The sequence below is a fragment of the Pistacia vera genome, unplaced genomic scaffold (genome assembly GCF_008641045.1).
Source record: "Pistacia vera cultivar Batoury unplaced genomic scaffold, PisVer_v2 Contig492, whole genome shotgun sequence".
In the NCBI taxonomy this organism is placed as follows: domain Eukaryota; kingdom Viridiplantae; phylum Streptophyta; class Magnoliopsida; order Sapindales; family Anacardiaceae; genus Pistacia; species Pistacia vera.
This window is the reverse complement of record NW_022196326.1, coordinates 176,872-248,960: the sequence shown is the minus strand read 5'-3', so window position 1 is coordinate 248,960 and position 72,089 is coordinate 176,872. Positions and strand designations below refer to the sequence as shown.

The window sequence follows — 72,089 nt, the reverse complement described above, 5'->3', positions numbered from 1 at the left end:
GCTCACTACTCGACCCAACTGTGATGAATTACTTGGAGAGGTTCAACAATACTTTCCAAATGGTCAGCCAAAGTCTAGATCGTTTGGATTAGGTCGTACCGCCCAATTCTGATAAAGCAGTGCCATCGCCAAAGACGCTTGTAGGTCACGCTAAAGTGCGGAAACAGGTAAAAGCCCATGTCGTACGTACTACAACACGTAAAGATAAGGGGAAGCAGTTGCCCATAATGGGTTAAAGAGCTCCAAGGGTTTACTGAATACCGGTCGTGAAGCAGGTAGAATACCTACGGCTTTGCGACTTGGCAGTATGTCGTATCATGAGCCATCCCACACCACATCGCATGGGCACCCTCATAAGAGTGCAAGGCAAAGAGATTCCCATTATCGCCGATGTGATGGTTTTGGCCATCACCGCAAGGGAAATGCCACCATCCGCGGGTTAGTTCTAACCACCGCAGAGGTTAGGATAGCTCCCTTGACCATTCTGTGCCTTCACATGGCTCCAGCCAGCATGTGTCAAGGTATGCTGAAGGATCCAACCAAGGTGAGGAAGAGTCCGACCTACGGCCTTTCCTTAACCGCAATCGCGAGAGGCAAACCCATATTGCAGAAAGTGATCCCCAAAGCTTCGCTTCCTCAGATTGAGGAGTTACAACGAGCTTTGGATCGAATTAGAGCTCAGAAAAATGAGCGAGGTTAGGTTGCTGAGGTGTCTTCCTTTTCCCCAACAGTATTTACTACTCATCTCCTATCAAGATTTAGAATGCCCGACATGTGAGCATTTGATGAGAATTCTGATACGCAGGATCATCTTTATGAGTTTAACGACCTCATAGAGCTTTACCAAGTTTCCAACTTGGCCAAATGTTGCTGCTTAGCAGTGACTCTGACTGCCCACGCCAAGCGCTGGTTTAGATTACTTCCGCCAAGATCTATTAATTCGTGGCAGCAGATGGTTCATTATTTTTGAGATACTTCCAGGCTAACAGGAAGTTCTCAATGTCGTTGAGCTATTTGAGCAACATACAACAAGAGAGGGTGAGTCCTTCCAATCCTATATCGACAGGTTCAACAAGGAGCTACATAAGGTGGCTAATATGCCTAAAGAGTTAATTCAAACTCTTATTATTATGGGAGTTCACTCGCAAACCGACTTGTGGAAAAAGCTGCAGTCTAAGGATGATATTTCCCTCACCCGTTTCTACAACCTCATTGAGAACTATCTTAGGATTGAAAATTCAGTGGCCGCCTTGAGTCGCCACGACCTCGGTCCTTTGACTAGCACTCCTGTTCAATGGCGAACATACGTTGATTTCACTGATCTCAACAAAGCCTGTCCAAAGGACAGTTTCCCTATGCCCAGAATCGATCAACTCGTTGATGCCACTTTTGAACACAAGCTGTTAAACTTTATGGATGCCTACTCAGGGTATAATCAGATCCCGATGTACACACCCGATGAGGAGTATATCTCATTCATCACATATTGAGGGCTGTATTGTTATATCCTCACTGAGAAGTATTTGGTCTGAAAAATGCTAGGGTAACCTATCAGCATTTGGTTTACCATATGTTTTCTAAGCAGATTGGGAAATCCATGGAAGTTTATGTCGATGACATGCTGGTCAAGTCGTATGTCTCTTCAGATCACATAGCTAATCTCGTAGAGATGTTCAACATATTCCAGAGATATAGAATTAAACTTAATCCTCTGAAGTATTCATTCAGAGTATCATCAAGGAAGTTCCTAGGGTCTATGGTTAACCATCAGGGAATTGAAGTCAACCCTAAAAAAATCCAAGCTCTCTTAGTTATGAAGAATCCTGCCAACCGAAAGCAAGTTCATAGCTTAAATTGGAGGATAGCAGCTCTCAATCGCTTCATATCAAGAGTGATAGATCGTTGTTTGTCATTCTTTAATATACTTAGGGCCAACAAGAGGTTTGAATGGACTTCAGAATGTGAACAAGCCTTCCAAAGTATAAAAGAGCATCTTAGAAAGCCACCTCTTCTGTCCAAGCCACTTCCCAAAGAAATCTTATTTCTTTACCTGTCCATCTCTCATTATGTGGTCAGTGCAACTCTCATTCGGGAAGAAGGCAGAATTTAGTGGCTAGTATATTATATAAGCAAGTGACTATCGGACGTCGAGACACAATATCTAGAGATGGAACAATTAGCTTTTGCCCTGCTAATCACTTCCAGGAAGATACGACCTTATTTCCATGCTCACACCATCTATGTATTAACTAGCTACTCACTCAGACAAGTTCTTCAGAAGCCGGAGGCATCGGGTAAGTTGCTTATGTGGGTTATGGAACTAAGTCAATTCGATCTGCATTACAGAACAAAAATAGCAATCAAAGGGCAAGCTGTTGCTGATTTTATTTTGGAGTTCTCTCATCAGCCAGATCAGGAATCTGAATAGTTAGCCAGCGAAGTTGTCCAAGAAACTGTTTGGAACTTATCAACCTAGAGCCTCTATGCTGATGGGTCTTCAAACAAAAGAGGAGTTGGAGCTGGCCTTCTACTCATCAGTCCGAAAGGGACTTGCAATTATGGAGTCCTTAGGTTTGGGTTCAAAGCTACAAATAATGAAGCTGAATATGAGGCGCTATTTGCTGGTCTGCAACTAGCAAGAGAAATCGGGTTACATATGATCGACATTAATAGCGACTCCCAACTGGTTGTCAATAAGATTTTGGGAGAGTATCAAGCCAAAGAAAAGAATATGATCAGTTATTTGAAGAAAGCTAAGGCCGTGCTCAAGCCCTTCAAACATTATATGATCAAGAAAATCCTGAGAGACAGTAACTCTATCGCAGATGCTTTGGCAAAGATAGCCTAAGAGAAAGAGACTAACTTAATATTCAATCTGATTATTCAGTTATTGTATCTCCGTCCGCTATTCGCTATATGCAATCTCTTGTAATTTCTCATATACAAAATAGCAATGGATGTAGGATTCGCTTTAAGCATCTGAACCACTTTAAAAATCATATTTCATTTATTATTCAAGCTTTGCATTAGATTATAATATTTATTCACGTGTAATTTCTAAGAGCTACTTAACACTTTGCACGTGCGAGTCGTTGGTGTCAAAATCAAGCATCAAGAGTATGTTACCTACTCCTTTGCTATTTAATGCTTGGATCTTCTTTCTTGGAGCCTTTATTCTTCAAACAAGATTGAAGAAACTGAAAATGTGATCCACACAAGCCAAGGAAGAGATAGCAGATTATGAGTGAGAGAGTTTTTGAGTGAATGATAGTTTTTCATAATGAAAATTGGTATAAGACTTTATATATATATATATATATATATATACATACACCATGGGCACAAAGTGCAATTTTAAATTGTTTTGGGAAGGCCTCAAACTATTTAAAATTAACTTGAGAATAAACATTTATGTCAAGTCCTTGGTTTTATGGTTAATTCATAATTAGACCAAATTTTAATTCCATTAAATATTCTAACCCTTTACAATAAAACCAATGCACTTTTGCCCCCATTATTGAATCCAATTCAATAATAATATTTAATAAATCCTTATTACCCTTGGTTAGTGCTAGCTATCCATGGATAATCATTTCTCACCAATACATTATTTCGGATGCAATCGTTTACATCCAAACATCATTAATCTAATTAATGATATGTATTACTCTCTCTCCTTGAGCTTGGTTTTTATGTGTGACCATTTTGGTTCACTGTGATCTAGCCATGGGCCCAATATCGGATTCTGATATGTTTCATTATAAATCTTTATAATCAAAACTCCCACTGATTATAGTAGATGTTCCATAACCCCAAAACCACAATGAAGTGTAAACTCCAATGAACCTATTCTGATCATAAGTACCGTGTGGTAAAATCCCTCCATCATCTAATCCCGATTAAGAGTGGTTTATAGTATGTCAAAACCCTTAACTTAATCTTTAATTAAATTGTCAATCGATACAATGGAACTCATCAACATGAAACTACTTTTCATCTGACATTCATTATACTCTGGCCAGAGATTTCCTTTTTCCAATGTTTATTAACCTTCGTCTAGGAACTTGAGATTGGACTATTTTGAGTTGAAGGATCCCATCTTGACCATCACTTGTCCTCGCACATGAATAACATATGACCAAACCGGCTTATTACACAAGACATGACTATGTTATAAAAGCTGAGCTGTTATTGGTATTTCAAAATACCAATTGTTTGGACTGTAATGCAATTAAAAGTAATTGCAGTTTCTATGTTTTATTTGAAAGTAAATTGCTTCGGTTACTACAATTCAAAGCATGACAATTTCTTATATTAATTTGGAGTGTAATGGTGGAAATTATAAGGGCTATTACAAAATTAAAAGTTGAGCTGTTATGAATGGATTGTCAAGTATAAAAAGGGGTGTTTATTCTTTTTTGAGGTACAATCTTTCCACTCAATAGAATCCACTTTTGCTTTTGCATCTTTGTTCTACCAGCTTTCCTTCACCACTTCTACATTGTTTATACTGTTCTAAGCTTTTGTTAAAGAGTGCACTTTAACTAGAAGTTAATCATTGTATCTTGGAGGTCAGTCCGCTATTGAGCCTTTTTGCACCACGAAGATTCTTCCAGTAGGGGTGGAATTATGATCTTAAGGACAATGCTTTTGCACGCCTTGACACTACTGTATGATTGTTGTTTTGCTGTTATTTCATTGTTATGTTCGTTGATGTTTCACTACTATATCATTGATGTTTTGCTGTTGTCTCTCTATTGTTTTTCCTGCTGTTTTCCTACTATTTCATTGCTATTATTCTGCTATTTTGGTGTTGTCCTTCCATTATTTTGCTGCTAATTTGTATTAAATTTCAACAATCTTAAGGTTAGAAATTTTCGAGATGGACGCTGTAATTCCTACCGCAAAATCACTTCCTGACATCTCCAAAATTGAGTCTTCTGAGGGAGCTCATTTCAACAGGTGGCAAGAAAAAGTATTTGACTCCCTGGATGTGCTCAATTTTGCAGAGTATCTCTTAACAAAAGAACCAAAACCTGGAGTTGACAATTCTAACAAAAAAACTTGATACATAGAAGAAAGGAAATAAGGTATGTTGCCATACTATTCTTAGTACATTATTGAATGAGCTTTATGATGTTTATTGCGCTTATAAGACTGCACATGAGATATGGACAATGCTGAAAAAGAAATATGTTGTTGAGGATGCTGGATCACAGAAATATGCCATAGGGAACTTCCTAGACTTTAAAATGGTAGAAGAAAATGAGGTATCCACGCAAGTCCATGACTATTATTTATTGATAAATGAAGAAATAATTCTTCCTGAAACTTTTATGGCTGGTTGTTTAATTGAGAAACTTCCAGATTCATGGAGAGATTATAAGAATAGTATGAAACATAAGCGGAAGCAAATGAGCATAGAAGATGTGACAGTACATATTAGGATTGAGGAGACGAATAGGCTTAGAGATAAAGCCAATAAGGCCAAGGAATTGACATCCAAGGCTAATGTTGTTGAAAACCAAGTGGCTCCTCCTCAACCTAAGTACAAGAAATCATAGAGTTTTAAGAACAATAACAAGAAATTGTTTAACAACAAAAACCCCAAACTGTCAAAAAGAAAAGACATTGTTTTGTGTGTGGGAAAACTAGACATTTTGCTAGCCAATACAGATATAGAAAAACTGGAGACAACAAAAATCCTCGTAAGGCTAATCTGGCTAAAGGAGATGATAAACATGGTTGCTAAAAAGAAAGAATGGATAATTGATTCTGGGGCCACAAAGAATATTTGTGGAGATAGAAATTCTTTCTATGAATACATACCAGTGAGGGATGGAGAAGAATGTGTTTACTTTGGTGATTCTCGTTCTACTCCTGTTTTGAAAAAAGGGAAAATTCTTGTCAAACTTACTTCTAGGAAAACCCTCTAAATGAGTAATGCTTTACATGTTCCAAACATTCGAAATAATCTTGTATCTATTTATGTATTGGGAAAGGCTAGAGTGAAAGTCTCCTTTGAGGGTAACAAAATTGTAATGTCCAGGAATGGGGCTTTTGTTGGGAAGTGGTATTGTTCTAGAAAGTTATTTAAACTCAATGTACTTAATATTATTATGAATGAAAATGCATCTTCTTCTGCTTATGTTATTGATTCAATAGATTTATGGCATGGTGGATTAGGTCATGTGAATTATGGTTATCTAAAAAAGATGAAAGAACTTGGTTTATTATCAAATGTCAATATTTCAAATATTGATAAATGTGATGTGTGTGTGGAATCTAAATCCACTAAAAAGACTTGTAAACCAGTTCTAGAACGAGAAAATAAGCTTCTTGGTTTAATTCATAGTGATCTTGGAGATTTGAAAAACAAACCATGACTAGAAAAGGAAAAAAGTTTTATATAACTTTTATTAATGATTACTCTAGATATACTAGAGTATACTTATTGAGAAATAAAGATGAAGCAATTAAATGTTCTTAATTTATAAAAGTGAAGTTGAAAATCAACTCAATAAGAAAATTAAAAGGTTAAGAACAAAAAGAGGAGGTGAATATGAGTCAAATGACTTAGATTCCTTTTGTAGAGGTCATGGTATTATACATGAAACTACACCTCCTTATTCTCCACAATCTAATGGAGTTGTTGAGAGGAAAAATAGAACTTTAAAAGAAATGGTGAATGCTATGTTGATTAGTTCTGAAGCACCTTTTAGTTTGTGGGGGGAAGCAATGCTTTCAGCTTGTTACTTACAAAATAGAATTCCTTTTAAGAAAATAGGTAGAACACCATATGAACTCTGGAAAGGTCATGTACCTAACCTGAAATATTTTAAAGTGTGGGGGTGTTTTGTAAAGTCCTAATTCTTGAACTTAAAAGGAAAAGGTACCTAGGACTGTTGATTGTATGTTTATAGGTTATGCTTAGAACAGTGCTATTTATAGATTCATGGTAATAAAGCAAGAGGTTGGTTAGTATGATGCAAACACAATCATTGACTCTAAAAACACATATTTCTTTGAGAATATTTTTCGTAAGAAAATCAATTGTGAAAAGGCTTTACCTCAAAATGAAACTCTTCATAATTATTCTGAAAGTTTAGAGTTAGAAACAAGAAGTAAGAGAGTAAGAAAAGCCAAATGTTTTGGTGATGATTACTATGTCTTTCATACAGAGAATAATCCTCAGACTTATGAAGAAGCAATGACTTCTCGTGATGCATCCCTTTGGAACGAGGTAGTAAATAATGAAATTGAGTCCATTATGAGTAATCATACATGGGAAGCAGTTAATTTACCTCCAGGAACTAAACCAATAGGGTGCAAATCAATATTTAAAAAGAAATTAAAGACTGATGGATCAATTGATAAATACAAGGCAAGATTGGTTGCCAATACACAAAAGAAAGATATAGATTATTTTGACACTTATGCTTTGTAACAAGAATAGCATCAATTAGAGTGTTAATTGCTTTAGCTGCAATTTACAAATTACATATACATCAAATGGATGTAAAGACAACTTCTCTTAATGGAAACCTGGATGAAGAAATTTATATGAAACAACTAGAGGGTTGTGTTATCCTAGTAATGAGCATAAAGTGTGCAAACTAGTAAAGTCTCTTTATGGACTTAAACAGGCACCAAAACAACGACATGAGAAGTTTGACCAAGTGTTAGTCTCAAATGGTTACACAGTTAATGGTTCAGATAAATGTGTATATTCTAAATCATTTGAAGACAACACTTATGTGATAATATGTCTCTATGTTGATGACATGTTAATAATTAGTGCTAATATGGATGTGATAACTAAGACTAAAGAGTTTCTTGCCTCAAATTTTGATATGAAGGATATGGGAGAAGCAAATGTTATTCTCGGGATTAAAATCATTAAGATAAATGATGGTCTTCAGTTATCACAACAACACTATGTTAAAAATTTCTTAAGAAAATTTGGGTATTTAGACAGTAAACCAGTCTCAACTCCTTATGATGGAAATACTCAACTAAAGAAACATACACAACATAGTGTGAGTCAAAATAGATAAGCCCAAATCATTGGTAGCCTTATGTACTTAATGAATAGTATGAGGCCTGATATTGCTTATGCTGTCACTAGATTGAGTAAGTATACTCATAATCCATATAAGAGTCATTGGATAGCATTAGACAGAGTTGCTAGATATCTAAAGGGCACCATTGATTATGGGCTAACGTTTGGAAGTACACCACCTGTATTATAAAGATATTCCTATGCCAATTGGATATCAGATTCAGATGAAATAAAATCCACAAGTGGTTATATCTTTACACTTGATGAAGGTGTTGTGTCATGGAAGTCTTCCAAACAAGCTTGCATAGCTCGGTCTACCCTGGAGTCTGAGCTTATCGCCTTAGAAAAGGCATGTTCCGAGGTTGAGTGGTTAAGGAATCTCTTAGCAAATCTTCCCATTGAAACTCACCCTCCTGTTTCAGTATCAATCCATTGCGATTGTCAATCCGCAATAGTGAGAGCAAAGAGCAAAATTTATAATGGGAAAAGTAAACATATCCAAATGAGACATACCATTATAAAACAGTTGCTAGAATTTGGGGTAGTGAGCCTAGACTTTGTGAAGTCAGAGTTAAATTTGGCCAATCCTCTGACTAAACCACTAAGTAAAAGGTTAGTGGAATACACATCGAGGGGGATAGGACTTATGCCTAAAGCATAAGGCAAGAGTGATGGTAACCCTACCTATGTGATTGGAGATCCCATGAAGTAGGTTCATAAGGGTAATAACAAGTTAAGTATTATAAAATTTTATATATAAAGAGTCCTCCCTATGGTGAGATAATATTGATTGCAGTGAATAAGGTTAAGTAAAATTACTCTTAATGAAATCCATAGCTAGCATAAATAGTGGTGTGAAAAACTGCAATTCACACCTTATGGAGTTTCACCTATGTGAGTGTGGAATAGGGTCGATTCCTATGAGAGTTTAAGCAAGCACCTCTAGAGCACTCATGAAATCCAGGTTAGCATAGGGCTATAAAGTGCCAAACCGTAGAACAGTATACAATGTAGAGAATTTAGTGTGAGGAACTAATCCTCTAAATTACATAAAGATATTTTGGGTTCATAGAAACTTAGGTTCACTAAATTTCTATAACTCACGTTTAGTTACTCAATGATTGGTTCATAGTCTGAAAGACACCAACTCATAAACATTAAATTCTATAATCAGTGGTGATTGGTTATTTTGAAATATGTGGGGGATTGTTATAAAAGCTAAGCCGTTATTGGTATTTCAAAATACCAATTGTTTGGATTGTTATGCAATTAAAAGTAATTGCGATTTATTGTTTTATTTAAAAGCAAATTGCTTCGGTTACTGTAATTCAAAGCATGGCAGTTTCTTATATTAATTTGGAGTGTAATGGTGGCAATTATGGGCTTTATGAAGGGATTGTCAATTATAAAAAGGGGTGTTTATTCTCTTCTGAGGCACAATTTTTTCCACTCAATAGAGCCTACTTTTGCTTCTACATCATTGTTCTATCAGCTTTCCTTCACCGCTTCTACATTGCCTCACACTATTCTAAGCTTCTGTTAAAGAGTTCTCTTTAACTAAAAGTTCGTCATTGTATCCTGCAGATCAGTCCGCTGTTGAGCCTTTTTGTACCACGAAGATTCTTCTAATAGGAGCGGAATTATGATATTAAGGACAATGCTTTTGTACATCTTGATGCTGCTGTATCATTGCTATTTTGCTGCTGTTTCGTTGCTGTATTTGTTGTTGTTTCACTGATGTATCATTGTTGTTTGCTGCTGTCTCTTGCTATTTTTCTTGCTATTTTCCTACTGTTTCACTACTGTTCTTCTACTATTTTTTTCCTATTCTTCCACAGTTTACTGCTAATTTGTATTAAATTTTAATAGACTAGTCTCATGCTTATACACCATATGAACCATATGTATCCTATGTTGAATCCATCTATGATGTCTTTGGTCTAAGGATCAGTGGTACACAAGCACGATCCTATGATCCATCATTGACCACATTCTAAACGTGCATGTGATTCATCGTCGGTTGAATTCGATAAATAGTTCACTAACTATTTATCTATGTTAATGTCTTAGTGACATACCTCTTATAATCACTCACACTAATACCATCACATGATATTCAAAGGAGACATTTAGCATGCCTACTATGCAATGTTATTGCCCAATTAACATTACTTGCATAGGGAATTCTTTGATGATTTGATCTTCCGAAGATTTGTGTCATTCGGACATTTCACATGCAATATTATATATAATAAAATGAAGAAGTAAATCAACATGTGAACTAAGAACACTTTCTTTTATTCATAATACATTTACAAGATATAATATCATGAAATTGATAACACAATTGGTTTCTGGTTTCAAAGGCATACACTAACAATTCAAATTAGTCTTCAGGAAGTTCATACTGGTTTATATATATACATATATACATATATATATGTATGATATCCTCATTTATAGCCCTGATTTAGATACTTACCTTCACCATATGCAACAAGCCTTCCAAATCCTTACCGAAAATGAGTTGGTAGTTAATTACAAGAAATGTTTGTTTGCACAAAAGAAATTGGAGTACTTAGGCCACTTAATTTCATTTAATGGGGTAAAGGCTAATCCTCAGAAGATTGACTCTATGTTGTTTTGGCTAGTTCCACACACCATTAAAGGGTTAAGGGGATTCTTGGGGCCAAAAGGCTACTACAGGCATTTTGTGAAGAATTACGGGTTAATACTAAACCCTTGACACAGCTGCTTTGAAAGGATTTTTTTAAATGGAATGACCATGCATAGCAAGCTTTTGTATGTAACACCCACATCAAGGTATGTAATTTTATTTATGCCCTAATACCCTTAGTTGGATTTCTTTGAAGTTACCTCAGACAAATGTGAAGAAAATTCCTTAAAACTTCATTAGGGGTAAAATGGTCTTTTCACTCTTAATTAGATGAAAAAGTGGGAAGTGAAAGGAAGAAAAATAATGTGAAGAAGATAATAAAAATGAGGGTATTTCGGTAATTGACTAAAGGATATAGATGGAATTTCATAGAAAGTGCAAGGGCAAAATGGGAATACATGCATATATTATTAGATATAAGGTTTCATTAGAAGAAACCCTAGCCATATTTCAGCCCTTGTACATGCCACCCTCACCCCTTTTTCTCTTAAATTTCTTCACCAAATCTCAAAGAGAATTCATAGGATTTGGCTTGGATTTTTATAGATTTTCAATCCTAAAGCATCCAAAGGTAAGATTCTAGCACAATGAGTGTGATTGAACTTTAAAGTTTTAAATTCTTACGGTTTTTATATGATCTAGGTCCAAGAGGAAGAGACTTTTAGCAAAAGGAGGTGATATCACACATTCAAGGTAAGTAAACCTAATTTTAGCCTTGATTTGAGCAAGACTTGTGTACAATGATTCTTGCATGTTTTTATGTGATTGTATGTGAGAATTGTCGGCTGTTTTTGATGTTGAATGATGTGTAATTTCCAGTCATGAGAAGTAGTGTATGAGTATATGGTGATTTGGTGAAGTTATGGAATAATTAGTGTTGAAATTTTGATGTGTTGAGATTTGTTGAAATCGGCCAGATTTATGGCTATAATTAGTGAGTTTTTTCTCAAATTTGGGTGGATTTAGAGAGATGTAGAAGTGTAGCCAACATAGTAGTTGTATGTGCATATGAATTGTTTGATGAAAATCCAAAGAGAAAATGCATGCATGAGTTGGTTAAACCCTATTGAAGAAAGGGTTAGAGAAATGCAAGGATTGAAGTAGAAAGATTATTTTGGGCTTAACCAAGTGTAAATGTTAGTATTCAAGAGTGCATATGGTTATGCCAAAATTTAGAATATCACTTGGTCATGTTAGTTCCATGAGGGAAATGGCCCTTAGTGTTTGGTTCTAGTTACTTGAACCCTTACTACTTTTTAAATAACACATGAAAGTGCTAGAAAAGAATGGTATGTTAAAGTGTTCCTTTGATATGGCATTGTTGATAAAAATGGTAGAACATGTTATGACATACCATTATGCCATAATGAATTTTCAAGTTTGTGTATGTGAACTTGAAAAGAACATCAAAGAATGGCCTTGATCATGCATATATTGTGCATATGATTTATATATAGCCTTGATTTGATAAATGAGAATATTAAAGAATATGTTAGCAAAGAATGAGAAAAAGAAAGAAAAGAAAATGGCTTGTAGATTTCTTTTAAGCTAACATGCAACTATGTATAATTTCTCATTTACTAAAGAATGCAAGTGTAGTGATAATCCGAGGATTATACTGTTTTATTTAGGCTTTTAGGCCGGATTTTAGATACTTCTTAGTTCATTTATGCCTGAATTGCTACTTAATTCTTTACATTTTGTGTTTTAGGCCAAAATGGACATTTTGAGCAAATAATGAGCGAATTGGAGTTTCTGGACTCAGAAGTAAGCGAATCTCAGAAGTTGGGAGAGTTTTGAAGCAAAATAAGCACTATAAAGCTTGTTTCCATGGGAGAGCATCGAACATCGAAGATTCAAGCAAAGAAGCAAGCGGAGGGCAATTATGTAATTTCAAAATTCTTTATGAAGATTTGCCGCGGTAAAGTTTGTTCTTCGTTGTGGCGAAATGAGTTACGGACAAGAGTTGATTTTACTTCGTCACCACGACGAGATTTCTTCTTCGCCACAGTGAAGTCTGCAATTTTCAGTTTCTTTAAAACGCATAGTTTCATTTTTAGGCAAAGTCTTAGGTTTTTGGGCGAGGTATAAAAGCAGAACTTTGCCATTTTAATAGGGGGTCGTGTTTTTCTTAGTCGAGAGCAGCTTTTTCATCTTCCTTAGCTTAGATTTGACGAATTTTGGGTTGAAAAGTGAGAAAATTTGGGATTGAATCTGGTGGATTCTTCAACTAGGGGAGATCTCTTGTCTTTTCTCTCATTTCAATATGTTAAACTTTGTGTTTATTGTTTTTCTTAATAAATATATTGATTTAGCTATGAACTAACCCATTTTGGGTTAGGGTTTTGATGTAATTCAGATTTCCATGGATTAATAAATTGATTTTTGTTATTTTCATATGCTATTGTATGGGTTGTGTGGTTATTCTAATTTTATTGGTTTCATTTGATGAACATGATGAGATTGAGAAAATAACTCATGTTAAGCTTCTTGGGTAATCAACATTGTAGTATTGAATGCTAGAGATAGATTTAAGAATCAATGAAATTAATTTAGGATTCCATGTGCTTAATGAGCTTAGAACTATTAATTTTCAAATTGTTGGGTGCTGAAGTATAGGGAAAAGTAGCAAAACATAGCCTGAGAATGTATGTTTTACAATTTAGAGAATTCGATTTACAACCAATGCATGTGAATATGGAATTAGCATAATCTGTAGGTTTAATCCATAAAGTCCAAATGAAGTCAAAACCCTACCCATTTGTTAAATTGATATTACCTTGTTTTTAATCTTGCTTTCATAATTTAGCTTTAAGCATTTAGCAATTTTTGTTTTAGTTTTAAGTTTAATTTTCTCCCATTAATCCAAACAAATTCGATTGCTCCAACTTGAAAACAGTAGAAAACTTAGTGCGTAGCAACCAATCCTCATGGGAACGATACTCACTTATCACTTTATTACTTTGTGCGACTAGTGCACTTGCTATTTATGCATGTTGCATTAACAACGCATCATGTAAAATTTCCATAGCTTGGAAATTTAATTGGAAATGTATATAGTATCTCTTTCTATTCTCTTTCCACAGCATGTTATGTTATAAGGTTGTTGCGATGGGGAACCCGTGAGTGATAGAGATGCCCACATGCATGCCGCCATCAGTGAGCGGCCTCAGCAGAGAGATACATCATTTGTACAGTGTGTCAGCAGTGCATGTGGATGAGGACTGTACCTAGTAAAGAATACCTAAATGCACGCCGCCATCAGTGAGCGGCCTTAACAAAGAGATACAGCATTTGTACAGTCCGTCAGTAGTGCATGTAGATGAGGACTGTACCCAGTATACACTCACATGGCTAGGGTTCCAAATCCATGTCTCAACCTAGTCTGATCGGCAACCTAGAATAGAAAAGAAAGAAAGAGAAACAAAAAAGAAAAGAAAGAGATATAGCATAAGAGACAAAAAACAGAAAAGAAAAGAAAGTTCTTTTCTCATAAAAGTTTATTATTCTGCATATGTGTTATGCTACTTACATGATTTACATTTCTTATGTGCTTGACGATGTACGGTTTTATTAAATGTCTTTGCACGTTGGTAAATATCATATTGATGCGTTGATTTTACAACATGCAATGTGTAGCAAGTGCACTAGTCGCAAAAAGTAATAGAATGATGAGTAAAGTATCGTTCCCACGAGGATTGCGTGTCAAGTACTAATTTTCCTAATTTGTATCAAGTTGGAGTAAACGAAAAATGGTTGGATTTGCGGGAGACAGTTAAGCTGAAATTAAAACAAAATCAACAACGTAATTTAAAATCTAACTAATGAAGGCAATATCAATTCAAGACAAAGCGGTTAGGGTTTTGACTTCACTAGGATTTTCTGGTTTAGTCTACGATTTTTGTTGCTTCTAAGTTCACATGCAAGGATTATAAATCGGACACCCTAATCTGCAGAATATACCTACTCAGGCTATATTCTGCTACTTATCCTTACTAAGCTTTCGCACCTTTCAAATTGAAGGTTAATAGTTCCAAGTCTGTTAAGCTAAGTGGAATCCTAAATTGATTTCATGGATCTCCAAACCTATCTCTAGCGTTCAATCAATCAGTGGTATTTACTCTAAGAGGCTAATACATGAATCACTTCTCAGTCTCATCATGCTCAACAATTAATTGCAATTAGAACAAGAATAAATACATAATCCAAGTAATAGAATGTGAAAGCAACATGAATTTATAGATTAGACATTAAAATCCCAATTACATCAAAACCCTAACCCAAAAGTGAGTTAGTTCATACTCAAAATAAAACAAATCATAAGAAAAACTATAAAAACAGAGTTCAACATGCTGGAAAAACGAAAGAAGAATAAAATCTTCCCTATTTGATGAACCCAAAGGCTTCCAATCTCCAATTTTTCTCCCCTCCCCTCCAAACAGTGTCGAACCTCCTTTAAAATAAACAAGTCCCTTCTAAATAGTCGACCCCAAAACCCTAAGACTAATCCAATAAAATTAAAATGCACAGTTTTAACAAACTGAAATATTGCAGTTTTTGCCGCGGCGAAGAATAAACTTCGCCGCGGCATCGAGTTGGATTTTATTGACTATCTGACCCGAGACTTTCTCGCCGCAGTGAACTTTTCTGAAATTATGAAACTGCCCTCTGCTTGCTTCTTTGCTTGAATCTTCAATCTTAATGATCCCCAATAGGAACAAGCTTCATAGTGCTTCCAATCCACATTAGAATTTTTCCAATTCCTGAAATTCGCTTGATTCTGGGTCTAGAAACTCAATTCCGCTCAGTTTTACTCTAACTGCACGTTTTGCCCTGAAACATAAAATATATGAAATTAAGTTGCAATTTAGGCACAAACTTAAGAAGGAGTATCCAAAATCCAGCCAAAAAGCATAGATAAAACAGTATAATCCTAGGATTATCAAATACCCCCAAACTTAAGGTATGCTCGTCCTCGAGCATCAGGCACAAAATTCGACTAAAGAAGAACAACTAACAAACAGAAAAAGACAACAAATTGAAAATGATAAAGAAAAAATTAGAATCAAAATCAAACACAAAGATATGCCTAGAATTGATGCAAGTCTCAAAAATTGTTGAAACATTGTTATGAGAAAATGCTTAACACTCTAAGAAGTTATAAGTTGATTGACTATCTTTCTCTATCGGCCCCCTAAGTAGGTAATCCCCATTTCAATCCACTTTCCGACTTCCCAGATTATTTTATGCAGAAGTGCAAAGTTTATCAAATGGTGGTAGACTCCATAAGCATAAGTATTGAACTACTCTCCACCAATAAGGACTAGACATCACTAAGGATCAAAAGGTCTTTGTTGGCTTATAACGTTAGGCTTGGGTGAGTGGCTCGAAAGAAAGGATAGGAAAAGCAAAGTAAGAGAGCTCTGTTTTCTCATGTAAACACAAAGAGCAAAATCCACATCACATTCATTTCATTATCCAAACAAACTTCAACAATCTCTTTTTTTTTTCACAACCCCCAAACTTATGCATTTCTTATTTTTGTGCTAGAAATGCATAAGGAAATCAGCAAGTTTAATGACAATTATAAATTGAGTTCTTTTTTTTTGAGTTCTTTTTTTTTTTTTTTTTTTTTTTTTAATGTGAACATTTTAATTCAACACTTCTTCACATGCCTCTCAACTCTTTTATGTTATACACGAAGTCCGGAATTCTCCTAACGGGTATGAAACATGTTTAGGGTGAAAGGTTTGGGCATTTTTGGTTGCACAAGAAGAATAAGGCTGTGATAATCTCATAAGGCTCAAATGGGTGACTAGGGAAAAATTTATTCATGGTCGGCTGGAAAGGCTCAAACATTCTGAAAAATGCCTAAATCATTTCCTCAATAATGTCTATTCCTAGAATTTCGCCTCAAGCACTTCTCAACTAGGTTCTAGAGTCCACCAATATTATCAAGACTTCGCCGAAAGAATAAAAATGGTGGTTGAACCACTCAACAAACCTCTAGAAAAGAAAAGTTAATCAACCAACCTATACTTGAAGCAATGCTTAACATTTTCCATAAATAAAATCTCAACAATCCTATTCTCATCATAGACTTATGCAATTCATCATTGGCAACAACAACACAAAACACACCACATACTAAACAAATAACAATCAAAGAACTTAAAATAAGAAGAAACACATAAACAAACTAAACACAAAATTTTTCAAATTTTCCTACCCCCAAACTTAAAATGACATTGTCCCCAATGTCACATCATGCTTATCTCAGGAATAGAAAAATAGAAGTAAAGGGTATGAGATACTCCCCTGATTAATCCATGAAGGCTGATTTTCGTACAACATCCTAACATCCATTCCTTGGATTCCTCATCATCATCATCTGTAAAACAAATGAAAATCTATGGTGCCCGCTGTTTTATATATCTTCACTGATTAATATGAAAAAATTACAACCTGATCTCAACCTTATCAAACTAAACTAGAAAATCTAAACAACAACAATTAATGATCTAACAAAAGAAAATCAGTTCCAATTTACAAAACAAAAAGAAATGAAAACAGAAACTACAAATAAAAGTGTTTCCAGCTTCATTCGTCATCTTCCTCTTTCTCTTTGATGTCATCATCTTCTTCCATGGCATCATCTTCTCCCTCCTCTTGCCAATCTTGCCATTGGAAATTTGATACATCAATGCCTAGATTGGTGTAGCAATTGTATTTCATCTCGTACAGCATTCGGGTCTAACCTGCCATCCAATCTTGACGTCGTTCCATTCTGTTCACTTTTTTCAAGATTTTTTGCAACAGCTCCCTTGTCGTGGATGTTGAAACAAGTGTTGTGGCAGTTGTTGTGGTTTTTGGTCTTTTTGAGCTGGAGTTGGTGTTAGGAAATGATCAAACATCACAGCCGAAAAACAAAAATATTTACAACAACGGATCGTTCCTTAGAACCAAGATTAGGGTACAAATTTACAGTTTATTCAATAAATAAGAATCTGTAGATTTTCAGTTTAAAGTTTAAGAAATCATACGCTCGTTTGGAGACTCCTCCAACTTGTCTCTGAACGTGTTTCGCTACCAACCCAAGTGTAGGATCGAACTGGTGTAGTCCACACGAAGATAACCTCAAGGAACTAAAAAGGGATTTGCTAGATCCTCTTTAGCCTTTAAGAACCAAGAAGAAAAATCAAAGTAATTTGATTCAAGCAAAAATTGAAAATGGCGTAAGAAGAGAAAAGGGGCTGGAAATATTTCTTTCAATGATTGAATAAATCAAATAAAATATTTCACTAAGTGTGCACACTATACCCTATTCCATCATGGAATGGGCTTGGGCTCGAACCTAAACACCCCTTGTATCCAAACATCCCTGATGAGAATGCAAAATGTCATATTTAACCCCCTTAATGTCTAATCTTTTATACTTATTTGTTGCCTAAATGTACTCATTATTATTCTATTTTGATTTAGGATGCAAATGGAGGCGCTAAATGCAAAACGGAACTAATTAGTTGAATTCGGATAGTTTTGACATTGATTCGTAATCTGGGCATAACTCTCTCATCCAAGATCCGATTGAGATGATTCAAAATGATGTGGAACCCTAAGAAAGAGATCTACAACTTTAATGTTTTGAGTTTAGAGAGATACTTGCTGCATAAAGGTTGTAATCGGGCTTGAAGTTGACGCACCTGCACTGCTGACGTTCTGGAACATTCCGCCTTGTCATGCAATTCAAATAAGCAGTTTATTATTGGAAGATTTGAAGACTAGTTGCACGCAAGTTGCAGCTAGACACACCACTTTCCTATTTTATTTTAGGACTTTATTTTATTTTCAATTAATCAGAATCAGATTAGGATAAATGTTATTTTAGGATATTAGAATATTTTTAGGAGATTACACACGCCTCTCCTTCTTCTCTTCTGGAATTTCTTTTTGAGTTTTGATTATGGCCATGAGCAGCTAAAACTTTTACAACTTGGTCGAAGGAAACGGAGGCCTCGGAATTAATAAAACTGTGAGATCTAATCTATTTTTTTTTCTAGTGTTCAATATATGTTTTGAGTATTAGATGTTATTCTATGCCTATTTTCATGATTGATGCATTTAATTACTAGGAGGCCTACTAGTTTATTATTTGTTGCAATCTACTACTAAGTTAGATATCAAATCCGTAATTGTTTGATCCTTCTAACTTGTGAGTAATTAGGGTTTAAGAATGTAACGTCCAACATAGAGGTACATGATTTAAATTATGTTTTATAGCCCTTAGTTGATTTTTGTTAGAATTATTTTAAGAGAATATGAAGAAATTGCCTTAAACTTGCATTAAGGGTAAAATAGTCTTTTCACTCAAAATTAGTTGAAATTGTGGGGAGTGAAAAGAGATAGAATTTCATAGAGAATACAATAAAAATGAGGGCATTATGGTAATTGACTAAGGGACAAAGATGGAATTTCTAAGAAAGAGTAAGGGCAAAATGGGAAAGTGTGTTTATAAAATAAAATGTTAAGGGTTTGAAACCCTTATTTCTCTCATTCCACCGCCACTCTCCTTCTCCATTTTCTCTCAATTTTTCACTCAATTCTCCAAGGATTTTGAGGGCTTTTGAGTGGATTTTAATAGGGTTTTCATCCTAGGCAACAAGAGGTAAGAATTCTTGCTCTTTATCTATGATTTATTTGTGTAAAAGTTGAGTTCTTATGAAGTTTATGCTTAGGGTTAAGAGAAGGTTTGAATCCAACAAGAGTAGAGAGCTTAGTAGAGATTACTCAAGTATAAGGTAAGTAAATTCCACTCAAAATCCAACTTAAATTAAAGTTTAAGAAATCAAGTGAGTAGAGATTTCTTTTAAGCATGCATATGTTAAGATTATTGAGAAATTGAGATGAGATTGATGATTATTTATGCTTGTTGTTGGATATATTTGAGTATGAGAAGTGTATGTGATGGTATGATGATGGGTTGAAATTGGAAGAATTGGAGAAAACTTTTGGGAGTGTTTTTGCCGTGTAGGTATGGTGATGATACAAGAGAGTTTTTCTCTCAATTTGGATGGTTTAAGAAACAAATAGAATGATAATTAAATTAGGGTTTGTATATGCACATTTATTGTTTGATGAAATGCCTAAGAGAAGCATGAGTATGAGTAGAAACCTTAATTTTATGCAACATTGCATATTTGCATTTCATGAGTGCATTTAAGTAAGAATTTTAAGCATGAGCCATCCATATGCATATATTTGTATATGTGTAATAATTTAAGAAAGAATGAAGAATTTTTAGAATAAAACACTTTAAGAGTAAAGAGAAAGAAAGAATAAGCATTAAAGAATTAAAGAAAAAGAATAGGTTGGTCTGATGGGGAACCGTGAGTGTTAAGAAGAAATTCCCACATACATGCCACCTTAATTGAGTGGCATAAGAAGAAGAAGAATTGTACGACCCGTAAAAGTGTATGTGGATGAGGGTTGTACCAAGAAGAATTTCCTACATGCACGCCACCTTAATTGAGTGGCCTAAGAAGAAAGAAGAATTTGTACGATCCGCAAGAGTGCATGTAGAGAGGATTGTACTCACTCACACGGCCAAGGTTCCAAATCCATGCATCAACCGAGTCCGATCGGCAAAGAATAAGAAAAGAAAAAGAAAAGAAAGAATAAGAATAAGAAAGAATGAGAAGGCTTGAACAAGCAAAGAGAAGAACAGAAAAGAAAAACAAGAAGAGAAGAGAAGCTTGAGCAAGCAAGACAAGAAAGAAAAGAAAAGACTAGAAAGAAAAGAAAAGAAATAGAAAGAAGGAAGAAAATGCATTTTTATGCATTATTGCATTTGCATTTCATTCATTCATATTACCATGAATTCCATCATGGTTAGAAAGAGTAGAGAAAATAGAAAGAAAGAATAGAGAGATGGAAAGAATAGCGAGAATTAGGAAGAAACAAAGAACAGTAAGAATTAGAAACAGAGAAAGAAAAGAAAAAGAACTAAGAATAGAAAGAAAGAAGAAGTGAATTAAGTAAGGAAAGAACCAAAGAAGGAGAAGAGTTAAGGGATTTACTTACTGAGCATTTTTATGCTCGCCCCGTTATTTTTCCATGTTTTTATAGGAAATAGGTGAGCAGCGGTCGGAAGGACGTCGACAAGCAGAGAGGATTGGCATTACTATCCACTGTTGCTAAGTTTTTGTACTTGTTATTTTGATATATGTAAAGAATTATATTTTGTAAGTAAAGAAAAAAAAAATTTGGGCCCAACTATTTTCATATGTTAATTATGTATGTTTTCATTGTATATGTTATAAAGTATACTAGTAGAAAGAAGTCATTACAAAGAATTTGCTGCGTCAGGAATTATTAAATCTTAGGAAGAACATTCAACTAAATTAAATACAACCGCTTGTGTTTGTGTTGTTCATTTTCATCGATTTCTCTAGCCCTTAAGGCTACTACTAGATTAAACCTTTAGCGCTTGTCTAGGGTTGTTAGTAGTAAGATTAATTAGATCGCTTGTTTTCTAATTAACTACAACTAAGGAGAGATAGCAAAATAGTTCTAACGGTGAATACTCAAAGTATGAATTGACATACATTTGCATCGATGATCAGTTGTAAAATTTTGATGGTGGATTTTGACTTAGACCAAGGTTTGTTACTTTGATTGATTAATCCGAATTGTTTTTCCTAAAATTGTTTCCATTTTACTCACCCCGTTGTTTTTCCATGTTTTTGTAGGAAATAGGTGAGCAGTGGTCGGAAGGACGTCGACAAGCGGAGAGGATTGGCATTACTATCCACTGTTGCTAAGTTTTTGTACTTGTTATTTTGATATATGTAAAGAATTATATTTTGTAAGTAAAGAAAAAAAAAAATTTGGGCCCAACTATTTTCATATGTTAATTATGTATGTTTTCATTGTATATGTTATAAAGTATACTAGTAGAAAGAAGTCATTACAAAGAATTTGCTGCGTCAGGAATTATTAAATCTTAGGAAGAACATTCAACTAAATTAAATACAACCGCTTGTGTTTGTGTTGTTCATTTTCATCGATTTCTCTAGCCCTTAAGGCTACTACTAGATTAAACCTTTAGCGCTTGTCTAGTTTTTAGTAGTAAGATTAATTAGATCGCTTGTTTTCTAATTAACTACAACTAAGGAGAGATAGCAAAATAGTTCTAACGGTGAATACTCAAAGTATGAATTGACATACATTTGCACGATGATCAGTTTAAGATTTCGATGGTGGATGTTGACTTAGACCAGGTTTGTTATTTTGATTGATTAATCCGAATTGTTTTTCCTAATTGTTTCCGTTTTACTCACCCCGTTGTTTTCCATGTTTTTGTAGGAAATAGGTGAGCAACGATCGGAAGGACGTCAACAAGCGGAGAGGATTGGCATTATCATCCACTGTTGCTAGTTTTTGTACTTGTTATTTTGATATATGTAAAGATTATATTTTGTAAGTAAAGAAAAAACAAAATTTGGGCCCAACTATTTTCATATGTTAATTATGTATGTTTCATTGTATATGTTATAGTATACTAGTAGAAAGAAGTCATTCAAAGAATTGCTGCTCAGGATATTAAATCTTAGGAAGAACATCAACTAAATTAAATACAACCGTTGTGTTTGTGTGTTTCATTTTCATCGTTTCTCTAGCCCTTAAGGCTACTACTAGATTAAACCTTTAGCGTTTGTCTAGGGTTTTTTAGTAGTAAGATTAATTAGATCGCTTGTTTTCTAATTAACTACAACTTAGGAGAGATAGCAAATGGTTCTAACGGTGTACATACAAGTATGAATTGACATATATTTGCATCGATGATCAGTTGTAAATTTCTGATGGTGGATGTTGACTAAGACCAAGGTTTGTTATTTTGATTGATTATCCAAATTGTTTTTCCTAAAATTGTTTCCGTTTTACTCACCCGTTGTTTTTCCATGTTTTTGTAGGAAATAGTGAGCAGCGTTCGGAAGGACGTCGACAAGCGGAGAGATTGGCATTACTATCCATGTTGCTAAGTTTTTGTACTTGTTATTTTGATATATGTAAAGAATATATTTTGTAAGTAAAGAAAAAAAAAATTGGGGCCCAACTATTTTCATATGTTAATTAGGTATGTTTTCATTATATGTTATAAAGTATACTAGTAGAAGAAGTCATTACAAAGAATTTGCTGCGTCAGGAATTATTAAATCTTAGGAAGAACATTCAACTAAATTAAATACAACTGCTTGTATTTGTGTGTTTCATTTTCATCGATTTCTCTAGCCTTAAGGCTACTACTAGATTAAACCTTTAGCGCTTGTCTAGGGTTGTTTAGTTGTAAGATTAATTAGATCGCTTGTTTTCTAATTAGCTACAACTAGGAGAGATAGCAAAGTTCTAACGGTGAATACTCAAGCATGATTGACATATATTTGCATCGATGATCAGTTGTAAGTTTCGATGATGGATGTTGACTTAGACCTAAGGTTTGTTATTTTGATTGATGAATCCGAATTTTTTTTCCTAAATTGTTTCCGTTTTACTCAAACCCCCACCCCCCCAGCCTTGTTCACTAACAAAAGCTCGGCTAGACACTCTCTGTGGGAATGATCCTTACTCACACTACTACATGTGTTTTAGGTTTTAATCTTGGTTGCCTACGACAACACACAGATTTTGGCGCCATTGCCAGGAAGGGATTCTAGTTGATTTTTTTTTGTTTTGTTTTTGTGAGTCTTATTTTGTTCTTGTTGTTTTTTTTTTTTTTTTTTTTTTTTTTTTTTGATTTTCAGAAAAAATAAAAATCTGAACAATAATACTGTTCCGAAAGAACAGTAGTACTATTTCGAATGAACAGTGGTACTATTCATAAGAGAAATTTTGGTTGAATTAGAGTGCTGCGAGTACCCGTTTCGAAGAAAACAAAATTCTGAGCAAGACTAGAGTTCCTAGCCCACCCTCTTGAGGCCAAAAATCAACGTTTTATAGGGTTTTTGGCTAGTTTTGTGTTTTTGGTCATAAAAAAAAGAAAATTTTATTTTTTTATTTTTATTTTCTTGTCAATTTTCATTATTTGTCATTTATTCTATTTCTTAATGAGATTTTTTTATTTTAGACCAGGTCCTCTCATCTTGGTGATTTAATATTTGACCCAGAAATAGAGAGCACTTTGCGCAGGTTAAGGAGGAAGCTCGGAGAAATTCTGAGGAAAGCAATTTTGTCTCTTGATTCCCAATTTGCTAGCAACTCTGATTTAGAAGAGGAGGACGTCATGGCTGGAAATCGAACTTTGAAAGAGCTTGCTGCCCCTGATTTGAATCAAGCCCCTTTATGCATAACGTTCCCTACTTTAGATGCTACTACTACTTTTGAATTAAAATCTGGACTAATACATCTCTTGCCCACTTTTCATGGACTTGCAGGTGAAGATCCTCACAAGCATTTAAAGGAGCTTCATGTGGTTTGCATGAGTATGAAACCTATACGGGTGACTGAAGAGCAAATTAAATTAAGAGCCTTCCCGTTTTCTTCGAAGGATTCGGCTAAGGATTGGCTCTATTATCTACCCTCCGAGAGTATTACCATATGGAACGAGATGAAGAGGTTGTTTTTGGAGAAATATTTCCCAGCTTCGAGGGCAGCCAACATTCGAAAATAAATTTGTGGTATAAGGCAGCACAATGGAGAGTCCCTACACGAATATAACGTTTTAAGAAATTATGTGCAAGCTGCCCCGATCATCAAATTAGTGAGCAGCTACTTATCCAGTATTTCTATGAGGGCCTTCTATACACTGATAGGAGCATGATTGATGCTGCAAGTGGAGGAGCTTTAGTGGATAAAACTCCTAAGGCCGCGAGAAACTTGATTGCAAATATGGCAGCCAATTCTCAACAATTTGGCACTAGGCTTGACCTTCCATCTAAGCGTGATAATGAGGTAAATATTTCCTCCCTTGAACAAAAAATTGCGAGTCTAACTTCTCTTGTTCATCAAATGGCTGTCGGTAATATGCAAATGGTGAAGGCTTACGGGATTTGTTCAGTAGTAGGGCATCCAACTAATATATGCCCAACTCTTCAAGATGAGCCTATTGAGCAAGTGAATGCAGCAGGTAACTTTCCTGGACAACCGCAAAGGAAGTATGATCCCTATTCGAGCACATACAACTCAGGATGGAGGGATCACCCCAATCTTAGCTATGGGAATCCACAAGTGAATCAACCCGTGACTGAAAACTGCCCAAGTTACCAGCAATATAAGCAGCAATACCCCTCTAGACAACAACCGGACCAAACTTCTAATTCTGGTATGTCTTTAGAAGATATTGTTAAGTCTCTTGCCACTAATACTTTACAATTTCAACAGGAGACGGGGGCCAGTGTTCAAAGTTTGGAGAATCAGATGGGATAGATTGCAACCGCAATAAGTAAGTTGGAGGCGCAAAGTTCAGGGAAATTACCCTCTCAAACGGTGGTAAATCCAAGAGAAAATGCAAGTGCGATCGTTTTGAGAAGTGGTGAAGAGGTTGAGATCCTCTTAGGCAAGATGACCAAGTCTCCTTTCACAGGACAAGGTGAAAGGGCTATTGAGTTGTTAGGCATCATCTATAGTGATGTATGTGGTACACTAACAGTTGAAGCCAGAGGTGCATATTCATACTTCATCACATTTACTGATGATTTCAGTAGATATGGTTATGTCTACCTTATGAGACATAAATCTGAAGCCTTTGATAAATTCAAGGAATTCAGGAATGAAGTATAGAATATGTTGGGCAAAAGTATTAAAGCTCTTCAGTGGGATTGAAAAGGTGAATAATTAAGCTCAGGGTTTTCAGAGTACCTGAAGGAATGTGGGATAGTATCACAACTCACCCCTCCTTATACACTGTAACACCCACATGGAGGTATGTAATTTAATTTATGTTTTTATAGCCCTTAGTTTATTTTGGCTAAAGTTATTTTGAGAGAATGTGAAGAAAATGCCTTAAACTTGTATTAAGGGTAAAATGGTCTTTTCACTCAAAATTAGTTGAAATTGTGGGGAGTGAAAAGAGATAGAATTTCATGGAGAATGCAATAAAAATGAGGGCATTATGGTAATTGACTAAGGGACAAAGATGGAATTTCCAAGCAGTGTAAGGGCAAAATGGAAAAGTATGTTTGTAAAATAAGATATTAAGGGTTTAGTCTTACAAACCCCCTTATTTCTCTTCTTCCAACACCACTTTCCTTCTCCGTTTTCTATCAACTTTTCACTAAATTTTCCAAGGATTTTTGAGGGCTTTTGAGTGGATTTTGACAAGGTTTTGGTTCTAGGCAACAAGAGGTAAGAATTCTTGCTCTATATATAAGATTTACTTGTGTAGAAGTTGAATTCTTATTAAGTTTATGCTTAGGGTTAAGGGGAAATTTGAGTCCAACAAGAGTAGAGAGCTTTAGTGGAGACTACTCAAGTATAAGGTAAGTAAATCCACCTCAAAATCCAACTCAAGTTAAAGTTTAAGAAATAAATTGAGTAGAGATTTCTTTAAGCATGTATATGTTATGATTGTTGGGAAATTGAGATGAGATTGGTGATTATTTATGTTTGTTGTTGGACATATTTGAGTATGAGAAGTGTTTTTGATTGTATGATGATAGATTGAAGTTTGGTAGAAATTGGAAGAGTTTAAGAAAGTTTTGGGAGTGTTTTGCCGTGGTAGGGATTGTGATGATACAAGAGAGTTTTACTCTCATTTTGGATGGTTTAAGAAACAAATAGAATTATAGTTAAAGTAGAGTTTGTATATGCACATTTATTATTTGATGGAATGCCTAAGAGAAGCATGAGTATGAGTAGAAACCTTAATTTTATGCAACATTGCATATTTCCATTTCATGAGTGCATTTAAGTAAGAATTCTAAGCATGAGCCATCCATATGCATATATTTGTATATATGTAGTACTTAAGAAAGAATAAAGAATTTTAAGAATAAAACACTCTAAGAATAAAGAGAAAGAAGGAAAAAGCACTAAAGAATTAAAGAAAGAAAAAGTGTTAAAGAAGAGAAAAGAATAGGTTGTTGTGACGGGGAATCGTGAGTGCTAACAAGAAATTCCCACATACACACCACCTTAATTAAGTGGCATAAGAAGAAGAAGAATTGTACGACCCGTAAGAGTTTATGTGGATGAGGGCTGTACCAAGAAGAACTCCTACATGCACGCCACCTTAATTGAGTGGCCTAAGAAGAAAGAAAGAATTTGTATGGTCCACAAGAGTGCATGTAGATGAGGACTGTACTCACTCACAAGGCCAAGGTATCGAATCCATGCATCAACCGAGTCCGATCAGCAAAGAATAAGAACAGAAAGAATAAGAAAGAATAAGAATAAGAATAAGAAAAAAAGGAATAACAAAGAACAAGAACAAGAAAGAAAAGAGAAGCTTGAGCAAGCAAGACAAGAAAGAAGAAAGAAAAATGCATTTTTATGCATTATTGCATATGCATATCATTCATGTATATTACCATGAATTCCATCATGGTTAGAAAGAATAGAAAGAATAGAAAAAACAGAAAGAAAGAACAAAGAGAAGGAAAGAACAGCGAGAATTAGGAAGAAAGAAAGAACAGTAAGAATTAGAAACAGAGAAAGAATTAGGAACAAAAGGAAGAAGAAGAGAAATAAGTAAGGAAAGAACCAAAGAAGGAGAAGAGATAAGGGATTTACTTACTGAGCACTTTTGTGCTCACCCCGTTGTTTTTTTCCATGTTTTGCAGGAAATAAGTGAGCAGCGGTAGACAAGCGGAGAGAATTGGCATTACTGTCCACTGTTGCTAAAGTTTTTGTACTTATTAATTTGGTATATGTAAAGAATTATATTTTATAAGTAAAGAAAATTTGGGCCCAACTATTTTTCATATGCTAAGTATGTATGTTTTTATTGTATATGTTCTAAAGTATACTAGTAGAAAGAAGTCATTATAGTCATTAGAGTAGATGCCCTAGAGCCAATCAATTATTATAGAATTGACTCTTTGTAATAATGTTCATTAATCAATAATAAAAGGCATTTTATTCTATATCGCGTAAATCATTATTATTACAATATGCATTGATATATGTCCTTAGAATGGTAGAACTGTGATGAGTGTATCAAGTGTTTCAAATCATGATAGTGAGAACCCTATGAGCACATATAGTGGCCATTCTAGAAACGTCTGTAGCCCCAGTATTATTTTGAAGTAAGGGCACAGATAATATGGTAAGGCTATCATAGTGTTGAACGACCCTGTCGAAAGGCAATGACTGATCTCACTTGTCGAGGTTGTTTGGTGACAACCTGGTGCAACACATGGGTGCTTGCTGTAGGCGAATACACTACAGCAAGTTCACTAGACTGACCCACCAGAGGATTCCATATGGATGGTAACCCCAATGTCTATGGAACAAATCCTCTAACGAATGGTGGTGCATGTGATCCTTAGACTTGAGATCACCAGAGCGCCTTGTGCATTGATTGGTGCAGTTTGACACTAGCCTAACCCAGTTCTATTTAGAGCTGTTAATATGGTGGTGATTGGTTGCATCAAGGAGTGTATCAAGACTATGGTGGATAGACAGAGGATTCATCACTCCCGGGTACGAGAGAAGTTATCTCACGGCGCAATCCAGTATATGGCAATGACACTAAAACTGTGGCCACAGTGGGATTGAGTTGTTGCTCTATCTAGATAATAATACAGGTCATTGGTCTAGAAACTGAATACATAATATCGAGAGTAACCAAAGGTTGACACTATTTCTATGCCTTTGTCTCATCGAGATAACGCATGATGAAAGGATCGAATTGTATGGTAACCATATCGTTGACAGGTAGCTACTTTGCTAAATCCGAATCTATCGGGTGGCCATGATACCTTGCTAGGGGCCAATCTTGGTCTGTGTATTAGTGAGACAATTAATTGGTGTTAATCGCGATACTATATACTATCGGTATGATGAGGAGCCTATGGGTCACACACATAGAAGATAATTTAAGACTCAGGAAGCAAGAAGGACATTTTCATCTTTTTAGGCGAAAGGGTATTTTGGTAATTTTACAGTGCAATTAAATTTGCTGAGGTCGTAGCCTTTATTTAATTTGTTAGGAAAATTAAATAAGTGAAATTACATTTAAATATGTGTTAGCATATATTTAAATAAATTATCATTATTGTTAAATGTTAATATATATAGTAAATATATATTAATTGATTTTAATTGAAGATAATGATGAATTAAAATAAATATCTAATTGGGAGTGTTTGGAAACATGGGGTGTTTGGGTTGGAGCCCAAGCCTATTCCATATGGGAATAGAGCAATTAAAAACATCACTATAAAAGAAAAAAAGGTTTCTTTATAAAGAGGGTTTAATTTTCATTATTTCATTCTTTGTAAAAGGAAAAGCTACAGCCCCTTTTCCTATCTCCCACGCCAGACTTGGTTTTGCCTAAAATCAAACAATCATCATTTCTTCTTGATTCTTAAGGCTAAGAAGGATCTAGCAAATCTCTTCTTAGTTTCTTGTGATTGTCTTCGTGTGGACTACGTCGGTTCGATCCTACACTTGGGTCGATAGCAAAAACGTTTAAAGACAAATTTGGAGGAGCCTCCAAACGTGCGTATATTTTCTAAACTCATGATTAATTTTTTTACAGATTTCTACTTTAATATAAACTATAAAATTATACCTTTGATCTTGGATCTTTGGAATGATCCTTGTATTATGATTTTTGTTTTTCGCTGCGTATATGGATCGTTTCCTAACAGTGGTGTCAGACACTTCATATGCACATGCAACTACCATGTTGGCTACACTTCCACATCCCTATAAATCCACCAAAATTTGAGCAAAAACTCACTAATCATAGCTTCAAACCTAGCCATTTTCAACAATTTTCAACACTTAAAAAATTTCAACACTAATTCTTCCATAACTTCACCAAATCATTACATAACCATACATTACTTCTCATGGCTGGAAATTACACATCATTCAACATAAAAAACAGCCAACAATTCTCACATGCAATCACATAAAAACATGAAAGAATCATACTACACAAGTCTTGCTCAAATCAAGGCTAAAATTAGGTTTACTTACCTTGAATGTGTGATATCACCTCCTTTTGCTAAAATTCTCTTCCTCTTGGACCTAGATCATATAAAAACCATAAGAATTGAAAACTTTAAAGGTTAAATCACACACCTTGTGCGAGAATCTTACCTTTGGATGCCTTAGGATTGAAAATCTATAAAAATCCAAGCAAAATCCTATGAGTTCCCTTTGAAATATAATGAAGAAAATTGAGAGAAAATGGGGGTGAAGGGTGGCGTGAATAAGAGTTAGAATGGCTAGGGTTTAGGTTATTGCAACCTTATAACTAAATAAATATATATATTCCAATTTTGCCCTTGCTGATATGTTTACAAGTCCTAAAACACTTGTAAACATGAATGAACAAGGAATTACAAGTCCTAATATTTCTGCAGATTCTTATTATGATAAACTTGTAAAATTATACCCTTGATCTTGGCTCATGTAAATGATCCTGTTATATTATTTATTTTGTTTCCGCTGCATATACGAGACCGTTTACTAACAATTCCATAATTCCAAAAATGGTTCAGAACAGTTCGCCGCGGCGATATTTTCTCGGGAATTCGTTGTCGCGGCGAAGTCTGCGATTTCCAGTTTTTATCAAAACACACAGTTTTATTTTAGAAACGTTTTGAGGTTTTTGGACCGACTATATAAGAAAAACTTAGCCATTTTTAGGGAGGTTCGACATTTTGGGAAAGAAGAAGGGAAGATTTAAGATTGAACTTTGTGGATTCATCAATTGGGGAAGATCTTTGTTCTCTTTTCTTTATTTCAATATGTTGAATACATTGTTTACTGTTTTTACTTCTATTTGTGTTAATTTCAGTATGAACTAACTCACCTTGGGTTAGGGTTTTGATGTAATTGGGATTTCTTTGTTTAATCAATGAATTAGTGTTGTTTCTACATTCTATTGCATCGATTGTGTGATTATTCTTGTTTACATTGAAATTATCTATTGAACATGATGAGATTGGGAAATGAATCATGTATGAGCTTCTTAGGGTAATCACCATTGTTGTATTGAACACCAGAGATAGGTTTGAGAATCAATGAAATCAAATTAGGATTCCATTAGCTTAATGAGCTTGAATCTATTAATTTTCAATTTGTTGGATGTGGAAGCTTAATAGGGAAAAGTAGGAAAACATAGCTTGAGAAGGTATGTTTTACGCATTAGGGAGTTAGATTTATAATTCGTGCATGTGAGTGTAGAAGTAGCATAATTTGTAGATTAATTCATAGAATCTTAGTGAAGTCAAAACCCTAACCGTTTGCTTTAATTGATATTTTCTCTGAATTAGTTTTATTGTCATTTATTAGCCTTTTAAGTACATAATAAATTTTGTTTTCACTGTAGCTTAAATTCATCCCGCAAATCCAAACATTTTCGGTATCTCCAACTTGATAAACAACTAGGAAAATCAGCGCTTAACAAACAATCCTCGTGGGAACGATACTTTACTTTTCACTTTATTACTTCTTACGACTAGTGCACTTGCTATACATTACATGTTGCAGTTACAACGCATTAGCAGACTCGGTCGACCTTGCTAGAGCTCGCTCCTGGTCCTTAGTGAATTCCTCCATCTGATTTTTGGGGTCAAACTCAGCTTGCTTGTCCTCCACTTGATCGTCTCCCCCAACTACCTCAACCTCGATCTCCTCCCAAAGCTCAATGTCACTATCAGGGTCCCAATGCGCGATGCTCTCAGCCTTGTATCCTTTATAAGCTTGGCACAAGCCTTGATCATGGCGTCTTTAGCAATAGTGATCCATTTCCAACCAATTCAACAACACAACATCCCATAAATCCAAGTTAAAATTTGGCCCTGTACAAAACAAGAACAATCTCACACTTGCAATTTCAGACCAAGATAAGTAGAATCCACTAACTTGAATTGATTCACCACCAGATCCCCTTGCCAAGACTTGGATAAAGAAGGCAAAAACAAAGAACACAAAAGTTCTCTCTCAAATGGATAAACCAATTTTCATATTTTTCATAAGCTAATTGTTACAATGAAATAGTTGCCCTTATATAAACAAATACAAGGATAAACAAGTAATCGACAAATACAATAAAATGAAAATAAACTTAACTAATATTACAAGCCATTCATTCAAAAAGCAAGGCCATGCCTATTTAATGCAAAGAGACATGATTCCCTAATTCTAGGATCTATGTCTTTAACCACCCTATTAGTTGAAATAAGCTTATTTCATTAGATCAAAACTTGATCAATGATCCTAATTAAGTCTACTATTAAGGGTGTAAGAATTTGGGTGTTGAGAATCATGAAAATGGATCAATGTGGATCTTCCCCTTTGGAATTAGACTTGGGCCGGATTGGACCTTTTCAACACTTGGACTTCTTTCTTGGTGGACTTGAGCTTCCCTTCTTAGAGTTGGACTTGGAATGCTTTGGGAAAAAATGCTTGGGCTTTCTCCCTCCTTGGAACTTGCTTGGGCCGAATTCCCTCCATTGCTTTCTACATTCCATAATCCAAGTGTTTTAGGACTTGGAGTGAAATTCTTCAATTTAACCGAATTAGCAAGTGTTTTAGGACTTGAAATTCCTTGTCCACTCATGTTTACAAGTGTTTTAGGACTTGTAAATGTATCAAATAGATTTGCACCACTCCCTGAGTGTGACAAACTCTTCCTCCTTCTTAGCTAGTTCTCTCTTCGCCTCAAACAACGCCCTTTTCGCATTGGCCAACGCCTTCTTTAATTCGATCGATTCCAACTCAGTCTACCGTTGCTTAGCAGAGCTCTCCTTCGCATTCTTCAGGGTCTAGGCCTCCCGATTTTTCAAATTGGCGTTGGACTTAGTAAACTCCTAGATTCATGTATCTTGAGCGACTACGACCTTCTTCAAATAGAGGCTCCCGCTGGTAGAAGTATGGATAGAATTAGAAGAAATTGAGAGAGATATTTGAAGTGTGTTTTCTTTGCAGGATGTGTGATGATTTAAAGGAGTTGAACTCCAATTTTGGATGGTTAAGAAAGAAGTAGAATTAAGGTTAGAATAGAGTTTATGTATGCACACATATTATTTGATGAAATGCCTAAAAGAAACATGAGTAGAAGTAGAGAACCTTACTTTATGCAACATAGCATAGTTGCATTTCATGAATGTATATAAGAAAGATTCTAGGCATGAGCCATCCATATGCATATGTTTATTTGAGTAATCACCAAAGAAAGAAATATGAGAAATGAGAAAGAAACACTCTAAGAATAGAGATAAAGAAAAGAACTAATTCTCTTAGAATAAAGAGAAAGAAAGAGTTAGCACTAGAGAATAAAATGAATAATCAATACTTTAACCCATAAAAATCCGAACTACAATCAAAACCCTAACCCATAATGGTTAGTTCATGGCTAAATCAACAACATAAATGAAAGAAACTAAAATATTAAAGTTCAACATAATGAAAATAAAAGAAAAGATAAGAAATCTCCCCAAATGATGAATCCCCTCGTTCGAAATCAAATCTTAACCCTTGTTCAACCTCAAAATTCCTCAAAATGAAAACTAAGCAAGTGTAAAAAACTGCTCTAACCCTATTCGAAGACTCCTACAAAAAGGCTAAGTGTTTTCATTTATACCTCGCCTTAAATTCCTCAGAAAAACACGCAGAAGTTAAACTGTGCTTTTTACAAAACTGGAAATTACAAACGTCGCTGCGGCGAAGAAAGAAGCAGACTTAGTGCGTGACTGGCGCACTTCGTCGCGGCGAAGAACAGCCTTCGCCGCGGCGAAGCTTCCTGACAATTTCTGAATTTACAGAATTGCCCATTTGCTTGCATCTTCACTTAATTCTTCGATCTTCGGTGCTCTCCCTTGGGAACAAGCTTCATAGTGCTTCACCCTGCTTTAGAACTCTCCCAACGTCTAAGATCCACTTACTTTCGAGTCCAGAATTTTCAATTCTGTCTTTATTAGCTCAAAATGTCCATTTTAACCTGAAACATGAAATGTAAGGAATTAAGCAACAATTTAGGTCAAAATGAACTAGAAAGTACCTGAAATCCGACTCAAAAGTCTAATAAAAATGGTATAATCCACGGATTATCAATTGACACAAACTAATATGACTTATAAACAATTAACAAAAGACCTGACATATTGTTGATACCAATTAACATATTGCGATAATACACAACTAAACATATGCCCTTTTTATAATTCCTTATTTAGACCTTTCAAATACTAACACAATTAAATACGAAGAAATGTTTGCAATGTCAATACAATGCACCTATATAATTATTAATAAACATGTATGCTTTTACTACCAATACAATGCACCTATGTAATCCAATCTTTATGTCTATTTATTTAGACTTTGGAATACTAATGCAACAATTTATATTGTCTACATCATCACCAATAAAATTCAACCACATGGTAATCACAAATCCAAGGTGTCCTTATGGTTAGACCTTTAAAATTTTAATGCAATGCACCTATATAATTAGTATTTTTATTAATTATTAATACAACAATGCGATGCACCTATGTAACCCAATCTTTATGTCTATTTATTTAGACATCATCACCAATAAAATTCAACCACATGACAATCACAAATATAAGATGTCATTATGGTTAGACCTTTAGAATGTCAATGCAATACACCTATATAATTAGAATTGTTCCCATTTTTTTAATTAATTAATAATTATAGATGGAGTAATAAATATCAATCCAATGTGTCAAGATAGATCAATTTGATTGGCTTGTCAATCCAAGGTGTCAAAATAGAGCAATTTTAAAGCTTCTAAAATGTGTTACATGACGAACAATCCGCATGAGTATTCATAGTGAACAACCTACATTGGTATTCATGGTGAACAACTAGCATGGGTATTTATGAATCTTAGAGCTAAAAATATCTCATTAAACCACATATACAACGTGACAAGAAAGAGTAATTCTAGAGCTCCAAAATAAAATAATTTTAGAGCTTAAAAAGAAAGAAAAAAGTGTCATACATATAACTCAAATAGGTATGTTTTTACCTTTAGATTTGAAATGCCAATTCAGTTATTAATATCTCTTTATAATATCATCAATAAAATTCAACCATATAATAATCACAGATCCTGCCTAAATAAAATAATTCTATAAATTATAACATGTGCTATGACCAACAACTCGCATGGATATTCACTTACAGTCGAAACTTGGGAGGCATATAGTTAAATTTCCTCGTTTTCAGTGTGCAGTGATTTCCCTTCCTCTTCTAACCTTCACTCTCTCACTCGCTCTCCAATTCCGGCAACAACAAAGAACACCGAACCCAAAACGCAGAACCGAAAAGCAAAAAACAACGACGAAAACGAAACCATGTTTTCATTAATTCTAAAACGCACAAACCAAACCCTAAAACATCTAGCAACCAAACACCTCCTTATCCCAACAAACCCTCCTACCACCTCCACCACTCCCAAAACCCTCCCTCTCCCGTCCAGCCACCGCATCCGGCCGCCCTGCCGCCACTTCCACGGTGGCTCAGAAGACTACGACTACGTACAAGCCGACGTGAACTGTCCCCGATGCAGCAGCGAGTTCCCGGTGTTGTTTTCTAACCGTCCGTTGTCGTTAACGAACCGGGAGTCCGGCGTTTATCAGGCCGTTAACTTCTGTCCGAGGTGTAAGACGGCGTTCTATTTCCGGCCGTTTAAGATGGAGCCGTTGGAGGGGAGTTTTATTGAGTTGGGGAAAGTTAAGGTTAAGGTGAAAGAGGAGGATGTGAGTGAAATTGGGGAGAAAGAGCGTGGAGGTGATGGAGATTTTGACTTGCCGACGCCGAAGGAGATTTGTAAAGGTCTTGATGTGTTTGTGATCGGGCAGGAGCGAGCTAAAAAGGTTTGGGGTTGTTTCTGAAATTTTTTACAGTATAAGGACTTGCCGAACATTTTTTAAACCTGTAGAGTCCACATTGTGGTTAAAGGTGTTTGTTTTAGTATCGAGCCTTACATTTCGAGTATATATTTTGGTTAAAGGTGTTTGCTTTGGTATCAAGCCTTACATTTTGAGTTCATATTTTGGTTAAAAGTGTTTGCTTTAGTATCGAGCCTTACATTTCGAGTACATAATTTGGTTAAAGGTGTTTGCTTTAGTGTCGAGCCTTACATTTAGAGTACATATTTTGGTTAAAAGAAGCAATGGTGACCAAAATATTGGTTTGGTAAAGGTATCAGGTCCGTGGCAAGCCCCTACTTTTGTATGATACCTTGTGTTTATGTGAAATTGAGCTGTAATATGGTATGTGTTAATAAATTCATTATTTGTTATGATTTGTATTTTGTACTAGTTTGATATTGATCTTGGTAACACTTTTGGGATACGTAATTCGATATTGTCGCTTCGCCTTTCTTGTAATACTAATTGTTCTACAGAACATTAGGGTTCAAGTTATAGTAATTTCCTTGTTTCATCAGTTCACTTCATTATTTAACTAGTATCACATTCGAAGTTATGTCATGATTTCTCATTGTTGTCACAAATTTAACATTGGAAGTTACAAGTTTTATGCATAATGATAGAAATTTTATTTATCGAGTAGAAGTATGATTTTTGAAGTTGCTATTCTTATATATGAAGTCACAAATGACATTCACATTGACAAGCCTCAACTTTCTTGCTTGACATTACTACTTTAAGTGGCGATGATAGAGTTATTACTGCTTAGCTTTGTCAATTTTCTTTATCATAGATACTTTCCATGCTTTCGTTAACTTGGTTGTTCTGTGATAGGTGCTTTCCGTGGCAGTTTACAACATTACAAAAGGATATATCATGCCACCGTGCAAAAAGAGTTAGTTCTTAATGGACTTCTTGTCAACCCATATTAGGGTCCTTAATCTTCTAGTTCTTATTAAGTGGCTCCTGTCATTGGCTTTTAGTATTTCTATGCTAGGCGTTCACATTCTAATAATGTTGTCTTTTACTGGTTAAAAGTTCAGTTGCTGTCTGTTGATGCTGCTCTATTGAACTTGCTTATATGAATTCCGGTCGTGTAGAATTGGGTCAATGCAATTTTGGAAGTGATGATAATGTTGAATTGGAGAAAGGCATGTACTTTTATGGGTCCTACTGGATCAGGTGTTGTTATGTCTTCTGTATATTGGTTGTTGGATATTGCACAAATTTATTACCTTTTTATATTATCACATGTACATTACTTAAGAGGACTGATGTCTTCATGTTTGTATTTACCTTGACATAAGGATAGGGAAGACATACTTGCTAAACACTAGCACGTATTGTGAATGTGCCATTTACAATCACTGATGCAACAGCTCTACACAGGCAAGTTCATTTCATCTTTTTGATGTATACCTACCCTACTGAGTTAGGTATAACATTTAGAACTAGGGTTCATTTTCTAAATCATATGTATTCTGAACTTCTGTGCATGTGATCTTCTCTCTCTAGCGGCTTGGTGTGTGCATGTGCAAACATATGAATATTTTCTGTTATTGTTTCTCTGTAATGATACATACATATAAATATAGTTGGTTAGCTAATTGTTTCAATAAGTTGAACTGTTTTCTTTTTCTTTCTCCAGGCTGGTTAGTTGGAGAAGACGTGGAATCAGTATTGTACAAGTTAATAGTGGTATGTTTCACACTATTCAAGTCAGTCTACTCTTTAGCTTTAAAAAAAATGAAAGTTATTTAAGGCTTGGGGTGATATTTTATTGATCATCAGTGGTTGGTTCATGTGTTCTTTTATGTGGGTATAAGGACTGTAAATTTCTTAATTTCAGATCCAGTGATACCTAAATTTAAACAATTAAAGCTGAGATAACCACTCGTTTTTATTCATTATCAAAAGAAAATGAATAATGTAAAGGTTTGGGACCCCTGAGAATCTTTATTTTTTTCATTGCCACCTCCTGTCATTCTTGCCATTTTTAGTTATTCACGATTTGAGTTTCCTTTTTACACTAAGTTTGTTAGGGCCGTAGTCCATGGACGTTTTTATCTTCCATTTATTTCCTGTGAACATTTGATCCAATTTAATTGATTCCCTACTGATTCCCGCCACGTATTCTTGTATAGCATCAATGTAACATCTCTCTTGGATCTTGATTGGCATTTAGGCTGCTGATTCGATGTGGAGGCAGCTCAGCAAGGAATTGTCTACATTGATGAAGTCGACATAACAAGGTGTTGTTTTTTTGTGAATATGATTTTTCTGCTCTTAGTTACTTAGATTCCTGATTTGTTATCATGCTATCAAATATTTGTGCAGACTGAGAGTTCAAATGCTGGCAGAGAGTATCTGAGAGGGAGTTCAACAGGCATTACTGAAAATGCTAGAAGGAACTGGTGATGAACCGTTCTATTAGTCATGCTGGTTTATAGTGTTGTTCCTTGTGTACTTCTTTTGCCATGGATTTAATTTGGCTAATGCAGTGTGACATACATGATATTGTGATAGCTGATTTGAAATTTTTGTACTTTCTAAGAATTTTTAGTTCTCGGAATTTTAGTGTTTAGGCCTTTTTCTCTTTTGTGATTTTGGTTATATATTTCTTGTTATATAAGACTAAATGTTTCTAATTCTCAGGTAGTGAATGTTCCCATACCAAAAAAGGAGTTCGAAAGCATCCATGCAGTGATAACATACTGGTATATTGGGCCTAAAGTTGATTGTTTGTTAATAGACATTTTAGTTCCATGTGATTGATTTCTGTGATCATACTTGAATGGCAATCATACATGTTTGCCTATTAAAGCTGCATGCATTTGTATTGTTACTATAAACTATGATATAAGCAGATGAAGCAAGTTTTCCCCTTTTTTTCTTTAGTTTCTCAAATGACTACCGGTATACATGTTACTTGTGCATCTTATAACTTTCTTGTGATGAATACAGATTGATACAAAAACATCCTTTTCATATGTGGAGGGGCTTTGTAGACTTGGGAAGACCATTTCGGAGAGGTAATGTCGTTACTCAAGCATTGTTAACGTAAACTCTTTTACCAAAGTTGCTTCACTAAGGAGAGTGTGAAGAGTTCTCAATGACTTATCTTCCCAGACGGCAAGATTCTTCTATTGGTTTGGAGCACCAGTTCGTGCAAGCATGAGAACCACTGGTTGACTGATGCTCTTGTGACATCATCTTGTTGGAATCTGTGAGAATCGAAACCTAAATGGCTAAATGTTGCTGGTTATATTCCATTGTTATATATTTAGTTAGGACCGTCCTGATATAATTATATCAAGACGGTCCTTACTAGGGAACTACTGTATATATATATTCATTTCTGGAGTTGAGATTTGCTTCTCCGTTTTTCAGGTAGAAAGTGGTGATCTTATAGCATATGGCCTCATTCCTGAATTTATTGGACGGTTTCCAATCGTAGTGAGTTTATCAGCTTTAATGAGGACCAACTTGTTCGGGTGTGTCCATCTTCTGATATCTTGCTTATGTGATTTCCATTTTTCTTTTTCATTGTCAGTAGATCTTTGTGGTAGGGCCTTGACATGCTCACCAGAGCACAATGGGCAAGGTTTTTTAATGAAGTGAAAGATTTGCCTTTTTTTCCCTCAAGACTTATGGTTTTCTTCTATCCTTTAACTATAAGAAAATTCATAAAATATGAAACATTATTTTGTGAGCAGGTTCTCATGGAGCCAAAAAATGCTCTTGGTAAACAGTACAAGAAGAGTTCGGCATGAATTGTGAGAGTTCAATCCATCTTGTTGATGGCTTGGCAATGCTCCAAATGCCTCCATTAGTTCTTGCTGCTGTGGCAACAGTCCATACGCTAGCTTATAATCATTAATATTAATCCTACTGATTTTAATGTCAGGTTAAACTGCACTTTATTGAAAACGCACTGAGATGATTGCAAAGAAAGCAATGGCAAAAATACTGGTGCTCGAGGTCTAAGAGCCATATTAGAAAACATTCTTACAGAAGCAATGTTTGAGGTATATATGAGTATAGGTCCTAGCATCTTTCAAATATGTTACATATTGGATATTGAAAAGAATTCTGTCCAATTTTCCTTGTATATCTTAATCCAATTGAAGGTTTTCTTTTCCCCTTGCACTTCTTGAGCAGATTCCAGACACCAAGACAGGAACTCTAATGTAGTTGCAGTTTTGGTTGATGAAGAGGCCGTTGGTCAGTCGATGCAGCAGGGAGTGGTGCTAAAATTCTTCATGGAGATGGTGAATCTGAGCAAATTCTTCATGAATTGAAATCAACGGATTTTATGGTAGTTTTCTCATTGCTCCCATCCTATGTCGTCAAAAACCTTCTTCCCCACTTAAAATGTCATTTTTTTCCAGCCTCAACACTGCCTAGAATTACAAAATTAAGATGATGTTATTGAAGTAGTCAATATGAGGAGAGTAATTTACATTTTTTATTACTTATCGAGAAGATTATCAAGCTAGAACTCTTGCTATAAAAAACTAGTGCTGTCAAGAACAAATAGGTTTCGCATTCCAAAAGCAGAAGTGCTTTGATTGAACCAAAGAAAAGCATATGATCCCCAACACAGTCGACCTCATTTTCATCCTCATCGGTCCCTCTAGAGAATTTTTTGGCTTACATAAACTATCTTGAAATCAGATAGGTTCAACTGTTTTAAGAATTTCACATCTCATTTTTCTATGCGACGATATCATCCATGACAAAAAGTTGTGCTTCGATAAATTATTTATAACAAAATTAACCTTGGCTTGCAGGGGAAAGGCAAGGTTGGACAGGGTGGATTGGAGGTTCAATCAAGATCCTTGAGCTTGTAACTGAGTCAATGTGTGATCTTGTAAAAATTATGTGTACAAAAATGTAAATTATTAGGGGTGAGCAAGGGTAGCGGGCAGAATCTGAACCTGCGGGTAGAATCGGAATCGAAACCGGAACCTTTTCGAAAGCGGCACTGTGCAGATAGGTTTCGGTTCCATTTTATTGGAACCGATACTGTGCGGTTCCGGTTTCAGTTCTTATGTGTGGAGGAATCAGAACCAGAACCAGAACATGAAAAAAGAACATGAAACGAGTATCCGGTTTGGAACCTATTTAGGAACCTGTTTTGGAACCTGGGCTCCAATGAAATATTTGTGAATAATGGGGGTTTTCATTATTTTACATATAAAAAATTTCAAATTTTAGAATAACCTAATTAAATAAATATACAATGATCTTTATTACATATAAATTATACCATATTAAAAACTTTAATAAATTATAATATATTAATATTAAAGTTTTGATTAATTAAGTGTATAATTGGAAGTAGGATCAATTTAAAGTGTTTTAATGTTATTAAAAGAATCATTTTTTAATAAAATAGTATATTTGATTGAATAATAATATATTTGATTATTTACTTCAATTATCAAGTTCTAAATATATTTATAATAAATTAGTAATTAATTAATTATATATAATAAATTGATAAATATTAATAAATTTAATTACAAGTTAAAAATCATACTTAATCAATTATAACATTACATTACAGTTAAATGATTATTTAATTAATTATAATTTTATAACATTGCTTAATTGATTTATAGTATAATTAATTATAACATTACATTAATTGATTATTACTTAATTAATTGACTTATAATATTTAGTATATTACTTAATTAAATAATTAAAAATTTAATTAATTATAGCATTACGTTATAGATTTATAGTATAATTATCTAATTAATTATAACATTTTATTACAAACATTAATACAATACTTAATTAAATGATTAAAAATTTAATTAATGATAATATTACATTAAAGATTTATAGTATGATTATTTAATTCACTATAACTTTATATTATAGTATGATCACATAATTAATTACATCATTATATAATTAAATGATTACTTAATTGATTATGACATTATATTATAAACATTAGTAATTTAATACATAAACATTAGCACAATACTTTATTAAATGATTAGATATTTAATTAATTATAATCCTAGTTAGTAAATACGGGTACGGCAAAAAAATGGTACGAGAATTTTACTGGTATAATACGGCAAACGGTGAAAAAAATGTTTATAAAAATTCGGCCATAAAATTCGGATACGGGAAAAATACGGTACGGAAATATACGGGTTTAATACGGTGCATTGTCAATAATACATTTTGAAAAATACGGCAATATCAATCTTAGTTTTAACGCTTTTATGGATTACCTGGTTAAAATCAATATAATATTTCAAATGCAAAGTATTCAATTAACCAATAACACAAATACACAATATATAACTGATATTCAAATTAAGTCTTCAGACTCAAACACAATATTTAGCCCAGATTCAACTATAGTGTCAAACCAAACACATAAATCATAACAAAACCAAAATTAAAAAAAGTTCTTAAACTGGTTTGGATGTAATATGTATAAGGAAATATTAGATAATTTCTTTTTATAATTTACTTTTTTACAATTTTACGAAATTTATAAAATTAAAAAGTGATATGAAAATATATATCTGATCATCTCAAAACTTGATTAAATTCATAAAATCTTGATATAATTATCTTTAATAATCATTAAGATTACACGTCATCAACTTAGATCCAAACATTGAACTTCATTAAATAGCCAAAGCCAATCGGTAAACACAAAAACGACACTGTTAATCCGAAATCAGAAACAAAAGCACCACTATAAAATATAAATTCCTGGCGAAGTAATTCTCTCTCCTCTCCCCTCCTTCGTGGCACACTCATCACAACTTCAACCATCTTCTCTCGGAGGATTCAGATCTGGTCCTTGTACAGCCTTCGTCCACCGTTCAATTTTTATTTTTCTGTTGACTTCTTCCCAGGCGGCAAGATTCTTCTATTGGCTTTGGAGCACCAGTTCGTGCAAGCATGAGACCACTGGATTGACTGATGCTCTTGTGACATCATCATGTTGGAATCTGTGAGAATCGAAACCTAAATGGCTAATGTTGCGGTTAATTCCATTGTTATATATTTAGTTAGGACCATCCTGATATAATTATATCAAGCGGTCCTTATAGGGAACACTGTATATATATATCATTTCTGGAGTTGAGATTTGCTTCTCCGTTTTTCAGGTAGAAGTGGTGATCTTATAGCATATGGCCTCATTCCTGAATTTATTGGACGGTTTCCAATCGTAGTGAGTTTTCAGCTTTAAATGAGGACCAACTTGTTCGGGTGTTTCCATCTTCTGATATCTTGCTTATGTGGATTTCCATTTTTCTTTTTCATGTCATGTAGATCTTTTGGTAGGGCCTTAACATGCTCACCAGAGCACAATGGGCAAGGTTTTTTATGAAGTGAAAGATCTGCCTTTTTCACTCAAGATTTATTTTTTCTTCTATCCTTAAGTAATAAGAAAATTCATAAAATATGAAAATTATTTTTGTGAGCAGGTTCTCATGGAGCCAAAAAATGCTCTTGGTAAACAGTAACAGAAGATGTTCGGCATGAATAATGTGAGAGTTGATCCATCTTGTGATGGCTTGGCAATGCCCAAATGCCTCCATTAGTTCTTGCTGCTGTGGCAACAGTCCATACGTTAGCTTATAATCATTAATATTAATCCTACTGATTTTAATTTCAGGTTAAACTGCACTTTATTGAAAACGCACTGAGATTGATTGCAAAGAAAGCAAGTGCAAAAAATACTGGTGCTCGAGGTCTAAGAGCCATATTAGAAACATTCTTACGAAGCAATGTTTGAGGTATATTGGATTAGGTCCTAGCATCTTTCAAATATGTTTACATATTGGATATTGAAAAGAATTCTGTCCAATTTTTTCCTTGTATATCTTAATCCTAATTGAAGGTTTTCTTTTCCCTTGCACTTCTTGAGCAGATTCCAGACACCAAGACAGGAACTTCTAATGTAGTTGCAGTTTTGGTTGATGGAAGGCCGTTGGGTCAGTCGATGCAGCAGGGAGTGTGCTAAAATTCTTCATCGAGATGGTGAATCTGAGCAAATTCTTCATGAATTGAAATCAAAGGATTTTATGGTATGTTTTCTCACTGCTCCCATCCTATGTCGTCCAAAACCTTCTTCCCCACTAAAATGTCATTTTTTTCCAGCCTCAACACTGCCTAGAATACAAAATTAAGATGATGTTTATTGAGTAGTCAATATGAGGAGAGTAATTTACATTTTTTATTATTATCGAGAAATTATCAAGCTAGAACTCATGCTATAAAAACTAGTGCTGTCAAGAACAAATAGGTTTCCGCATTCCAAAAGCAGAATGCTTTGATTGAACCAAAGAAAAGCATATGATCCCCAAACACAGACGACCTCATTGCTCATCCTCATCGATTCCCTCTACTCACAAATGACATTCACATTGACAAGCTCAACTTTCTTGCTTGACATTACTACTTTAAGTGGCGATGATAGAGTTATTACGGCTTAGCTTTGTCAATTTTCTTTATCATAGATACTTTCCATGCTTTCGTTAACTTGGTTGTTCTTGTGATAGGTGCTTTCCGTGGCAGTTTACAACCATTACAAAAGGATATATCATGCCACTGTGCAAAAAGAGTTAGTTCTTAATGGACTTCTTGTCAACCCATAATTAGGGTCCTTAATCTTCTAGTTCTTATTAAGTGGCTCCTGTCATTGGCTTTTAGTATTTCTATGCTAGGCTTTCACATTCTAATAATGTTGTCTTTTACTGGTTAAAAGTTCAGTTGCTGTCTGTTGATGCTGCTCTATTGAACTTGCTTATATGAATTCCAGGTCAGGTGTAGAATTGGGTCAATGCAATTTTGGAAGTGATGATAATGTTGAGTTGGAGAAGAGCAATGTACTTTTGATGGGTCCTACTGGATCAGGTGTTGTTATGTCTTCTTGTATATTTGGTTGTTGGATATTGCACAAATTTATTACCTTTTTATATTATCACATGTACATTACTTAAGAGGACTGATGTCTTCATGTTTGTATTTTACCTTGACAATAAGGATAGGGAAGACATTACTTGCTAAAACACTAGCACGTATTGTGAATGTGCCATTTACAATCACTGATGCAACAGCTCTAACACAGGCAAGTTCATTTCTATCTTTTTTGATGTATTACCTACCCTACTGAGTTAGGTAAGTAACATTTAGAACTAGGGTTCATTTTCTAAATCATATGTATTCTGAACTTCTGTGCATGTGATCTCTCTCTCTCTCTAGCGGCTTGGTGTGTGCATGTGCAAACATATGAATATTTTCTGTTATTGTTTCTCTGTAATGATACATACATATATATATATAGTTGGTTAGCTAAATTGTTTCAATAAGTTGAACTGTTTTTCTTTTTCTTTCTCCAGGCTGGGTATGTTGGAGAAGACGTGGAATCAGTATTGTACAAGTTAATAGTGGTATGTTTCACACTATTCAAGTCAGTCTACTCTTTAGCTTTAAAGAAAAATGAAAGTTATGTAAAGGCTTGGGGTGATATTTTATTGATCATCAGTGGTTGGTTCATGTGTTCTTTGTATGTGGGTATAAGGACTGTAAATTTCTTAATTTTCAGATCCAGTGATAACCTAAATTTAAACAATTAAAGACTGAGATAACCACTCGTTTTTATTCATTATCAAAAGAAAATGAATAATGTAAAGGTTTGGGACGCCCTGAGAATCTTTATTTTTTTCATTGCCACCTCCTGTCATTTCTTGCCATTTTTAGTTATTCACGATTTGAGTTTCCTTTTTTACACTAAGTTTGTTAGGGCCGTAGTCCATGGACATTTTTAATCTTCTCATTTATTTCCTGTGAAACATTTAATCCAATTTAATTGATTCCTTACTGATTCCCGCCACGTATTCTTGTATAGCATCAATGTAACATCTCTCTTGGATCTTGATTGGCATTTAGGCTGCTGATTTCGATGTGGAGGCAGCTCAGCAAGGAATTGTCTACATTGATGAAGTCGACAAGATAACAAAGGTGTTGTTTTATTTGTGAATATGATTTTTCTGCTCTTAGTTACTTAGATTCCTGATTTGTTATCATGCTATCAAATATTTGTGCAGACTGAGAGTTCAAATGCTGGCAGAGATGTATCTGGAGAGGGAGTTCAACAGGCATTACTGAAAATGCTAGAAGGAACTGTGAGTGAAACCGTTCTATTAGTCATGCTGGTTTATAGTGTTGTTCCTTGTGTACTTCTTTTGCCATGGATTTAATTTGGCTAATGCAGTGTGACATACATGATATTGTGATAGCTGATTTTGAAATTTTTGTACTTTCTAAGAATTTTAGTTCTCAGGGAATTTTAGTGTTTAGGCCTTTTTCTCTTTTGTGATTTTGGTTATATGATTTCTTGTTATATAAGACTAAATGTTTCTAATTCTCAGGTAGTGAATGTTCCCATACCAGAAAAAGGAGTTCGAAAGCATCCATGCAGTGATAACATACTGGTATATTGGGCCTAAAGTTGATTGTTGTGTTAATAGACATTTTAGTTCCATGTGATTGATTATCTGTGAGTCATACTTGAATGGCAATCATACATGTTAATGCCTATTAAAGCTGCATGCATTTGTATTGTTACTATAAACTATGATATAAGCAGATGAAGCAAGTTTTTCCCCTTTTTTTCTTTAGTTTCTCAAATGACTACCGGTATACATGTTACTTGTGCATCTTATAACTTTCTTGTGATGAATACAGATTGATACAAAAAACATCCTTTTCATATGTGGAGGGGCTTTTGTAGACTTGGAGAAGACCATTTCGGAGAGGTAATGTCGTTACTCAAGCATTTGTTAACGTAAACTCTTTTACCAAAAGTTGCTTCACATAAGGAGAGTGTGAAGAGTTCTCAAGTACTTTATCTTCCCAGACGGCAAGATTCTTCTATTGGCTTTGGAGCACCAGTTCGTGCAAGCATGAGAACCACTGGATTGACTGATGCTCTTGTGACATCATCATTGTTGGAATCTGTGAGAATCGAAACCTAAATGGCTAAATGTTGCTGGTTATATTCCATTGTTATATATTTAGTTAGGACCGTCCTGATATAATTATATCAAGACGGTCCTTACTAGGGAACTACTGTATATATATATTCATTTCTGGAGTTGAGATTTGCTTCTCCGTTTTTCAGGTAGAAAGTGGTGATCTTATAGCATATGGCCTCATTCCTGAATTTATTGGACGGTTTCCAATCGTAGTGAGTTTATCAGCTTTAAATGAGGACCAACTTGTTCGGGTGTGTTCCATCTTCTGATATCTTGCTTATGTGGATTTCCATTTTTCTTTTTCATTGTCATGTAGATCTTTTGGTAGGGCCTTAACATGCTCACCAGAGCACAATGGGCAAGGTTTTTTAATGAAGTGAAAGATTTGCCTTTTTTTCCCTCGAGATTTATGGTTTTCTTCTATCCTTTTAACTATAAGAAAGTTCATAAAATATGAAACATTATTTTTGTGAGCAGGTTCTCATGGAGCCAAAAAATGCTCTTGGTAAACAGTACAAGAAGATGTTCGGCATGAATAATGTGAGAGTTCGATCCATCTTGTTGATGGCTTGGCAATGCTCCAAATGCCTCCATTAGTTCTTGCTGCTGTGGCAACAGTCCATACGTTAGCTTATAATCATTAATATTAATCCTACTGATTTTAATTTCAGGTTAAACTGCACTTTATTGAAAACGCACTGAGATTGATTGCAAAGAAAGCAATGGCAAAAAATACTGGTGCTCGAGGTCTAAGAGCCATATTAGAAAACATTCTTACAGAAGCAATGTTTGAGGTATATATGGATTATGGGTCCTAGCATCTTTCAAATATGTTTACATAATTGGATACTGAAAAGAATTCTGTCCCATTTTTTATCTTAATCCTAATTGAAGTTTTTCTTTTCCCCTTGCACTTCTTGAGCAGATTCCAGACACCAAGACAGGAACTTCTAATGTAGTTGCAGTTTTGGTTGATGAAGAGGCCGTTGGGTCAGTCGATGCAGCAGGGAGTGGTGCTAAAATTCTTCATGGAGATGGTGAATCTGAGCAAATTCTTCATGAATTGAAATCAAAGGATTTTATGGTATGTTTTCTCACTGCTCCCATCCTATGTCGTCCAAAACCTTCTTCCCCACTTAAAATGTCATTTTTTTTCCAGCCTCAACACTGCCTAGAATTACAAAATTAAGATGATGTTTATTGAAGTAGTCAATATGAGGAGAGAAATTTACATTTTTTATTACTTATCGAGAAGATTATCAAGCTAGAACTCATGCTATAAAAAACTAGTGCTGTCAAGAACAAATAGGTTTCCGCATTCCAAAAGCAGAAGTGCTTTGATTGAACCAAAGAAAAGCATATGATCCCCAAACACAGACGACCTCATTGCTCATCCTCATCGAGTCCCTCTACAGAATTTTTTGGCTTACATAAACTATCTTGAAATCAGATAGGTTCAACTGTTTTAAGAATTTCACATCTCATTTTTCTATGCGACGATATCATCCATGACAAAAAGTTGTGCTTCGATAAATTATTTATAACAAAATTAACCTTGGCTTGCAGGGGAAAGGCAAGGTTGGACAGGGTGGATTGGAGGTTCAATCAGGATCCTTGAGCTTGTAACTGAGTCGATGTGTGATCTTGTAAAAATTATGTGTACAAAAATGTAAATTATTAGGGGTGAGCATGGGCAGCGGGCAGAACCGGAACCTACAGGTAGAATCGGAATCGAAACCGGAACCTTCCTGGAAGCGGCATTGTGCAGGTAGGTTTCGGTTCCATTTTATTGGAACCGACACTGTGCGGTTCCAGTTTCGGTTCTTATGTGTGGAGGAACCGGAACCAAAACCAGAACATGAAAAAAGAACATGAAACGAGTACCCGGTTTGGAACCTGCTTGGAACCTGTAGCGATATCTGATTTGGAACCTGTTTTGGAACTTATTTAGGAACCTGTTTTAGAACCTGGGCTCCAATGAAATATTTGTGAATAATGGGGGTTTTATTATTTTACATATAAAAAATTTCAAATAGAAAAATTTCAAATTTTAGAATAACCTAATTAAATAAATATACAATGATCCTTATTACATATAAATTATACTATATTAAAAACTTTAATAAATTATAATATATTAATATTAAAGTTTTGATTAATTAAGTGTATAATTGGAATTATGATCTAATTTAAAGTGTTTTAATGTTATTAAAAGAATTATTTTTTAATAAAATAGTATATTTGATTGAATAATAATATATTTGATTATTTACTTCTATTATCAAGTTTTAAATATATCTATAATAAATTAGTAATTAATTAATTATATATAATAAATAGATAAACATTAATAAATTTAATTACAAGTTAAATATCATACTTAATCAATTATAACATTACATTACAGTTAAATGATTACTTAATTAATTATAATTTTATAATATTACTTAATTAATTTATAGTATAATTAATTATAGCATTACACTAATTGATTACTACTTAATTAATTGACTTATAATATTTAGTATATTACTTAATTAAATAATTAGAAATTTGATTAATTATAGCATTACGTTATAGATTTATAGTATAATTACTTAATTAATTATAACATTTCATTACAAACATTAATACAATATTTAATTAAATGATTAAAAATTTAATTAATGACAATATTACATTAAAGATTTATAGTATGATTACTTAATTCAATATAACATTACATTATAGTATGATCACATAATTAATTATAACATTATATAATTAAATAATTATTTAATTGATTATGACATTATATTATAAACATTAGTAATTTACTACATAAACATTAGCACAATACTTAATTAAATGATTAGATATTTAATTAATTATAATCCTAGTTAGTAAATACGGCTACGGCAAAAAAATGGTACGAGAATTTTACGGGTATAATACGGCAAACAGTGAAAAATATGTTTGTAAAAATTCGGTCATAAAATTCGGATACTGGAAAAATACGGTATGAGAATATACGGGTTTAATACGGTGCATTGTCAATAATACGTTTGGAAAAATACGGCAATATCAATCTTAGGTTTAACACTTTTATGGACTACTTGGTTAAAATCAATATAATATTTCAAATACAAAGTATTCAATTAACCAATAACACAAATACATAATATATAACTGATATTCAAATTAAGTCTCCAGACTCAAAATACAATATTTAGTCCAGATTCAACTATAGTGTCAAACCAAACATATAGATCATAACAAAACCAAAATTAAAAAAAGTTCTTAAACCGGTTTGGATGTAATATGTATAAGAAAATATTAGATAATTTCTTTTTATAATTTATTTTTTTACAATTTTACGAAATTGATAAAATAAAAAAGTGAGATGAAAATATATATCTGATCATCTCAAAACTTGATTAAATACGTAAAATCTTGATATAATTATCTTTAATAATCATTAAGATTACACGTCATCAACTTAGATCCAAACATTGAACTTCATTAAATAGCAATCGATAAACACAAAAACGACACCGTTAGTCCGAAATCAGAAACAAAAGCACCACTATAAAATATGAATTCCTGGCGAAGTAATTCTCTCTCCTCTCCCCTCCTTCGTGGCACACTCATCACAACTTCAACCATCTTCTCTCGGAGGATTCAGATCTGGTCCTTGTACAGCCTTCGTCCACCGTTCAATTTTTATTTTTCTGTTTCAACTTCCCAGTCAAAACAGTTTCACAAACCCTAGCGAGTCATAAGATAGATCTGGTAATTAATAGCTGTGTTTTCAGTTATATTAGTCATTAGCTTTTTCATCTTTATATATTACGCGTTTTGACTATGTTTTTATCACTTTTAAATTCGAAATTTATGGTGGATACATGTCGTCTTGGGGGTGAGATTTTGTTTTTGTTTTTCAATAATTCGTGAATAGTTCATGAACTATTCATGAATTATACGGAAAACCTTATTATACGTGAATTATACGGTAGATTTTATAAAATACGTATACGTGCGTTTTATACACGAATTATATGGCTGTTCATATAATTTGCATATAATACACGTTTTTACTAACTAGGATTATAATATTACATTATAAATTTACAGTACGATTACTTAATTAATTGTAACATTAATTAAATGATTACTTAATTAATTATAACATTCTATTATAAACAAATTAATTATAATAGTATGTTAAAGATTTTATAGTATGATTACTTAATTCATTTTAACATTTCATTACAGTATGATTACATAATTAATTATAACATTACATAATTAGATGATTATTTAATTGATTATGACATTATATTATAAATATTAATTATAACATTACATTATAAACAAATGATTAGAAATTTAATTAATTAAGCATTACATTATAGTTAAATAATTATTTAATTAAATTATAACATTACTACGTTACATTATATTATGATCACTTAATTAATTATAGCATTACATAGTTAAATGATTACTTAATTAGTTATAAATTTATAGCATTACATTATAAACATTAGTAATTTACTACATTATTACATTACTTAATTAAATGATTACAAATTTAATTAATTATAATATTACATTAAAGATTTATAGTATGATTACTTAATTCACTATATCATTACATTATAGTATGATCATATAATTAATTATAACATTACATAATTAAATAATTACTTAGTTGATTATGACATTATATTATAAACATTAGCAATTGCTAATTTACTACATAAACATTAGCACAATACTTAATTAAATGATTAAAAATTTAATTAATTATAACATATTAACATTACATTATAAATTTGTAGTACGATTACTTAATTAATTGTAACATTACATTATAATTAAATGATTACTTAATTAATTATAACATTCTATTATAAACAAATTAATGATAATAGTATATTAAAGATTTATAGTATGATTACTTAATTCATTATATTATATTACATAATTAATTATAACATTACATAATTATTTAATTGATTATAACATTATATTATAAATATTTATAATAACATTACATTATAAACAAATGATTACTTAATTAAATGATTAAAAATTTAATTAATTAAAAATTAAATTATAGTTAAATAATTACTTAATTAAATTATAACATTATTACATTACATTATATTATGATCACTTAATTAATTATAGCATTACATAATTAAATGATTACTTAATTAGTTATAAATTTATAAAATTTCTTGAACAACAAACTAACAAAATTGAATTGCTTTATAGTTAAGATTTGTTAAGAAACACATTATTCAGTCGTATACACAACTTTTACTGAAAACGAAATCAAAAAAAATTATTTAATCTTCATTATAAAATTGTTAAGATACATTACCATTCGGCAAGAAGACTAAACACAATAATCATCAAATAGATTGACCGAACAAAAATAATCATTCAATCAAATATAATTTTAAAATAGATGGAGATATACTTACAATTTGTATTAAATAGTTAGAACGTATACTCAAATTCAAAAAAAAGAATCAAATAAACAACTCATTAACAATTTCAATCGGATATATATGTCTTTACTTCATGCCAATTCATAAAATCTGTTGACTTGTAAACAACAACACAAAAAATAAATAAATAAAAAAATCATCGATTAATAAAATCATGAGAAAGACTGTGTATTGACACAAACTGATATGACTTATAACAATTAACAAAAGACCTAACGTGTGTGACACTATTAACAATTGCGGTAATACACATTAACATACGCCTCTTTTATAACCTTATTTAGACCTTTTGAATACAACACAATAAATACGATTGACTACGAGAAGGTTGCAATGTCAATAACAATGCGCCTATATAATTATTAATAAACATGATGTTTTTACTACCAATACAATACACTATGTATCCCTCTTTAGTCTATTTATTTAGACTTGGAATACTAATGCAACCATTATATTGTCACATCCTCACACCAATAAAATTCAACCACATGGCATCAAAAATCCAGGTTCCTTATGGTTAGACCCTAAAATTTTAATGCATACAACACTAATTAGTATATTATTAATTATTAATACACAATGCGATGAACTATGTAACCCAATCTTTTAGTTATTTATTTAGACATTATCATCAATAAAATTCAATCACTGACAATCAATATAAGATGTCATTATGGTTAGACCTTTAGAATGTCAATGCAAAACTTATATAATTAGATTGTTTCCCATTTTTTTAATTAATAATAATTATAGATGGAGCAATAAATATCAATCCAATGTGTTCAGATAGAGCATTGATTGGTTGTCATCCAATGTGTAAAATGAGCATTCTAGAGTTCCAAAATGTGTCACAGCGAACAACACCTGCATGGGTATTCATGAATCTTAAAGCTAAAAATATCTTATTAAACCACACATAAACCGTGTGCAAGAGAGAGCAATTCTAGAGCTCCAAAATAAAAACAATTTTAAAGCTAAAAAGAAAAAAGAGTCCTAACTATAACTCAAATAGGTAGTTTTTACCTTAGATTTAGAATCAATTTCAGTTATTAATATCTCTTATAATATCATCAAATAAAATTCAACCATATAGTAACTCCAAATCCTGTGTGTCTAAATAAAATAATTCTATAAATGTGTATTGTGCTACGACTAACAACTCGCATGGAATTCCTTACATTCGAAACTTGGGAGTATACCTGGGCAAGGGACCGGTCCTTGCAGGCCAGGCCTAGGCCCGCAAGGGACTGGTCCATGGGACTGGTCCAAATGGGACCAGTCTCTCATGGGCCTGGGACGGTCCCAGGGCCTGAGAAAAATCAGGACCCGACCAGGCCTAAGCCTGGTCGGACTGGTCCCATGGGGGGAAAATTTAATTTTCCCCCTCAAATTTTTTTATATGGGGCAAAACGAAATTTATAGGGGGTTTTAGTTTTTTTTAGGGGTTGATTAGTAAGTTTCTAAAATTTAATTAATTTAAAAAAATAATAATTAATAGTTAATTTTAATTTTAACATAAATATAATATTCACATTTCACACTTCACGCTTCACAAATAAACAATTAAATAATTTTTATTAAAATTATCATCTTCATTTCATCGTCAACACTAGTTACACTTATCAAATCTGTATTCCAAAGATTCAAGTAGTTCGGGATCTTTAGGGTGCTGTTGTAGTCTTCCTTCCCATGAGTCCAATCCCGTAAACACGTTATCACTTCAATCATCTCATCGGTTAAAGAACATCTTCTGTCTTCAACAATCCGACCACTCGTTGAAAATGTTGACTCGGATGCATTGTAGAAACGGCACAGATAAAATGTCACGTGCCATTTGGGATATAAGGGGAATTGACTTCTTGTGGTTCCACCATTGAAGAATTAGCCATGTCAAGGTTGCTCCTTCATCGTCATAAAGGCCAAGTCCACCTGATGGTAGCGAGTCATCTCATTTGGTCTATGTATGTACGAGCTGGAGCTAGAGTGGAGCTTCCGCTACGTCCACATACGCCCACTTGCTCGACCATTGGGGGGGCTACATCAAGGTCCTGATCGCCCTCCAGATGTTCCACTTCACTCACTTCCACTTCTACTTGCATTGTATCTATTTCAATAAAGAAAAAAGTATCCAATTTGTTTTTAAAGTCAGTCAAATAAGACGTATAATCATATTCTAAATAATGGCCTAGCTCAGTAATTACACCGTTAACTCGGATAATTTAAACCTAGGATCAGAAAAAGCCTACTCATATAAGAATGAATATCTAACCAAATCTTCTATTATTTTTCTTCCAACTTGAAACAATTTCACTAAAAATGTTTTCATGTCTATATTGATAAAAAGTTTTAGCAATTTGAACTAAAATATCTAACACTAAATTAGTAGTTGGATATAAATACCACTTAATGTATTAGTAGCATCATAAAAATTTTAAGAAATGAATAAAAAAGTTCACAAACCCCTCATCATAATCGACAACTTCCTTGGATAGGTCTTTCGGTTGACGAAATGTAATTGTTTCGCGGTTGGAAGCTTTTTCCAACATCAAGTAGGTAGAGTTCCAACGGATAGGCATGTCTGTAAATAACTTCAAAGGTCGAACCGGTGGGTTCTCTTGCTTACAATATTTGACGTACTCCTGCCATCTTTTATTGCTACCGCCGAGATAAATCCGATAGCTCTAGCACCCTCTCAATCCTTGAATGTATAGCATATAAACCTGCTTTAACTATCAAATTGATGATGTGACCAAGCACATCTCTGGTGATAAATTTGCCTTCACCAAGAGCGGATCCATTCTTTCAAATAAAGATATTGCGCGGTGTTAGCAGTTGCTTATCAAGCGTTAGCACTACAACTTATCAGTTAATAATATTCTTGCAAAACTTCAAGAATCGTAAAATAAATAGTTTAGCACTATGTTTCATATAATGGTTTAAAACATAATTTTGTTGTAACTCCAAATTATGATCTAAGAAGTATTAGTAACTGTTAAAAATCGGTTTTTGATCTACAAGCCATATGTCTGATGTAAGTGCAAAGATATATTCCTAAAATTTTGAAATTCGTTTAAGTTTATTTTTTTTGTTATAAAGTTTTCGTATATTCTTTACTTGTAGTTCTACTACAGGGGTATATGCGGGACAAAATGCAGTTTTAACCATATTAACAAAAAAGATTTTCAGATAACAAATGGGAGAGTCTGTAGCAACTATATATTGCTATTTCCTCTCGTGCAACATGTGTATTGTATCCATGTTGAGAGAGTTGAGGATTGTGGATTAAAATTAAGTTGAGTTTGAATTTGTCTACCTGATCCGCTTGAAGATGCACTATTTTGGGATGGCTTTTCTCTACGTGTCATGGCATCGTCGAGTCCCCTTTCAGCCCCAATAATGTTCGCCATAAATTACATATCCCACACGATTTTCCCCCTCCCCATTTGTCTTTGGCCGTTTTGATTTGGTGAAGTATCGCCAGACATCGGACACGACCCTCTTTGACGGTCGGGGGGGTTGGGCTATGTCCGTGCGTTGAATCGCAGCTCACATGTGTTTGGCACACCTCGTCCCGGCCGAAGTGGTTGTGGAATACAGCTGCATCCTCTGGAGGAAATGGTGAAAATGGATTGAAGGCTTCAATTTCTTCGGTGGTGGAACGTAAAACTCATTTGGGAAGACATTATAATTATGATAAAATAATAAATAAATAAAATGAAAAGAAATTAATAATAATATGAAATTATGATGATATTGAAAAATAGAAAAAAATTTGAATAATATAAATAAATTACAAATAAATTGAATGAGAAATTGATTGGGATTTGGAGTAGAGAGATGAGAATGATAGAATGAGAAGATTAAGAGAATGAAAGAATGAGAGATTGAGAGATTGGTGTGAAAAATAAAGGTTTTAGGGTTATTTATAGTGTAGTTGGGGGGGGGGGGGGAAATGAAAAAAAACTTATATTATAAATAATAAATATAGCCGTTGGCACTTGGCAGTTACCGTTGGCTACAACGGTATTTTTTTTTTTTAAATAAATTTTGTAAAATATCATTTAGTCCTTGAATTTATACTGATTTTCGGGGGTTTAATGTAATTTTACAAAAGGATTAATTGATAAAAGACAAATAAACTTTTGGGCCCAGGCCTGGGACCGGGCCAGGCCCGGCCTTGGAGGAGGGCCCGGTGGAGGGCCGGGCCCTCTCCTTAGGCTGGTCCCGTTTTGGGACCAGCCTCTAGGATCGGTCCTCCCAAGGACCGGTCCTAGGCCCGGTTTTGGAGCTGGGCTTTGGGCCCGGTCCCAAATGCCCAGCTCTATTGGGAGGCATATGGTTAAATTTCCTCGTTTCAGTGTGTAGTGATTTCCCTTCCTCTTCTAATTTTCACTCTCTCACTCGCCATTTCCGGCAACAACAAAGAACACCGAACCCAAAACGCAGAACCGAAAAGCAAAAAACAACGACGAAAACGAAACCATGTTTCATAATTCTAAAACGCACAAACCAAACCCTAAAACATCTAGCAACCAAACACCTCCTTATCCCAAACAAACCTCCTACCACTCCACCAATCCCAAAACCCTCCCTCTCCGTCCAGCCACCGCATCGGCCGCCCTGCCGCCACTTCCACGGTGGCTCAGAGAACTACGATCCGTACAAGCCGACGTGAACTGTCCCCGATGCAGCAGCGAGTTCCCGGTGTTGTTTTCTAACCGTCCGTTGTCGTTAACGAACCGGGAGTCCGGCGTTATCAGGCCGTTAACTTCTGTCCGAGGTGTAAGACGGCGTTCTATTTCGGCCGTTTAGATGGAGCCGTTGGAGGGGAGTTTGTTTATGAGTTGGGGAAAGTTAAGGTTAAGGTGAGAAGAGGAGGATGTGAGTGAAATTGGGAGAAAGAGCGTGGAGGTGATGGAGATTTTGACTTGCCGACGCCGAAGGAGATTGTAAGGTCTGATGTGGTTTGTGTCGGGCAGGAGCGAGCTAAAAAGGTGGGTTTGTTCTGAATTTTTTACAGTAAGGACTTGTCGAACATTTTTTAAACCTGTAGAGTCCACATTGTGGTTAAAGGTGTTGTTTTATATCGAGTGACATTTCGAGTATATTTTTGGTTAAAGGTGTTTGCTTTGGTATCAAGCTTACATTTTGAGTTCATATTTGTTTTAAAAGTGTTTGCTTAGTATCGAGCTTACATTTCGAGTACTAATTTGGTTAAAGGTGTTGCTTAGTGTCGAGCTACATTTAGAGTACATATTTGGTTACAAGAAGCAATGGTGACCAAAATATTGGTTTGGTAAAGGTATCAGGTCCGTGGCAAGCCCCTACTTTTGTATGATACCTTGTGTTTATGTGAAATTGAGCTGTAATATGGTATGTGTTATAAATCATTATTTGTATGATTTGTATTTGTACTAGTTTGATATTGATCTTGGTAACACTTTTGGGATACGTAATTCGATATTGTCGCTTCGCCTTTCTGTAATACTAATTGTTGTACAGAACATTAGGGTTCAAGTTATAGTAATTTCCTTGTTTCATCAGTTCACTTCATATTTTAACTGTATCCATTCGAAGTTTGTCATGATTTCTCATTGTTGTCACAAATTAACATTGGAAGTTACAAGTTTTATGCATAATGATAGAAATTTTATTATCGAGTGAAGTATGATTTTGAAGTTGCTATTCTGTATATGAAGTCACAAATGACATTCACATTGACAAGCTCAACTTTCTTGCTTGACATTATACTTTAAGTGGCGATGATAGAGTTATTACGGCTTAGCTTTGTCAATTTCTTTATCATAGATACTTTCCATGCTTTCGTTAACTTGGTTGTTCTTGTGATAGGTGCTTTCCGTGGCAGTTTACAACCATTACAAAAGGATATATCATGCCACTGTGCAAAAAGAGTTAGTTCTTAATGGACTTCTTGTCAACTAATTGGGTCCTTAATCTTCTAGTTATTAAGTGGCCCTGTATTGGCTTTTGTATTTCTATGCTAGGCTTTCACCATTCTAATAATGTGTCTTTTACTGGTTAAAAGTTCAGTTGCTGTCTGTTGATGCTGCTCTATTGAACTTGATTATATGAATTCCGGTCAGGTGTAGAATGGGTCATTGCAATTTTGGAAGTGATGAATTGGTTGGAGAAGAGCAATGTACTTTTGATGGGTTACTGGTAGGTGGTATGTACTTCTTGTATATTTGGTTGTTGGATATTGCACAAATTTATTACCTTTTTTATTATCACATGTACTTACTTAAGGGACTGATGTCTTCATGTTTGTATTTTACTTGACAATAAGGATAGGGAGACATTACTTGCTAAAACACTAGCAGTATTGTGAATGTGCCATTTACAATCACTGATGCAACAGCTCTAACACAGGCAAGTTCATTTCTATCTTTTTTGATGTACACTACCCTACTGAGTAGGTAAGTAACATTTAGAACTAGGGTTCATTTTCTAAATCATATGTATTCTGAACTTCTGTGCATGTGATCTCTCTCTCTCTCTAGCGGCTTGGTGTGTGCATGTGCAAACTATGAATTTTCTGTTATTGTTTTCTGTAATGATAATATATAGTTGGTAGCTAAATTGTTTCAATAAGTTGAACTGTTTTCTTTTTTTCTCCAGGCTGGGTATGTTGGAGAAGCGTGGAATCAGTATTGTACAAGTAATAGTGGTATGTTTCACACTATTCAAGTCAATCTACTCTTTAGCTTTAAAGAAAAATGAAAGTTTGTAAAGGCTTGGGGTGATATTTTATGTCATCAGTGGTTGGTTCAGTGTTCTTTGTATGTGGGTATAGGGACTGTAAATTTTTATTTTCAGATCCAGTGATAACCTAAATTTAAACAATTAAAGACTGAGATAACACTCGTTTTTATTCATTATCAAAAGAAAATGAATAATGTAAAGGTTTGGGAGCCCTGAGAATCTTTATTTTTTCTTGGCCACTCCTGTATTTCTTGCCATTTTTAGTTATTCACGTTTGAGTCCTTTTTTACACTAAGTTTGTTAGGGCCGTAGTCCATGGACATTTTTAATCTTTCATTTATTTCCTGTGAAACATTTAATCCCATTTAATTGATTCCTTACTGATTCCGCACGTATTCTTGTATAGCATCAATGTAACCATCTCTTGGATCTGATTGGCATTTAGGCTGCTGATTTCGATGTGGAGGCAGCTCAGAAGGAATTGTCTACATTGATGAAGTCGACAGATAACAAAGGTGTTGTTTTATTTGTGAATATGATTTTTCTGCTCTTAGTTACTTAGATTCCTGATTTGTTATCATGCTATCAAATATTTGTGCAGACTGAGAGTTCAAATGTGGCAGAGATGTATCTGGAGAGGGAGTTCAACAGGCATTACGAAAATGCTGAAGGAACTGTGAGTGAAATCGTTCTATAGTCATGCTGGTTTATATGTTGTTCCTTGTGTACTTCTTTTGCCATGGATTTAATTTGGCGAATGCAGTGTGACATACATGATATTGTGATAGTGATTTTGAAATTTTTGTACTTTCTAAGATTTTAGTTCTCAGGGAATTTAGTGTTTAGGCCTTTTTCTCTTTTGTGATTTTGGTTATATGATTTCTTGTTATATAAGACTAATGTTTTTAATTCTAGGTAGTGAATGTTTCCCATACCAGAAAAAGGAGTTCAAAAGCATCGCTGCAGTGATAACATACTGGATATTGGGCCTAAAGTTGATTGTTGTGTTAATAGACATTTTAGTTCCATGTGATGATTATCTGTGAGTCATACTCGAATGGAAATCATACATGTTAATGCCTATTAAAGCTGCATGCATTTGTATTGTTATATAAACTATGATATAAGCAGATGAAGCAAGTTTTCCCCTTTTTTTCTAGTTTCTCAAATGACTACCGGTATACATGTTACTTGTGCATCTTATAACTTTCTTGTGTGAATACAGATTGATACGAAAAACATCCTTTTCATATGTGGAGGGGCTTTTGTAGACTTGGAGAAGACCATTTGGAGAGGTAATGTCGTTACTCAAGCATTTGTTAACGTAAACTCTTTTACCAAAAGTTGGTTCACATAAGGAGAGTGTGAAGGTTCTCAAGTACTTATCTTCCCAGGCGGCAAGATTCTTCTATTGGCTTTGGAGCACCAGTTCGTGCAAGCATGGAACCACTGGATTGACTGATGCTCTTGTGACATCATCATTGTTGGAATCTGTGAGAATCGAAACCTAATGGCTAAATGTTGTGGTTATATTCCATTGTATATATTTAGTTAGGACCATCCTGATATAATTATATCAAGACGGTCCTTATTAGGGACTACCGTATATATATATTCATTTCGGAGTTGAGATTTGCTTCTCCGTTTTCAGGTAGAAAGTGGTGATCTTATAGCATATGGCCTCATTCCTGAATTTATTGGAGGTTTCCAATCGTAGTGAGTTGTCAGCTTTAAATGAGGACCAACTTGTTCGGGTGTGTTCCATCTTCTGATATCTTGCTTATGTGGATTTCCATTTTTCTTTTTCATTGTCATGTAGATCTTTTGGTAGGGCCTTAACATGCTCACCAGAGCACAATGGGCAAGGTTTTTAATGAAGTGAAAGATCTGCTTTTTTTCACTCAAGATTTATGGTTTTCTTCTATCCTTTGTAATAAGAAAATTATAAAATATGAAAAATTATTTTGTGAGCAGGTCTCATGGAGCCAAAAAATGCTCTTGGTAAACAGTACAAAGAAGATGTTCGCATGAATAATGTGAGAGTTTGATCCATCTTGTTGATGGCTTGGCAATGCTCCAAATGCCTCCATTAGTTCTTGCTGCTGTGGCAACAGTCCATACGTTAGCTTATAATCATTAATATTAATCTACTGATTAATTTCAGGTTAAACTGCACTTTATTGAAAACGCACTGAGATTGATTGCAAAGAAAGCAATGGCAAAAAATACTGGTGCTCGAGGTCTAAGAGCCATATTAGAAAACATTCTTACAGAAGCAATGTTTGAGGTATATATGGATTATGGGTCCTAGCATCTTTCAAATATGTTTACATAATTGTATTGAAAAGAATTCTGTCCAATTTTTCCTTGTATATCTTAATCCTAATGAGGTTTTCTTTTCCCCTTGCACTTCTTGAGCAGATTCCAGACACCAAGACAGGAACTTCTAATGTAGTTGCAGTTTTGGTTGATGAAGAGGCCGTTGGGTCAGTCGATGCAGCAGGGAGTGGTGCTAAAATTCTTCATCGAGATGGTGAATCTGAGCAAATTCTTCATGAATTGAAATCAAAGGATTTTATGGTATGTTTTTCTCACTGCTCCCATCCTATGTCGTCCAAAACCTCTTCCCACTTAAATGTCATTTTTTTTTCAGCCTCAACACGCCTAGAATTACAAAATTAAGATGATGTTTATTGAAGTAGTCAATATGAGGAGAGTATTACATTTTTTATTATTACCGGAGTTATCAAGCTAGAACTCATGCTATAAAAAACTAGTGCGTGTCAAGAAAAAATAGGTTTCCGCATTCCAAAAGAGAAGTGCTTTGATTGAACAAAGAAAAGCATATGATCCCAAAACAGACGACCTCATTGCTCATCCTCATCGAGTCCCTCTACATTTTTTGGCTTACATAAACTATCTTGAAATCAGATGGTTCACTGTTTTAAGAATTTCACATCTCATTTTTTTATGCGACGATATCATCCATGACAAAAAGTTGTGCTTCGATAAATTATTTTAACAAAATTAACCTTGGCTTGCAGGGGAAAGGCAGGTTGGACAGGGTGGATTGGAGGTTCAATCAGGATCCTTGAGCTTGTAACTGAGTCGATGTGTGATCTTGTAAATTATGTGTACAAAATGTAAATTATTAGGGGTGAGCATGGGCAGCGGGCAGAACCGGAACCTACAGGTAGAATCGGAATCGAAACCGGAACCTTCTGGAAGCGGCATTGGGCAGGTGGTTTCGTGTTCCATTTTATTGGAACCGACACTGTGCGGTTCCAGTTTCGGTTCTTATGTGTGGAGGAACGGAACCAAACCAGAACAGAAAAAAGAACATGAACGAGTACCGGTTTGGAACCTGCTTGGAACCTGTAGCGATATCGATTTGGAACCTGTTTTGGAACTTATTTAGGAACCTGTTTTAGAACCTGGGCTCCAATGAAATATTGTGAATAATGGGGGTTTATTATTTTACATATAAAAAAAATTCAAATAGAAAAATTTCAAATTTTAGAATAACCTAATTAAATAAATATACAATGATCCTTATTACATATAAATTTATAATTAAAAACTTTAATAAATTATAATAATTAATATTAAATTTTGATTAATAGTGTAATTGGAATTTGATCTAATTAAAGTGTTTTAATGTATTAAAAGAATATTTTTTAATAAATAGTATATTTGATTGATAAATAATATTTGATTATTTACTTCTATTATCAAGTTTTAAAATATCTATAAAATTAGTAATTAATAATTATATATAATAAAGATAAACATTAAAAATTTAATTACAATAAATATATACTTAAATCAATTAACATTACATTACAGTAAATGATTACTTAATTAATTATAATTTTATATATTACTTAATTAATTTATAGTATAATTAATTATAGCATTACACTATTGATTACTACTTAATTAATTGACTTATAATATTTAGTATATTACTTAATTAAATAATTAGAATTTGATTAATTATAGCATACGTATAGATTTATAGTATAATTACTAATTAATTATAACATTCATTACAAACATTAATACAATATTTAATTAAATGATTAAAAATTTAATTAATGACAATATTACATTAAAGATTTATAGTATGATTACTTAATTCATATATAACATTACATTATAGATGATCACAATTAATTATTATACCAGTAAGTGTATAATATATCAAACTAAAGCTCTATCTGTCTAGTTTCTAAAGATTCAAACCTCTCATCAATTGGATTTTTATTGAGCAAGTTATGGTCAATTTACTACTAATTATTCATTGGAAACCGAAATGTCAATTGGATTTTTATTGAGCAAGTTATGGTCAATTTACTACTAATTGTTCAGTGAAAACTAAAATGTGTGTGATGATAAAAAGAATGATTCGGAAGTGGAGCTAAAGTTATCCAAATTAAGCGTATAATATATCAAATTAAAACCCTATCTGTCTAGTTTCTAAATAGTCAAACCTCTAATCAATTGGATTTTTATTGAGAAAGTTATGGTCAATTTACTACTGATTGTTCAGTGAAAACCGAAATGTGTGTGATGATAAAAGCAATTGTTTGACAATGGGGCTACAGTTATCCAAATTAAGAATTTAATATATCAACTTAAAGCCTTGTCTGTCTAGGTTCTAAAGATTCAAACCTCTCATCAATTGGAGTTTATTGAGCAAGTTATGGTCAATTTACTACTAATTGTTTAGTGGAAACCTAAATGTGTATGATGATAAAATGAATGATACTAAAGCTACATGGTTTAGCATCAAACATCAGTTGATATTTGTTAAATAAATGAAATTAGTTATATTCAACAACAAACTCTTTTCATGATACATGTATGTAACATAAAAGATATCATCAAAAAAAGATAGAACAATTACAATTAAAACTACATATCAATATTTGTCTTCTTTTAAGGATAATAATAACGATTCGGCATATTATAAATAGTTTACTAAAGCTACATGGTTCGGCAACAAACATCAGATGATATTTGTGATACAAATAAAATTTGTTATATTCAGCAACAACTTGTTTTTTATATATGTATGTAACATAAAAAAAAATCAACAAAAAGAGATAGAACAAATACAATTAAAACTATATATCAATATTTGTTTTCCTTTGTCATCACTAAAATTCAATCTGTTTTATGTGTGTGATGATAAAATGAATGGTTCAATTGTTGGTCTATAGTTATCCAAATTCATCATATAATATATCAAATTAAAGCTCTATCTTTCTAGTTTCCAAATATTCAAATCGCTCATCAATTGATTTTTTATTGAGTAAGTTATGGTCAATTTACTACTGATTGTTCAATGAAAATTGAGAAACAGGAGAAACTAAAATGTGTGCAATGATAAAAGGAATGGTTTGGAAGTTGGGCTACATTTATCCAAATTATGTGTATAATATATCAAGTTAAATCCCTATTCGTCTAGTTTCTAAATATTCAAACATCTCATTAATTGGAGTTTTATTAAGCAAGTCATGGTCAACTTACTACTGACTGTTCAGCGAAAACCGAAATGTATGATGATAAAAGGAATGGTTCGACAGTGGGGCTACAGTTTATCCAAATTAAGTGTGTAATATACCAAATCAAAGGCATGTATGTCTAATTTCTAAAGATTAAACATCTTATCAATTGGAGTTTTATTAGGCAAGTTATGGTCAATTAACTACTGACTGTTCAGTGGAAACTAAAATGTGTGTGATGATAAAAGAAATGGTTCAGAAGTGAGGCTAAAGTTTTCCAATTTAAGCACATAATATATCAAATTAAATCTCTATCTGTCTAGTTTTCAAATATTCAAACCACTCATTAATTAAATTTTTATTAAGCAAGTTATGGCTAATTTACTACTGACTGTTCAATCAAAATCGAGAAACAGAAGAAACCGAAATATGTGTGATGATAAAAGGAATGGTTTGGCAATGGAGATACAACTATCCAAATTAATCAAATAATATATCAAATTAAAGCACTGTTTATCTAGTTTCTAAATATTTAAACTTCTCATCAATTGGATTTTTATTGAGCAAGTTATAGTCAATTTACTACTAATTGTTCAGTGGAAGCCGAGATGTATGTGATGATGAAATGAATGGTCCAACAGTGGGGGCTACAGTTATCTAAATTAAGCGTATAATATATCAAATTAAAGCCTTGTCTGTCTAGTTTCTAAAGATTCGGTCCTCTCATCAATTGAATTTTTATTGAGCAAGTTATGGTCAATTTACTATTGATTGTTTAGTGAAAACTAAAATGCGTCTGATGATAAAATGAATAGTTTACTTAACCCAAATTTAAGGGATTATCATATTAGGGCTGATAAGAAATATTTCAAATAGCACCTTTTAATTGGAAAATGGAATCAGCCAAAATTAATTCATTTAACATATCTACTCGCACATCAATGGGACATAATCAATAAATCATTCATATAACAAATTAAAATACACGAATGTTTTTACAGAAAACATATTCAACACAATTGAACTATTTGTATTAGTATAGATATGACACATACTCCCAGTTTGGTTGACAATAAGATCATCCTCGATTTGATCTTAGTAAAGTACATGAACATTTCCTTGAAAACAAACATAACAAAATTTAATTGATCTTCATGTTAAGATTTGTTAAGAAACAATTATTCATTCGTATAACAACTTTTACTTGAAAACGAAATCAACAAAAGTTATTTAATCTTCATATTAAAATTGTTAAGGAATACACTTACCATTCGGCAAGACTAACACAATTAATCATTCAAATAGATTGACCGAACAAAAATAATCATTCAATCAAATAATAACTGTTAAAATAGATAGGAGATATACTTACAATTTCGTATTAAATAGTTAGAAGATATACTTACAATTCAAAAAAACGAATCAAAATAACAACTCATTTAACAATGTCAATCGGATATCATGTCTTTACTTCATGCCAATTCATAAATCTTTGACTTGTAAACAACAACAAAAACATAAATAAATAAAAAAATCATCGATTAATAAAATCATGAAGAACAGACGTATTATTGACACAAACTAATATGACTTATAAACAATTAACAAAAGACCTAACGTATTGTTGACACTAATTAACATATTGCGATAATACACAACTTAACATACGCCTCTTTTATAACCCCTTATTTAGACCTTTTGAATACCAACACAATTAAATACGAATTGAATACGAAGAAATGTTTGCAATGTCAATACAATGCGCCTATATAATTATTAATAAACATGTATGTTTTTACTACCAATACAATACACCTATGTAATCCAATCTTTATGTCTATTTATTTAGACTTTGGAATACTAATGCAACAATTTATATTGTCTACATCATCACCAATAAAATTCAACCACATGGCAATCACAAATCCAAGGTGTCCTTATGGTTAGACCCTTAAAATTTTAATGCAATACACCTATATAATTAGTATTATTATTAATTATTAATACAACAATGCGATGCAACTATGTAACCCAATCTTTATGTCTATTTATTTAGACATTATCATCAATAAAATTCAATCACATGACAATCACAAATATAAGATGTCATTATGGTTAGACCTTTAGAATGTCAATGCAATACACTTATATAATTAGAATTGTTCCCATTTTTTTAATTAATTAATAATTATAGATGGAGCAATAAATATCAATCCAATGTGTCAAGATAGAGCAATTTGATTGGCTTGTCCATCCAATGTGTCAAAATAGAGCAATTCTAGAGCTTCCAAAATGTGTCACATGACGAACAACCTGCATGGGTATTCATGAATCTTAAAGCTAAAAATATCTTATTAAACCACACATACAACGTGGCAAGAGAGAGCAATTCTAGAGCTCCAAAATAAAACAATTTTAAAGCTAAAAAGAAAAAAGAGTCATACATATAACTCAAATAGGTATGTTTTTACCTTTAGATTTAGAATATCAATTCAGTTATTAATATCTCTTTATAATATCATCAATAAAATTCAACCATATAGTAACTCCAAATCCTGTGTGTCTAAATAAAATAATTCTATAAATTGTAATTGTGCTACGACTAACAACTCGCATGGATATTCACTTACATTCGAAACTTGGGAGTATACCTGGGCAAGGGACCGGTCCCTTGCAGGCCCAGGCCTAGGCCCGCAAGGGACTGGTCCCTTGGGACTGGTCCCAAATGGGACCAGTCTCTCATGGGCCTGGGACCGGTCCCAGGCCCATGAGAAAAATCAGGACCCGGACCAGGCCTAAGGCCTGGTCCGGACTGGTCCCATGGGGTTTGGAAAATTTAATTTTCCCCCCTCAAATTTTTTTATATTTTGGGGGCAAAACGAAATTTTATAGGGGGTTTTTAGTTTTTTTTAGGGGTTGATTAGTAAGTTTCTAAAAATTTAATTANAACCCTAGAGGAATTAGGGCGGTGGTGAGCTGTCTTACCAGTGTTCGAATAGGAAGGTGATCCCGAACAGGAAAGTAACCTCGAGTAGGAAAGTGATCTGAACAGGAGGTGACCTCGAACAGGAGATTGATCGGGAATAGGAAAGTGATATGCGGGGGCCATGGGCTCTAAACTCGCGTATAGGTCTAGGAAGTGAGCTAGGATTGGGAGGCTCGCGCCCAGATGGTTTGGGCCAGTTGTATCTCATATCAATGGGTCTGATCCAGATTGGATCGCATCGAGATTGGGCCTGGTCTCTTCCACATTGTCAGGCCCTGTTTTCCTATTTGAGCCAAGGACGATTTTTGGTCCTAACAGTTTGCCCTCCACTCTCTAAGTTAAGAATTTCTTAAGTCAGAGAGTAGGAAGCAATCGAGGCGCACTCGGTCTCCCTTCTTGGACGACCGATTGTCGGTGTAGCTAAACAGTTTAATGTAGGTGATTGATAGTCGAGGGTTGTTCGGTATCCATTACCGATCAGGAGTATGTCATCATCCCAAGAAGGTGTGCTCGATTGGTGTGAAGGGCCGAAGGGACAGACAACGAGACTTCTAAAGCTCATGTGCTTGTTCGGTGTGTCCTGCTGACTGGGGAAATGAGCAAGCATCCCATGGCAGGGGTATCCACTCGGTATGCCGGATCGAATGAGTTGGAGACGATGTTAAATTAAAGGTACGTTCTGTTGGGGTACTCGGGTGATCGAGTGGGATGAAATCGACTCGGTCGGCTTGTTGGACCATATGACTTGTGCTTGTGATTCCACAACGCTCTTTACTAGATGTCAAAGGGCCAAATAAAATGCATAAACCTGACCCATGGCTGCCCACTCGTCCGCTATGGAAGACCGAATGGGCGAGGCCCCTTGGCTTGATCGCCTCGAGGGTGAACATGTGCTATACTGCTCCTAGACAGTCACCCTGATTAGGAGAATCTCATGGACATGAAGCATGGGAGTGTCGGCTTCGTTACGGGAGCTGGCGTGTTGCAATGTGTTGGCTCGGTCGGGTAGGAAGGGCGATTGAATCTTTAGACAAGTTAAGTTTGTGTGTTGATCGGTGGCGTGGGTGGGGTGGGTGGTGATAGTCAAAGTTTGAAAAGACTGGGTCAGTCGGTCGGTCAGTGGTATAGGGAGAGTGGCGATCCAATACTTGGTTCTTGGGGAGTGAGGATGTGGAGTTGAGTCGGTCGGTCGGTCGGTTGGGTAGAGTAGAGATCCAATACTTGGTTTCTAGGGAGTGAGGATGGTGGAGTTAAGTCGGTCGGTCGGTTGGGTAGAGTGGAGATCCAATACTTGGTTCATAGGGAGTGAAGATGGTGGAGTTGAGTCGGTCGGTCGGTCAGGTAGAGTGGAGATCCAATAATTGGTTCCTAGGGAGCGAGGATGGTGGAGTTGAGTCGGTCGGTCGATTGGGTAGAGTGGATATCTAATACTTGGTTCCTAGGGAGCGAGGATGGTTGGATTGAGTCGATCGATCGGTCGGTTAGAGTAGAGATCCAATACTTGGTTCCTGGGGAGTGAGGATGGTGGAGTTGAGTCGGTCAGTCGGTCAGTTGGGTAGAGTGGAGATCCAATACTTGGTTTCTGGGGAGTGAGGATGGTGGAGTTGAGTCGGTCGGTCAGTTGGGTAGAGTGGTTCTAGTGGAGCTGCGACAGATGTCGGGAATGAGTACGAGAGTGCCCCAACCATGGTGATGATGCCCTAATGGGGTGTTCCGGTAGGTATACCGACCAGTGAGAACGTGGCTGCCCAAGGGACGAATGCTGCTAATCCGAGTGGTTCGGGTAGGCAAGGGGGGAGTGGGGAAGACTCTGAAGGAATTGGTAGTCCATCCTCGTCTAGTATTGACTTTGAGGACGAGCCAAGTTAACAGGAAAGTGAGATTCTAAGCAGGGATTATCTGCCCGTGCTTAATGAAAATGACGTGTGGCGGCTCCGAACATTGTATCACATTCCAGATTCGATCCAGATTAGGATGCCACGTTCGAATGAACGAGTTGACTGGGAGGTAAAAGGTTGGGTGAGTGTTGGCGATAGGGTGACCGAGTCAGAGATAGGAGAGACGACTCACACCGATGACACTTAGTTTTATTTTTCTTTTGCTCATGTATCTCGAGGCCTGTGATGCCCTTTCTTGGCGTGTGTGCCTTTCATTGTATTCTAAACGTAGCCGCTTGAGGCTTCTTCTATATGGTACTTGTGATTCTATTTTTGATGTTGTTCCTTATGGTGAATGATTTGTTGATTGCTTCCTTGTTCATAGATGTGCTAGGGGTTGAGCCGTATGCTTGTGTTATGATTTTGGTGTAGCCCAGTGGCTGAGTCGTGTGAACTCTCTGTTGGGTTGGGTCGATGACTTGTCGATTTTGAGGTGCAAGAACACTTCACTCGGTCTGGCCAACTGAATGTGTAGCCTCATGAATCGAGCAGGGTCAATCGAAGGTGTGGATCCACAAATCGGGCAAGGCCGATCCGGAGGTGAAACTATAGATCGAGCAGGGTCGATTCGAAGGTGTAAGAACGTGGATCAGGTAGGGCCGATCCAAAGGTGTAAATTCGTGGATCGGATAAGGCCGATCCGAAGGTGTAAATTCATGGATCGAGCAAGGTTGATCTGAAGGTGTAAATCCGTAGGTCGAGCAGGGTCGACCTGAAGGTGTAAAAAATCTGTGAATCGAGTAGGGTCGATCTGAAGGTGTAAATCCGTGGATCGAGCAGGGTCGATCCGAAGGTGTAACAAACATTGGATCGAGTAGGGTCGATCTGAAGATGTAAATCCGTGGATCGAGCAAGGTCGTTCCGAAGGTGTAATTAACATTTGATCGAGTAGGGTCGATCTGAAGATGCAAATCTGTGGATCGAGTAGGGTCGATCTGAAGGTGTAAATCCGTGGATCGAGCAGGGTCGATCCGAAGGTGTAACAAACATTTGATCGAGTAAGGTCGATCCGAGGATGTAAATCCATGGATCGAGCAGGGTTGATTCGAAGGTGTAATTAACATTTGATCGAGTAGGGTCGATCTAAAGATGCAAATCCGTGGATCAAGAAGGGCCGATCCGAAGGTGTAATAAACATTTGATCGAGTAGGGTCGATCCGAAGTGTGAAAACTCATGAATCGGTCAGGGCTGATTCGAAGGTGTTGCTGAACAATGCTTCATTGAAGTCGGGCCATGAGACCAACTATCTATGAAGGAGGTGGATGGGCCCACTCATCCTTTTTAAATAAAAAATGAAAGGACAACAAATATTTAGACTGATTTCACCTAAAAGTAGTAGCATGTGGGATAGATTGCATTCCAGCTGTTGCTGATGTCTTTGCCTTTGGGAGTTTGGAGCCGGTAGGTGCCCTTCCCTGCTTTGGTGATCTTGTAGGGCCTGCAATCAATCTGAGCTTTGGCCTCCTGTCATTCTACATTCAGTCATATCTGGCGTGAGTTGCTCGATTTATCTCATCTTCCTCCCACCTTATCTGGATCACTGCTCGGGCCATAGCATCTTCTATTGTCATGTAACCTAGCTTCGTCAGTTCTTTGTATAGTTCTCCATCCGGGAGGAGACCCTTCCTGAAGGCATCTACTGTTGTCTCAGGGTTACATGAAGGGATGGAGATATTCTCTTTGTTGAACCTGCTGACATACTCTCTCAGTGTCTTTCCCATTGTTTGGTACATTCTATATAGATCGGTCGACAGCTTCTTAGTTTCTTGTTGCTGGTGAACTGCTCCACAAAGGTATCGGTGAGCTGGGCGAATGAATCGATGGAACCGTTCGGGAGATTTGTGTACCATTGGAGTGTTGGATCGGATAGGCTTAAACCAAAACTCTTGCACATGCAGGCTTCCCTCAGCGGTCAGGGTATTGAGACAGTGAACATCCGTTGCTTATACGAGGTTATGTGATCATCTGTATCAATTGTGCCATCGTATGGTTTCATGTTGGGGATAGTAAACTTCTGGGGCATGTCGGCTAGCGCGATCTCATCCACAAAGGGTGAATCCACGTAGTAGAGATGTCTGCTCTTCTTGGTAGAGGCCAGCATTCTTGGGATACGCCTCATCACTGCCTCTACATCAGCCAGCCTCTTGGCCAGTACCTGTTCATTAGGAGAGGGGGATACCACTAGGTCATCCCGTTTGATAGGTTAGCCATTGCATTCGTCCTTGGCATATTCCGTTGGGTCATCCCATGTGGTGTAGTCTGGTGGATCATTCCTTTGTGCACACCCTGGTAGCCTGGATCTCCATTCATTCCCTCTGGTCGGATGACTCCCATGGTAACTGATCTGGTGTTTCGCCCTACATGAATGGTCAGGAGGGTTGTTTGATATTCGTTCGGTCCGTCAGGATGGGTAGGCTCGAGTGCTATAGTTTGGTTGGGTTGGCCGTTCAACCCGTGAGGGTGAGCCGAGCCGAATGGTGTTTGTGCAGGGATGGTTGACTAGAGGTGGGGTTGGATGGTAAGAATGGGTTGGTCTTGCGGGTGTGGGCTTTCTGTCACTTGGGCGTTTTGATCTTG

General features: G+C 34.7%; 1 protein-coding gene and 1 pseudogene across 2 annotated transcripts; both read left to right on the top strand.

The window, feature by feature from the left end:
* The first annotated feature begins 35,061 nt into the window (after positions 1-35,061).
* On the top strand, positions 35,062-48,847 carry LOC116105106 (CLP protease regulatory subunit CLPX1, mitochondrial-like). Of its 2 annotated transcripts, none has more exons than XM_031391527.1 (15): positions 35,062-35,764; positions 44,374-44,435; positions 44,634-44,728; positions 44,863-44,942; positions 45,214-45,264; positions 45,764-45,835; positions 45,922-45,999; positions 46,246-46,308; positions 46,562-46,632; positions 46,734-46,833; positions 46,998-47,102; positions 47,329-47,391; positions 47,523-47,645; positions 47,777-47,935; positions 48,418-48,847. In XM_031391527.1, the coding sequence occupies exons 1-15, from the start codon at positions 35,243-35,245 to the stop codon at positions 48,475-48,477; spliced, it is 1,704 nt and encodes a 567-aa protein (XP_031247387.1). In that variant the 5' UTR covers positions 35,062-35,242; the 3' UTR covers positions 48,478-48,847. The 2 variants fall into 2 exon arrangements, with proteins under 2 accessions (XP_031247387.1, XP_031247388.1); XM_031391528.1 differs by lacking the exon at positions 44,374-44,435 and adding an exon at positions 36,656-36,716 and having other exon boundaries at positions 35,629-35,764.
* Positions 48,848-56,837: 7,990 nt separating this feature from the next.
* Positions 56,838-62,173, top strand: LOC116105086 (annotated as a pseudogene).
* Positions 62,174-72,089: the final 9,916 nt, after the last annotated feature.

What these genes read in the sequence shown, in the direction of transcription:
- LOC116105106 (XM_031391527.1), top strand. Translation starts at nt 35,243, where the DNA reads ATGTTTTCATTAATTCTAAAACGCACAAACCAAACCCTAAAACATCTA. An exon ending in TGAAAATGCTAGAAGGAACT is followed by an intron (nt 46,000 to 46,245) that starts GTGAGTGAAACC and finishes TCTAATTCTCAG; the next exon opens with GTAGTGAATGTTCCCATACC. An exon ending in GAGAAGACCATTTCGGAGAG is followed by an intron (nt 46,633 to 46,733) that starts GTAATGTCGTTA and finishes TTATCTTCCCAG; the next exon opens with ACGGCAAGATTCTTCTATTG.